Here is a 72,089-nt window from a genome sequence, read left to right on the forward strand (position 1 = left end):
TATTGACATTTGCAAACAGGTTTCAAACTGCCATAAGAATGGCTTGAGATTGAAGAACATTAATTTCTACTGAGCCTGCAAATTAAAGTCATTAATCTGAAAACTAGAAATACAAGCACCAAGATATTATATGATTCATATGGTGAAGTTTCAACAGGCAAATTTTATCTTGCTCTAGAATTGGATTTTCAGACAGAAACAACTGGAATTGTAAACAGCTCTCAGGACAGTTACCCGTATTGTGTTTCTGCTGGTATTCCACTACTCATGATTGGGGTGTTATTCTTGCATGAGATCTTCAAAGAGATGCATTGCAAATCCAGTGAGCTGTGTTCATAAGGAGTTGGAAAACTTGATGTTCCTTCCTGACTCAACTTCAATCAACAGAAGATCAGTTTATCTCAGAATTTTTGAGTTTATAGTCATTGTCACTCTGAGCCTCCAAGCAGAATTTTAGCACACTTGGGTGCAATTTATATGGAATAATATTGAAGAATGAAGGCATTACAGATGTATGCATCCCCCTTGGAACAGCTATGTTAATTATCTTCTTTTATCTGTGCCTCATAGTGTGCTTATCCTGTACTATTTGGGAAAAATCCACTTATACTTGACTATATACCATGTGTGTATTTCTGGATTACCTCACCCAGGATTATCTTTTCTAGTTCCCTCCATTTGCCTGCAAATATTATGATTTCTTTGTTTTTAATAGATGCATAGTATTTCATTGTGTAAATGTGCAACTATATCTTTATCCATTCTTTGGTAGAGGGATATGTAGGTTGTTTCCAGATTCTGGCTATTACAAATATAACTGTTGCAAACATAGTTGAGTAAGTGTCCTTGCTGTATGGACCATCTTTTGAGTATATACCAGGAGCAGTATAGCTGGATCTTGAGAAAAAGATATTCCCAATTTTCTGAGAATGCACCAGATTGATTTCTAAAATGGTTGTACAAGTTTGCACTCTCACCATCAATGGAGGAGCATAAATCCCACTCAGAAAGGAAAATAGACTAGACAGAGGGAGTGGCTAAAGACAGGGTACAAGGTAAGAGAGAGGGCACAGAAAGTTAAAGGGGTGGAGAGCAGACCTGAGGAGAGCAAGAGCAAGAGGACAGAAGGAGGTAGAGAAAGGAGAAACTAATGGGGGGGGATATCTTTGTGACAAGCTGGAGATATAAGTCAGGCTAGGCTCCTGGAAGGATATGAGGGGAACTCAAGCAGAGACTCCTGGTTAGCATAGGCCATAGAGACTGAAGAGAATACCCTTTAATTAGACTAGTCTACTAGCAAAGGGAAGGGAACTCACACACAAAAACTTCAACTCAAACTTTGTGTTGCCTACAAGATGTACGGGGATAAAGATAAAGCAGAAAGAGCAACCTGAGGGAATGCCCAACCAATGCCTGGCCCAACAAAAGACCCACCCTATCAGAGAGTGCCAACCCTTGACACTATGAATGATACTCTGCTAAACTTGCAGACAGGAGCCTGCCAGAGTTGTTCTCTGAGAGACACTACCCACTGGCATCTCAAAACAGATGCTTAGATTCACAGCCAAACATAGGGCACCTTGTGGAAAACTGGAAGGAAAGAAAAAAAAGGAAGTGACAGGAGCTCCACAAGAAGACTAATAAAGCCAACTAACTAGGGCCTAGAGGGGTTTGCTAAGACTAAAGCATCAACCAAGGAACAAGAAGGAACTGGACCGAAGCCCCCTACAAAGATGTAGCAGATGGCTAGCTCAGGCCTCATGTAGGGCCTCTATAAGGGTAGCAGGGACTGCATAGGAAACAGACTCACTTGCCAGCCTTTTGGTCACTTTCCCCTGATGGGACACAGGGCAAAAGAACAAGCTCAGTCCTGAAGAAACTTGATCAGCTGGGGTGGATGGGAAAGGGAGCTCCTCCCCACCCCTTTTTTTTTTCCTGAGGAAAAGGGGAAAGGAGAAAGGGTGGGACTGGGAGTGGAGGAAGAATGGGGCTACAACAAAGATGTAAAGTAAATAAAAAATAAAATAAAAATAAAGGCATTGCAGGTACCATGGGAATTAAAGGTTAAAAAGGCTTTAAAATAAAAATAAAAAAAATCTGATTTTTGAAAAAGTGTTTGGTGATTTTATAAATAAAAACTGGAATGCAATATTCCAAGGACTCTAAGAGGGCATTTTGAAATGCATATGTCTGCTAGACCATGGGAAAGAAACTAATTAGGTTTGAATTAAAAACTCCACGATCATGAATAAGGTATATAATTTATCGGGTTGCGTCTATGTATGAAAGTTTGCCTGCCTGCATGCATGTGGTCTACCTGATTGTCTACTGCTTAAAGATGTCAGGAGAGGCTATTTGAGAGCCTGGAACTTGAATACAGATAGTTTTAAGTGGTCAAGTGGGATCTGGAAATAGAACCTGGATCGTCTAGGAGAGCAGCAAATACTATTAACAACTGAGTCATCATTCCAGTTCCCTGAACCCTTTAAAGTGTTTCCTAGCAATTTGTGTTTCTTTATCAGACTTCAATATATATATATATAATTTTAATTAAAATATAATTGCATATTTTTTTCTTTTCTGTCTTTAACCCTTTCCATGTTCCAACCACTTAGCTCCTACTCAAGCAATGACCCTTTTCACTTTATCATTGTTACATAAGTGCATAAATATATAAATACATGTTTATTCTACCTAGTGCTGCTTTTATGTATATAATTTCAGGACTCGCCACTTAGTAGTAGATAGATAATTGGGGATCTTATTACTGGGGAATATTATTTCTCCATTTCTCAGCTCTCCTTACTTGCCTGTAGTTCTTTGTCTGGAATTGAGTCACATAAGACTTTTCCCTTTCACAGTAGCATGTCTATTAATGACATTTTCAGGTCCTATTAAGACAATATTATTGTTGAGGTATCACAGGTGTATCTTTTCTGTGTATTCAAGGAGACAGGATTTAATTGAAGATTTCTATTTCTCTGTCTTTTGAAATCTTTTTAGTCCTTCATCTATGATAATCTCGGAGCTTTAGGTTTTGACTTATTGTTGTTTTCTGTAATGATCTTTGTTTGCTGCAATGAGAAATTCTTTCAGGGGGTGTGAGACTGTGTTAGATTAATAAGTGGCAGTGTAAGGTTCTCCTCTAAGATCCGTAACCAGTGGATCTTACCAACCCCAGGATTTCCCTGTCGCTTACTAGACCTTAAGTCCAATTAGACTGTTGTGGTTATCACCAAAATTTGAACGCCACCATTGCACCTTTTAGTTGCAACTGGTCAAGCTGGTCATTGCTGTAGTTTATAGGTGTCACAGCTGAGTGTGTCTATTAATTTTCTCCCTCCCTAAGCAACTTACATAGCATCTCCTAGTACTCTGAAGGCCAGCAATCACAGAATAGGCTTTCAGGAAAGATGTCTCCAGAAAATAGGAATTTAACTCCTTGGAAGGCACCAAGGACAAATACAGAAGCAATATAGTTTTTGGAGTTTCTTCTACTCCTCTAAACAAAAAGGAGTTTCTAATTTCTTCTGCCTACTACTGGGTTTTTAAGATATAGATATATGCCACATACTCTTTCATATCTTATGTGTAATTCAGGTAATTCTAAAAATATGATTCTTTATGTCTTTTTCAAAGGGCTTTAGCATTTTTCTCTTCTCTCCCTCTTCTACTTCATTGACAAGTCTTACTTCCACAGCTGAGTTTCAGTTGGTTCTTTTATTGATGCTTAGTTTTTAAAAATTATTTGTATTTTCTAGAACTTAATCAAATACCCCAATCAATAGGCTGTGCCTTCACTCAATTGAAGTCATGCTTCGATAAACAGCAGCATTTGAATTTAATGATCTATCATTTTCCAGTTGTTGACTGGATTCTCACACTATGGAAGTTTCATCCAAAACATCCACGCCTGTTCCCGTGCACTGAAATGTATATCCCGCTTTATCCTCTAGAAGTTCCAGATCTTATGACGAGGTCCTCGATCCCTGGGGACTGTGCAGGGTGGGGATAAACAAGAATGGAGTTTCCTTTTTCTTCATGTTTAGAATCAGGATTCCTGAGACCTTTTGTAGATGAGGTTGTCCTGGTTTCAGTGTTTTTCTTGGTAAAAGCTTAGGTAGTTGTACTTGTGTGGCTAGATCTGCACCCTCTGTTTTTGTTTTTGTTTTTTTTTTAAAGATTTATTTACTTATTATGTATACAATGTTCTGCCTGCACATACACCTGCAGGCCAGAAGAGGGCACTAGATTTCATCATAGATGGTTATGGGCCACGATAAGGTTACTGGGAATTGAACTCAGGCCACTGAAAGAGTGGCCAGTGCTCTTAACCTCTGAGCCATCTCTCCTGCATCCTCTGTTTTATCTCATTGACCTAGTGTCAGTTTAGTAACATAGTGTCTTAATGTTATGGATCATAGTATAGATAGATAGATAGATAGATAGATAGATAGATAGATAGATAGATAGATAGATATGCTGAAATTAACTAGTGTAAAGCCTTCTGTAGTACAGTTTTTATTCAGGATTGCTTTGGCTGGCCTCAGTTGTACCGCCACCTATTTGGGTTTTGAGTCTGCTAGTATATGCATGCCCACTCTCCACGCTTCGGCACCCAGTTCTCAGGTAGTCCCCACCATTGAGTTTGGTTTGGCTTTCCAGAACTAGATGCCCTACTTTTATTCACTTCTGTTCTGATATCAATTCTCTTGCCTCTAACAGCTATTATCGGACTCTCAAAGTCTGAACTTACTTCCATTCCGGCGTCCACAGTTTCTGCTCTATATTGTAGAATTTGTACTCTGTGTTCCATTTCTGTGTCATCTCTGACCACTTCTCTGAATTCACGGCTTCCATTCTCCAAAAATTGCATACTGTGTGCTCATTCCTCTGGCTAGTTCTGACCCTGCTCCTGGAACCATGACTTCCTCCTGCCCAAGTTGATAAACTTAGTAACAGTTTACCACTTCAGGGACTGGTCTCTCCCTCTCTTCATTGTTTCAAATAAACCACACATCTTGGCTTTTACACTCTATTTAAATCAAAATAATAGAAGCTACTAAAAAACAACGTCATTTCTGACATGATGGAAGCTAAGTCTTGAAGGAGCTTTAGGAGGTCATCATGATTCTTGAGCCAAGTTTTTCCCACCTGAGATCTGCATGCTCCTCTTACACCTTTCAAAAAGAGGCTCAGGAATGATGCCCACACCATAGCTGGTGAGGACATAAGCATTACTAAGATGTTTCCAAGCTTACTTTTCAGTTGACTGAGAACTTTCTTTCACATACTAGATATAATATTTTTGTTTCTATTTATATATAAACCAATAAAATGTATACCTTATTTTTTATTGTAAATTTTTTCATTTAGATCTTAATTATTCCATTTTCCTAGATCAGCAACAATTCATATTTTTAAATTTCAGGCAAGTGTCATTTTTTTTGAGCCTAACTTGCAATAGAAATGACAATCTTCCTATTATTAACTAATCCTTCAAAAAGGAGCATACTCAATGACAGATAATTTATTACTTTGGTCTCAAAATCCAATTAAAGAAATATATTCATCTTTATTGTTTCCTAAACATGTAAATTCAGAAACTGAAAGCCACATAATCATAATGGGAACAATATATTGAGGTGTCAAATTGTACCAATTTATTGGATTAAGCATTTCACTTTGAAATGCTCTTGGATGAAAACCAAATAGCGTATGTATATTTAAAGAGTGCACTCAGCAAGGCATAATTGGGAGTTACAGATTAATCCAACTTGAGGGTGAAAGGAGCCATTAATGAGAGAATGAAGAGATCAAGATAGAGCATGAAAACAAAAGCTACAGGACAAATGACTATAGAATAGAATAGAACGGAACGGAACGGAACGGAACGGAACGGAACGGAACGAAACGGAACGGAACGGAACGGAACGGAACGGAACGGAACGGAACGGAACGGAACGGAACGGAACGGAACGGAACGGAACGGAACAGAATAGAATAGAATAGAGAAAACTAGCAATTGATTCCACAGATTCAGTGCCACAGGCTGTTTCTGGCAGGAAGAATGACAGATATTATGTGCTAAGTGGGCTGGCTAGCAGAAGTCAGATCCATAATACAGGGAAAGGGAGGTAGAGAGTCCATAATTCGGAGATCTGAAACCACTGGATATGCAGAGTAACAGCTTCTAGATCTACAGCCCAGTAAGTGGCAGCTGCTGAGCCCAAACCCAGAGATCAGCAGAGGTTGGATATCAGCAACTGCTAAAATGGGAGCTCCTGGGCATCTGGCAGGGGCTGGACCCCACACAGGACCACTCGCAGCTGGTGGGCTCAATGCAGGTATCCTGACAGCCACTGTTGGGAGAGGAGTCCAGCTGGCGGGTGCTGGCGGGTGCTGGCAGGTGCAGGTAGTGGTGGTATAGACCAAGTTCCTGTGGTAGGAATTGCCACAGGAGGAGCTGAGGAGGGCAGGCAGTGTCTAAGGGAGTTGGAGGAGTAGTTTCCAAAACAGCAGTTACAAGCCATGTTGAGATTTGAACTCAGTTGGATTTAACTGAAAATATTCTGAGTTTTAATGCCACCCTGTGAATAGGGGCACTTTTTGCCCTCATAATTAAGTATGGTGACCATCTCTTTCATACTTGCCATATTTGTGTGCTTCCTGGTTTACGAATGTGGAACTCCGCAATCTCTAAATAACTGTGTTTACTTTTGAATAGCTTTCTGTACAAAATACTTTTGTGTGTTGTAACTTGCTTGATATAGAAAAAGTCATGAGCTACTCGTATGTATTTACACTAACTCTTACTTCATCATGTTCAGGAAATTTCCTTCTTTTTCTTGTGATGTTGTTACTGGTGTTTTACTATAGGATGTATATTATACAAGAGCAATGTCCTCACTTCTTTACTGAAGTGGTCATGTTTTTCTTTGTGCTTCCTAAGGCATCTACTATATGCCTCAATGTGATTCCTCATTTTACAGTATTTTCCTGTGCGAATTACAGAGCCTTACCATGCTATTTCACCTCCAGTAGCAAAGCCACAAAAGAAGCCAAGGAAAATGGAACACTACTGACTTTAGGTAGAGAGAGAAACGGGGGTGATAGAGTTTTCTGTTTCCTCATAAGTGAATATCAAACTTGCTTATACTGCTTTGAAAATAACCACATTCTTGATAGATATCAGAGAACTGAGATGGATAGTTCCTTTTGAGCATTTCAAGTGGAGGCTTAACAATAAAATTAATTCAGTGTGTAATTATTTTTAAAACCTAGGAGGTTCTCCTCTCCTTTCTGATCTTAGTCTGTCAGTTCACATCAAAAGTGGCTGTATTGTCCTCTACTATGGCCTGGTAAGGCTGCTCCCCCCCAGAGGGAGGTGATCAAAGAGCAGGCAATCAGATTATGTCAGAGGCAGTCCCTCTTCACATTACTATATAACCCAATTGGACTCTGAACTGCCCTGGGCTACATCTGTGCAGGGGTTCTGGGTTATCTCCATGAATAGTCCTTGGTTGGAGTATGAGTCTCTTGGAAGCTCCCTGTGTTCAAATTTTCTTGTTCTGTTGCTCTCCTTGTGGAGACCCTGTCCTCTCCAGCTCTTACTATTTCCCAGTTCTTACCTAAAATTCCGTTCACCTGCCCAACAGTTGCCCATCCCGCTCAGCATCTGCTTTGATAGACAATACAGCCACTTTTGATGTGAACTGACAGACTAAGATCAGAAAGGAGAGGAGAACCTCCCCTATTAGTGGACTTGGGGAGTGGCATGCAAGCAGAGGGAAGAGGGAGGGTGGGATTGGGAGGGGAGGAGGGAGGGGCTTATGGGGGGATGCAGAATGAATAAAATGTAATTGATGAAAAATTAAAAAAAGGGAAAAAATAATTTAAGAACCTTAAATGACTTTCAAAATTGGAGGAAAACATGGAGTTAGTCAATTGGCATGGAGCACGTCTCGCCCCTGGGGGCAATGGTCTCCTGAACCTACTCAGACCTCGGACACCACTACTGCTAGTTCTAGAACTGACGCAGGATGTTCCAACGAGGGGTTAAGGCTTCTCATAATATTTCCTATAAGCCCACACCTGTTTGTCTATATCCCCCATTTTTATTCATTATTAGCCAGATAGAGCCAAGTAATTGTGGTAATGATACTTGCTTTTTTGCCCAATGCTGGAATGCTAGTAAATTTAGGTATGCCCTGGTTACTCGCATGCCTCACTGGGTGCCTGTGCCCATTGATGCCCCTCATGTTATGACTCTCTTCAGACAGAAAAGGGATCTTGGAACTACATCCACCATTGTTACTACCATCTCATTGGCGGCTGTTGGAGCTACCACCAGGGCATTAGCCATGAGTCATACTAGGCAGACTGCTCAGACCCTGAATAATCATTTAGCCAATGTAGCTCATGCCTTAGTTGTACATAAAGGAATTAATGCTCAACTAAAAGGAAGCTTGATGGCGGTCAATCAGAGGATTGAACTCTTGCAGGAGCAAATTGATACCCTATGGCAAATCGCTCAACCTGGCTGTCAATGAAAGTATGCTGGACTTTGTGTCACTAGCATACAACATGAGAATTTTTCCTGTGCTGCAAATCTGTCTAAACAATTGTCGAGCTATATTTTAGGTAATTGGACTGGAGAATTCGATACTACGATGGAGCAGCTGAGAGTGGCCATTGTCACAGTAAATTCTACCGGAGTGGACGCAGGACTAGCCACAGGATTATCAACATGGATTGCTGCAGCCATGAATCATCTGAAGGAATGGGCGGGCATGGGAGCGTTAGCAGGCCTTCTGGTGTTGGTCTCCTTGGTTTGCCTGTGGTATATATGCAAGATTAGAGTCTCACAACAGTGTGATGCAGCCATGATCATTCAGGCCTTTACAGCCATTGAAGCAGGACATTCTCCCCAAGCATGGTTGGATACCACAAAAAGCTAAAATGATACGCTCAGGATGTGAGGCTAAGCACTGCACTCAGGGTCAGCCGCTTTGGACCCAGAGAAGAGCATGTCTGATTGCATGCGGGTTGATGCCCCAGGTCCCGCCTCTGAGAAAAAGGTATCAGACGGGTCTGATGATCTTTGGGTGGATGACACCTAAATGAACATCTGTACAAAGTCCCAATTTATTTCTAATATCAGAGATCAGACCTCTACTCTTGCCTGATGCATCTAAAACAAAAAGGGGGAACTGTAGAGAGCTGCGGAATGCTATGCCTTAAAGATGGAGCTGGTTTCCGCCTTCCACCTTCCCGATGGTGAGTGTTCTCTGTCACGAACAATTCCACATTTGGCTAAGGCTGAGGATCTGGCTTGCTTCCATGTATGTGGACCTATCTGCATTGCCCACGTGGCATGCTGAGGTTGGCTACCCAGAGGCTATTTAAGCTGTGGGCTGGCTTTCCCCAGGGTCTGAGGATTGTTCAAGGTTCCTGAATAAACTGCATTGCAAAAAAAAAAAAAAAAAAAAAAACCTAGGAGAATAATTTTAGAGAGAGTGCATAGCATATACATAAATAATGTCTGCAAAGCACATTCTTAGCCTCTCCACACATTGAGTCTATACTTTTTAAGAGTAAAAACTAACATGAGAAGCCTGCATTAAAGACAATCAGTTATTGTTATTAAATGAAAGGTGTTGATGTATAGATTTGATAAATAGCTTTTCATTTAATTTTAATCATTTACCATGTCAAAACAACATTTTATAGCTATTTTTATGAAAAGATTTATTTTTATTTTTATTATTAGTTACATTTTGTTAACTCTGTATCCCAGCTGTATCCCGCTCCCTCATTCCCTCCCAGTCCCTCCCTCCCTCCCTCATCTCCACCGTGCCCCTTTCCAAGTCCACTGATAGGGGAGGACCTCCTCCCCTTTCATCTGACCCTGTTTTATCAGGTATCTTCAGGACTGGCTGCAAAGTCCTCCTCTGTGGCCTAACAGAGCTACTCCTCCCTTGGGGGTGGGGAGACCAAAGAGCCAGCCGTTGAGTTCCTGTTAGAAATAGTTCCTGTTCCCCTTACTAGGAAACCCACTTGGTTACTGAGCTACCATGGGCTACGTCCAAGCACCAAAAGCACTCGCCAGTAATTAGTCTAGTTATAATTTAAACTCAACTTAACAAGCCCTCAAAAATAATGTCACAGAAGGTGGTGAAGAAAAACTGCACTTGCCAACTTGGTTTACATATGTATGTGTTATATTTATTCCTATCCTAAATGGTAGAGTATGATAATGCAAATTGTTTGGGAATAATACTTTTTCCTGCATTTATCACAGGCACAAATTCTTTGCAGAATTATCAATTTATGTTTGTCAGTCCAAATTCAGTCAGTTAGACAAAAGCAAGCATTCCTCAGGAAGCCATTTCCTCTCTACCAAAGGAGCCATTTCCTTTTCACTTATAGAAGGGATAAGTGCCTATCTCTGGCATCCATTAGCTTGCCAAAGTGCATGCTGGCTTCCAGGCTCCCTCATCACAAGAACCTGTTACACATGTCACTGTCCATGACGGCATGCTGGCTCTTCTCACATCACCCCTACGCTAAACTTCTCCAGCTTTCCATTTCTTTATAAACCTGCTATATCAACTATGTCCCTTTTGGTCCCCTCTCTCATGGTCACTTTTTCTTCCTCTCCCCTTATCTCTGAATCTTACTTTCCTCTCATGGTCAAGTTCAGTCTGCTGACTTTCTCTCCCTGCTCTGGGCTCTTCCGGATGCCTCTGGCTGTAGTCTTCCTCATATCTACAATAAAACCTCCCCTTCAACCATACCTGGGAGAAATTTTGTTATCACTTTATACCATATTATTTATTACAATTTCACACTTTGTCAAGATTTATTATCAATTTGACAAAAATGTTAAAGTTTTATAAAGCTTTATTTAGATTGTCTGGATCAGATTAAGAAATCAAATTACCAGAATTAATCACGTATCTGAAACATTTTACAAATCTGGCAAGGCACAGGTTGTATTCTACCTGCAGTAATATTTTCTTGTATTATTGGCAAGCAATGATACATGCTAGCTTTTCAGTTTTCCTTTAGAAGTCAGTGTATGTAATGAGCCTACATATCTTTTTTATCTGCTGAGACTGAGTGATCCTCTTCTAGAGAAGGCAATAAAATGATTACTTTTCCTAAATAATACTGTACACTATTAGGTTATATTATTTTAGGAAATTATAATGAAATCCTAAAATAATAATTTTCCTCTGACAAACTATAGTTATGATGGAATGAGTTGCAGGTGTTTGCAGTAAACATAGTGCCACAGAGCTGTTTAGTGCAGCATAAACAAGTGTAAATAAGAACACACACAAGTAAAATGATTTCATCATCTACTTAACATGCTCAAGAGAAAAAAACCACAAGAATTTGTTATCCAGCAAAATCAGGTTTTCATTTTTAAACAAGATCAATCTGATTCAATGTATTCAGATTTTGTATATGTTTATTTTTCTTCTCCAAAATCTTTCACAGGAGGCAGATGGCTCAGAAGAAAAAGCAAAGGTTTCTAACATGATACCTATACAGAGGCAAAGGATATATTCAAGTTACTCAGCAAAACCCTTTGTTTTGTGTTAGTAATGTCCCCTCTGAAAGCCCATATGATGTCAGGCCACATGCCAGACCTACAGGATCTAAAGTATCTCTTTTTTTCCTGTTGTCCTGTTGTTTATTTATTTATTTTAATTATTTTTAAAATTTTATTCACTTTACATCCCAATCATAGCTCCCTCTCATCCATACCACAAACTTTCTCCCTTCCCCACCCCCTCCCCTTCCCTAGTCTTCAGAAAGGGTGAACTCTCCTCCCCTACCAACTCAGCCCTGTCTGCCAAGTCTCATCAGGATTGGCTGCATCCTTTTCCTCTGTGACCTGGCAAGGCCACCCTGCCAGTGAGAAGTGATCAAAGAGTGGTCAACAGAGTCCATGTCAGAGACAACCTCTGTTCTCCTCGCACCCACATGGAGACTGGGCTGCCTATTGGTTACTTCAGTGCAGGCCCTCTACCTGCATGGTTCTTGATGGGTGCATCAATCTCTGCAGAACACCCTGGGACCATCTTTGTTGACTATGTTGGTCTTCTTGTAAGGCTTCCGTCCCCTCTGGGTTCTTATATTCCCCCAACTCTTCCATTAGACTTCCTGGACTCTGCCCAAAGTTTGTCTGTACGTCTCAGCATCTACTTCAGTCCCATGATGAGTTAAGTCTTTCAGAGGACATCTATAGTAGGTTCCCATCCTGTTCCCTCTCTTCAGCAACTTCTGGTATCTATTCTATTCGCCCTTCTGAATGAGAATTAAGCATTCTTCCTAGGGTTCTCCTTGTATTTTTAGTTTCTTTAGGTCTGTGGATTGTAGAATGGTTTTCCTGTGCTGTATGGCTAATATCCACTTAAATGTGAGTATATACCATGTGTGTTTTTCTGGGTCTGGGTTACCACCCTTAGGATGATCTTTCCCAGATCCATCCATTTACCTCCAAATTTCATGATGTCCTTGTTTCCTCATTTTTTTAACTTTTATTGATTACACTTTATTCACTTTGTATCCCCCCCCATAAACCCATCCCTCCTCCCCCCCCAATCCCATCTTCCCTCCCCCTTCTTCACGAATGCCCCTTCCCAAGTCCACTGATAGGGAAGGTCCTCCTCTCCTTCCTTCTGATCATAGTTTATCAGATCTCATCAGAAGTGGCTGCATTGTCATCTTCTGTGGCCTGGTAAGGCTGCTCTCCCTCACGGGGAGGTAATCAAAGAGCAGGCTGATCAGATTATGTCAGAGACAGTCCCTGATCCCATTACCATGGAACCACTTGGACACTGAACTGCCATGGGCTCCTTCTGTGCAGGGGTTCTAGGTTATCTCCATGCATGGTACTTGGTTGGAGTATGACTCTCTGGAAAGACCCCTGTGTTCAAATTTTCTAGTTCTGTTGCTCTCCTTGTGAAGTTGCTGTCCTCTCCAGATCTTACTGCTTTAATTATAGCTGAGTAGTATTTTATTGTGTAGCAGTACCAGTTCCTTTATCCATTCTTTGGTTGTGGGACATCAAGTTTTTTTTTTTTCCCAGTTTCAGGCTATTACAAATAAAGCTACTATGGACATAGCTGAACAAATGTCCTTGTTGTATAGTGGAACACCTTTGGGCCATATGTCCAGGAGTGGTATAGCTGGGTCTCGAGGTAGAGCTGTTCCCAGTTATCTGAGAAACCATCAGACTGATTTCCAAAGTAGATATGAAAGTTTGCACTTTCATCTGGAAGGGGAGGAGTGTTTCCCTTTCTCCACAACCTGCCCAGCATGTACTATCACTTGAGGTTTTAATCTTAGCAATTCTGATAGGTGGGAGATAGAATCTGAGAGGGTTTTTTTTTTTTTTTTTGTAATTGCATTTTATTTTATTTTCATTATTAGGGATCAGGCTTATGGCAACATCCATGCTAGAAAAGCATTCTGTCCACCAGCTACATTTCAATCCCAATAACAGAGTTTATATAATGTCCTTAGGGGCAGCCACACTATTCTTGGTAGTTAAGTGTGCACAGCTAAGCACCAGATAAAAAGATGACTGTAGTGTAATGTTGTGATCCCAGCAATGGATAGGCAGAGAAAGGAGATCCCTGGGGCTCTCTGGCCAGCTAGTCTAACCTTGTCATTGAGTCAAGGACCAAGCGAGATGCCTTGTCTCAAAGGAAAAAATGGACAAGTCCCATGGGACAACAACCAAGATTTAGCTCTGTTCTTCACAAACATATGTTCACTGATACGTGTGCACCCTTGCACACATGAAATTGTGCATAGATTCCACATATTTGACAAGGCCAGCAATCATTTCTCTGACATTTATTCTCAAGGAGGGTCAGGAGCCCAGGCCCCTATGTCAGATAATTCAGGATCTGAAATATCTTAATCACAAGGTTACTAGGAAGAGTAAATGTTCTAGCCCTTTAGGTCAAAGTTTAGCCAGCAGTAGGACCTTGGTAGGTGACCACAATTGCGCCATCGGACACATATGTTGACCAAAACTGCTCTGCTACTTTGCCATGAGCATGAACTTAGGCACATCTAGAAAACTCCACGTGTTTCAGTCCCTAGAGGCCAGGTTTAGCAGTGACTTTTCTCTCTCCTTTTAGGTCAGGGTAAAGACCATGTTTACATAGGATAATATGGTTTGGAGAGGAAATTACAGTTTTTACATTTTGATGGTGTCTTTTACTGAGAGTTGTTTTAATTTGCATTTCCCTGATGACTAATGACATTGAAAAAAATTTTTTTTGAAGTGCTTTTGGACATTCAAGATTCCTCTGTTGAGAAGACAGCATTTTCAACAAATGGTGCTGGTCTAAATGGATATCTGCATGTTGAAAAATGCAAATAGATCCATATTTATCACCCTGCACAAAACTAAAGCCCAAGTGTAACAAAGATCTCAACATAAAACCAGACACACTAAATATATTGGAAGAAAAAATGGGGAAGAGCCTTGAACTCACTGGCACAGGAAATAACTCCCTGAACAGAACACCAACAGCACAGGCTCTAAGATCGGCAATTAATAAATGGGACCTCATGAAACTGAGAAGCTTCTGTAAAGCAAAGTACCCTGTCATTCTTTTTCATTTATAAAGCCCCAATGTTAAGACTTGTGAATGTATCTTATTTCTGAGCTTTGATGCCTCACACGTGCACATATTATCTAGCTTTGTCTCTGTACTAAGCTTTATTCTTAATTAAGTTTTCCTTGGCGTATAAAGTCTGCTACTGGAAATGAACCACATACTACTGTGCAAGCCTCATGCAAAAAGACTGAAAATTATAAGCTTTGGAGAAACGTGTGGTCAATCTTCAGTACATTTTACGCAGAACCCAATTTAAGGCTTCAAATTTTTTAACAAGAAATGATTACTCTCATTTTATACCATGAAAGACAAGTATATCCCTCATAATCAATATCTCTCATATATATGTATATACAAATATGTATTTTATATATACATACATATATATATGGAATTTTCTGGATATGATGTGATAAACTTTGGTGTAAAACAGTCATAATATTTTTGAAACAGAGGTAGCTCATTGTGTTTTTGTGTATTAGGGAAATAGCAACATTCCTAAACACTGTGTATGGGAAAGCATTCAAGTGCAATTGTAAGTACAGAGAGAATCCAGCATTCTTCATGAGTAAAAGAGATGGCAAAGAATGATGAAGGCTGAGCTAGTTTGGTTCCACACCTTTCGGTGAGAGTATTTAAGCCCATCTCTCAACATTGTAGCAGAATCCTCTCCATTACATCCAGCTAAACTCACATCTCATCTCAGCAGGGACTGTTACTCTGGAAACTTTTACTCTTCCTGACTTAAGTGCTGCCTGCCCTCCTCAGGTTCCTCCTGTGTCTCTTCCCTCCTCAGCAACCTGCTATACACCACTACCAGCTGCTCTCTCAATACCTGCCAGGCAGACTCCTCTCTTTCAAAGAGACCTGCACTGAGCCCATCAGCTGCCAGAGGTCCTGTGTGGTGTCCAGCCCCTGCCAGATGCCCTGCTACTATCCCAGGAGTTCCACACCCTGCAGTCCCTGACAGAGAACATGTGTTATGTCCCTGGGTTTTGGGTCAAGTAATTTCCATTCCCTGGGCTAGGGATCTACAAGCTATTTTCAGGACAGGTGGATGTGAATCCAATGGCTTCAAATCTCTGATTTACAGATTGTATGGCTTTCTTTCCCTGAATGATGGGTCTGGAATCTTCTACCTAAACTACTTGGCTGGTAGTTTCTGTCAATGTCAATGTCAGTGTCTCTGTGCTTGCAACTACTGACATCTTGCTTACCCCACTGGTATTTTTATGTTCCATTGATGGATCCTTTCATTTTTCAACTTCTCCCAGATTCTGACATTTTGGTTATTCACATGTTCTACCTTAGACTTAGTTCTATGGATATATACACTTGTTGTTTGCTTTCATCTAAGAGCAGTTCAAAATGAAAAATGTATTATAATAAATTTGTGCATCTGACATCTCCATTGTTATTGTTAACTTTATTATTTTATAGTTTTTTTTTCATTTGTTATTTTAAGGACTCAATTAAAAATTCAAATGATTATCCAGATGGAGTTGAGGACATGTAATTTTGCTTTTGTTACATTAGTAAATGGTGGTATTCAGTTCTAGGAAGATTGCCATATACATCTGCAGACTGGGATATTCAGTAGTAAAAGCTGGTTGACATTGAATCATAAAGAATTTCTGCTGAACCAGAGAACTGATGTAATTAGGATGCGACTAAAATATAAACATCAATGATGAGATTTATGTAATTTTCCAGGTGAGGCCTCTACAGAGACAAAGGTGACCTAAGATTAGTACCTGATTGTAGATGTTCAGACAAGAGAGAAGCCCAGCTCTTTCTATCTCATAAGTGTGTGGACTTCCTTGCTTCCCCAGGATGCGGTCTTATGCATGTGCTTCATCTCCAGTGTATATAAGGAGTGGAGAACAGCGTTTTTCTCATTAGTGTTAGTCTGAATCTCTAATCACAGCAGCATTCAGGAATTCAGTTATGTTTTGGGGAGGGCAAATATTTTAGAAACCTTGTATCACTTACCCTAGAAGATCTCTGAAAGAAGATCAAAGAGGAAAATTCTGGTTTTAAAATAAAGATCAGGGGGTAGAATATTTTGGAGTTGCTTTTGTAAAGCGCAAATTGAAATTCTAAATTCCAGGGACTTTCAGAGATGTTAAGAGTCACTCAGGGAATTGTGTACCTCAGAGTCGTACCCCCAGGTGAAAGCTTTGTCTTTTAGTGGTTGATGGTATGCAATACCCTTGATCTTATTCCTTGATCTTATGAAGGGTTAAGAACAGAAGAAGAATCAACAGACATTTATATGAGCTTGTGTGTGTGTGTGTGTGTGTGTGTGTGTGTGTATGTATGCAAAGTTAGTTTATTGAAGGTGTTGAACCCACCAAAATCAAAACATAGTGTGCTGTAGCTCTGACATGGATTATCTATTGCAGCATGCTATGTGGAACAAGGTAATATAAGACACAGAATATTCATTCAATGCTAGGAAACATGAGAGAGACAGATATTTTAACCATTTTAGGCAGAACAGAGCCTCACGGAATGTTTGAGACTGTTTTTGTAGATCAAATAATTGCAGAAGTTGAATTCTTAAAGGAATTTCTATAATTTGTTCTTTCCTGAACCATTTAATCTAAAACAAACAAACAAAAAATAGCTCAATAGCTCCTCGTGAAATCAAGGGGTCTTTACTGTTTCTGTTATTCTGGAAATTACTTCATTTGAATAGCTTTAACCTATTGCATCAATCTCATTAGCCTCATGTGAAAGACTCAAAGTAAAGAATAAAAATAACCTCAGATATAGACAAGGAGTGAGGTCCTCTACATTGCCAAACACAGATGAACCCCCATTATCTCAACAGGCCAAATGACAGCTACTCTGGTACTAATATGTGTTTCATGTTCTCATATTTTGTGTGTTTTACACTTAGACTGAATTGTTATATTTTATTTAACATTTTTCATACAACATATTTGATCATGTTTTCCCTTTTCCCAACTCCTCTCAGACCCTCCTTCCTAAGTACCTACCCACCCAACTCCCAACTTCATGTGCTCTCTCTCCCTCTGTCTTTCTCTGTGTGTGTATGTGTGTGTGCGTGTGTGTGCATGTGTGTGTGTTTGTCTGCATGTGTACATCTGTACATGCATGTCAATCTTTCCCAAACAAATAAGCAAAAACAAAATAAAAAATGAAAAATAACAAAAACTAATAAGACAAAAGGATGCAAAAATAAAGTAAAGGCAAACCAAAAGCCCACAGAGAAGCATGGATTGGCTTTGTGTTGGCCCATTAGTCCTACTCATGGGTCCTGCCCTGGAGCACACTTTCTGTGTATTCATACGTGCATCAGTCCTGTTGATTCTAAAGATACTGTTTTCTTGGTGTCTTCCGTTCCCTCCGGCTCTCCTAATTTTCCACCCCTTTCTGCATGGATTCCTGAGCCTTGTGTTTTTAATAGTGCAAAAGATAAGTATGTGTGAGGCTATCTTATTTCTGCCCTTTGCCATTACCAGAAAACTAGCCGTTGTATCTCTCTCTTATTACGGTCATGATTTTTTCTTGGCTTATACCCCTCACTTGCTACTAGATGATGAAACATATAGGTAGTTATGTATAGTATACATAGCATAATTGTGAAAAATTGCAATGGAAGTAAGTATAGATAACCTTTAGCAGGTTTCAAGTGAAACTCTAAATGATGCTTCCAGTTTGTTAATAAAAGAAAACCATATTACTCTCATTCTGCACAATGAAAAACAAGCATGTATTCCCCACGACAGTCTATGACAAAAGGCATAAAAATTATGTCAGGATGGAAAGGAGAGATGCCTCCAGATGTGACAGATAAACATTAGTGTAAAGCACTAATTGAGATTCTGACATCAGTGGCTCATTGTCTTTTGCCGTAACAAGGAAATTGCAACACCCATACACATACTGTACCAAAAATATTCAAATGCAACTGTAATTACAGAGAAATTATTGAGCTGTATGTTTGTAAAGGAGGAAGCACACAAATATGTGAAGGATGGCCCTGTTGGACACCACACCTGTCACTGAAATTATAGAAACCCATCTCTCCACAAAGTGACATTTAAATTCATAATTCTCTCAGTGACATTCAGCTGAGTTTCTGTCTCCTCGAAACATGACCTACAGCTGCTGTTCTGGAAACTTCTCTTGTCCCTCCCTTAGCTGCCTGCCCTGCTCAGCAACCAGGTCTATAGCACAACCAGCTGTTCTCACATCAATTGCCAACTGATGTTGGCAATTTAAACAGTGGCTGAAGAGGTCCTGTGTGGTGTCTAGCCAGTGCCAGATATCCTGGTCGTACCCCAGGAGCTCTCTACCTTGCAGTGCCTGCCAGCGAATACATTCTGGCTCTCTGGGATTTGCGCCCAGCAGCTGCCATTCCATAAGCAATGAGTGTAGAAGATGCTTCTTGGGGGGAGGAGGATGAGACCTCTGAATTAGGAAATCTCTAACTTCCCTGGGGTGTGTTAGGCAACCAGATTCCACTATTCAGTCTGCTAAAACCTGTAGTTCATGTCTCCATGGATTCAACTGTCAAGTTGTATAGATTCTCACACTATGCAAGTCAGTCTTTATGTCCTGTAGCCATTGTTCTGATGGTTACTTCCAAGTACTACTCCTTCATTTTCCCATTAACAGCTTTTTTATTTGTGATTTAGGATAGATTCTTGGAATTGGTTACCAAAAATTTCTCTTAGTGAAATGTACATGTGATTTGTTTTTAAATATTATTTTTCTGAGAGTTGAAAATAAAAGTTTCATTCAATAAATTTCTGTAGTCTGGCACTTCAATCTATTTCTTACTTTACTATTTTATGGGATTTTCAATTATAATTTTGAAAGATTCAATTACATGTCTATGTTATTGTGCAACTGGTTTTGGGAATATGTAATTCTGTATTTGTTTATGTTTCTTACTAGGTGTATTCAGTCATAGAACTATTACTCTTTTAATCTTCAGGTTGAGCTCAACAGAGTCCAAATTGTTTGATATTCATGGCCTTTTATCTTGACACAGGACAACAAAGTAAATAGTATTTGAACTGAAATTGCAAACATTTAGAATAAGGTAGTTCACAATTTACAAGGTGAAATCGTTATCTAGACAAAAGATTGTGTGAGTCTAGTATTTGAATACAACTTCCAGCCATAATAAAAGAGAACCTTTAACATTCTGAAGACACATGTGTTCTTACTGGTTTAAAAGGTGGTATTCCTGCTTCTCACAGTTGAGGGATTATCTCTACTTCTCACCTCCCAGTATATGTGAGGACGGCCTCAGAGACCATAGATGGAGGAAAACTTTCAAGAAGTGCTGACAAACTCTGGATTCTTCTCTGTGGATCATCATCCATCATCAAAACAGTGGTCTTCCAAAGAAATGATGAATGTTCTTTCATTAGGTTTGCTCTGAGTACCACAGCAGAAAAGTCAAGGTCTTAAAAATAGTTTATTTATCCTAGATCCTGTAAAAGATATTTAACAGACTATTAAATAAGGTTAATGATCTTATTATCAATTTTTGATGGGTAACCAAAAGTAGCTTTCACTGTCTTTGGGAGGCTTTAGTTCTGATCAAGAACTCAAGAAGTGTTATCTCTCTCTCTCTCTCTCTCTCTCTCTCTCTCTCTCTCTCTCTCTCTCTCTGTGTCTCTCTCTCACTTCACACAGAATTTTTTATTTGGCCAGAGGTATTCTAGAGTCTATTTTTTGCTCACCCCTTTTCTATACCCCCCATTTGCCCTCACTATTTAAACCTCCCTCTCCACATTATTCTATTTCCTCCATGTCACCTGTATTCTACTGTGCTCTCTCCAATGAAATTTTTCTCTCTTCCCATCATTGGTTCCTTTCTAGTTCCTAAATTCTACAGGTATCTTAAGTCATTCACAAAAATCTAAAGATTCAACACTACGAGCCACATATGTGAGAACATAAGATATTTTTCTCCCTGAATCTGAGTTATATCACTCAGTGGAACCATTTACAGCTCTGTCCATTTTCCAATTTCTCTCTGAATGAAAGGTCACTGTATATAGCTACCATGTTTGTCTTATCTATTCATCAGCTGATGGACATCTAGGCTGTTTTCGTTTCATAGCTACTGTAAATAGACCAGCTATGAACACAGTTGAATTAGGCCTATGCCACAAGAAAAAAAAAAACAAAACAAAAACAAAAACAAAAACAAAAAAAAAAAAAAAAAAAAAAAAAAAAAAAAAAAAAAAAAAAAAAAAAACAAGTGCTTGGTACTGCAAACGTGGCCCAAATCTCTAACTGGGGAGATCCACTGCATGGGTCTCCAAAGTAAACACACTGCTATTATTTTGGTCAATAGTTATAGTATCACACAGTCTTCTGTTTTCATACCTCCGTATCCATTGATTTATTTGTGTAGAATATGGTGATTAAAGAACCTGTCAAGGTGCAGAGAGTAAGTGAATGTGGAAAGTTCAGCCACAAAATTGAACATCTACACAGCACACATTATTCATCAATTCAGGGAGCACTCTTAGTTGAGGAGACATAGGCAGTTTACAGAAGATGAAGAGCCAATTTTCTTTTTTTTTTTTTTAGGTATGGAAAAGGATATATATATATATCAGTTACATTTTATTAACTCTGTATCCCAGCCGTGTCCCAATCCCTCATTCCCTCCCAGTCCCTCCCTCCCTCCCTCATCTCCACCGTGCCCCTTTCCAAGTCCACTGATAGGGGGGAACTCCTCCCCATTCATCTGATCCTGTTTTATCAGGTATCTTCAGGACTGGCTGCAAAGCCCTCCTCTGTGGCCTAACAGGACTGCTCCTCCCTTCGGGGGTGGGGAGACTAAAGAGCCAATCATTGAGTTCCTGTTAGAAATACACCTTGTTCCCCTCACTTTGGGAAACGAATTGGTTACTGAGCTACCACAGGCTACATCTGAGTGGAGGTTCTAGGTTATAACCATACATGGTCCTTGGTTGAATGTCAGTCTCAGAAAAGACCCTGTGCCCAGATATATTTGGTCCTTGTGGAGCTCCTATCCTTTCCCCAACAGACTAACTCCCCTTCTTTCTTATGATTCCCTGTACTCTGCCAAAGGTTTGGTTATGAGTCTTTGCTTTGAAAATATTGCTAGTTAGAGTCTGGATGTGGCTCCTGGTCAGTGGATGCCCTCTCCACAGACCTACATGGGCAGCACAACTGAGTCAATAAATTAGTAAATTCAACATAAAAGCAGGCACAACAAATGGTAGAATAATGACATGGGGGTGAATCAAGAAAAGTTTATGGGAGGAATCAAGATGATTATGATTAAATATATTTTACAAAATTTTCAAAAAATTAATAAAATTATTTGCAAAAAGTTTTAGGAAGACAGATCTAGTTTAACAGAAAGAACATTTAGGTATTGCTTTTAAAATTAACTGGGACTCAGGTACATTTAGGAACATTTGGAAAGACTCAGATTGTTCACCCCAGAATCTGATCTCCAGAGAAAGACTTCTCTATCAACTGCCATCTTTCATTGTTTGAAGATGTGATTTCCTGGATTCTCATAAGTTCATATTCAGCTACCACAGTATGCCTTTTGTGCATACATGTGATACTGTGATACATGGCCAAATAAGTATTTTGTACACTTGAGGGACGATGCTATTTATTGAAGGTATATTAGCCTATCAGTATATTGTTTCCATTGCCTGGCCTCTTGTCCAAAAGGGAATTGCAGAAAGAGATTTTTTACTAAACATTTAGATGTATGAGAAAGAGAAAAACATGAGTCAGTGTTTCAGAAACTCTTGTATATTCACAAGGAGCTGGGCTCATTGGAGAAGCTTGAGTTGAGTGATCAGGGCTTGATTATCTCTTACCTTTAGGTACTAGGATCTTGGCAGTCAGGAGAAGTTTTGTGGGGGTGGCCCCTGCAGATGTATTGCCTCTCTGTGCCTAGATCTAGGAGGGCGTAGAGAGTGTAGACTGAGCCTAAGAATCCGGGAGCACCTTCTCTGCCAGCTCTAGGAGCCCTTACCTGTTGGTGTCTAGAGTTGGTCAGGCAGGGGAAAGTTAGGTTGCAGGGTCAGGATCTGAGGACCCCTTACTTGTTGGTGCCTAGGATAGACTAGAGATGTATCTGAATTATTGATGAGTCTCAGTTTCCTGTTCTGTCCTGAATCATTCTAAGCATGACTGATAGTGTGATCAAGGAGTGTTTAGTATTTCTAATAATCTGTTGACTGTGTCTTAATACAAAAAAAATAGTAAAAATATAACTACATGATAGGTTTAGGGAAAGAGCTACTTGGACTTAAACTAATTTGCCTCAAAACATTATTAGTAACTGTCACATATTTTTATAGCAAATGATAAATGGACAAGAAAATATTTGATGATATCTTAGCAGGAAATTATTAGTAAACTTGAGCACTAAGACATAACTTTTTAATTTAATATTATTAATGATAGTTATTATTATATTGTTGTCAGAGCACTCAGATTTAGTCATCAGTATGATCAACATCAAGTGTTTTTTCCACTAAACTTTAATGAAATGTTCAAGAAGAGTGAATTGGCCAAACTTTTTTGATGTCTCACCAATACAAATAAGTCTGGTTTGGGTTAGTTAGACAGAAGGAGAATGGAGCAATGATGAATTGAAGAACAGTCTTCAAAAGGAGAAATATAATAATAGGACAGAGAATCAATATAGGGTGTAGAAAAAGATTCAGAATTTGGTAAAGAATGTACAGCTCATTGAAGCACAGAAGAAAGTAAGTATAGCTTTATTTTAGCAAACTATTTTATTCCTTTTTAAAAACTATTCTATTATTAACTTAAATGAAAAAGGATAAAAATAAGCATGCAACACCAAAGTGTGAAGGCAATGACTGACAAGCAGGAAAAAGTCTGTGAACACATGTTAGGATATATACATTTTCACATTGCTTTAAAATTGATCATTGATGCAGTAGAGCAATCTGGATGGAAATAAAGTTAGCTTGTCTATTTATTATAATACATTTATTGTATATATTTAATGTAATCAATGTATCTAATATAATATATCAAAATATTAAAGTATATATTCAGACTTGGCATATTTATTTTCTTCTCTATGTTCAATTTTATTGAAAAGAACACATAATTTTGTTTTTACTGTTGAGTAAATCTGAGTGATAAGACAATAGTAATAATTTAGAGAAAAATTTATGGCATAGCACTGAGGTTTACTAGAAATTTCTTGCTAAGATGTCATCAACTGTCTTTTGTCATTCAATCACTCTATAATAATAGATAATAGCTAAGAAAAATGTTTTTTGAAACAAATTACTTTAAGTCACATATAGCTCTTTCTCTTAATACATAATTTTATTTTTTATTCTTTATTGTTGGTCCTTTAAAATAAGAATAATGGTATAAATGCAACAAATTGAGTTTATCTTTAGCACAAAGTGATTTTATTTTATTTATTAATTTATTTTTTTATAAATTACAGTTTATTCACTTTGTAGCCTCCTCCCTCATTCCCTCCCAATCCCACCCTCCCTCTCTCATCTCCTCCCTGTCCTTCTCTAAGTCCACGGATAGGTGAGGTCCTCTTCCATCTGACTCTAGTCCTATCAGGTCTCATCAGGAGTGGCTGCATTGTCTTCCTCTGTGGCCTGCTAAGGTTGCTCCTCCCTCAGGGGGAGGTGATCAAAGAGCCAGCCACTGAGTTCATGTCAGAGATGGTCCCTGTTTCCCTTACTAGGGAACCCACTTTAAAATAGAAATGTAAAAAATCCTGATTACATTTTAAATGTTGGACTTTTTAAATAAGATGTTCAGGAAAGAACAATTAAACTTGCTTCAAAAATTCAGGTTCCACTGGGCACTGATCTACAGTCTTTGGCAACTGTGCTCAATGCATCAGCACATATACAAACTCTGGCAAGTTTCAAAGCCTTTTATAGTCTCCCCATCCCTCCTGTCTAAGTATGTAGTCAGTCATATCAGCATCTATCAGTCTCATGTCCAAACGTTGAATAAAAATTCTCAGTCTTATGTCACCTTGTTCCTTAGAGCATGCTGTCACAGATGGCCCTGGAAGGGCAAGAGCACATGGTATTTACGGTGGATTCGACATCTTTCTCTAAACAGCATCTTCACTGCAATATGAACAATATATTCTTGGATATATCAAAATACATCCTAAGTTGATACAAGAACTCAACTCAACTGTCATTACTTCCTCACACTCTTATAAGAATCCAGAAAATTATAGGACTTTACCAATGAATGATATACTCTGATGAGGAAATGTTTTACCATGGAATGAGATACTGGGGTGGACATTTCTGAAAGTCTTCATAAAAGCTACAGAAAGTAACTGAAATTTTGTATTCTATTTATTTTCTTATAAAATATTACCTTTTCTACTTGACTTTTCCCCATTTAATATTTTTTTTCTTTTTCTTAAAATCTGATAAAACCTGTGATATATGGTTTCTAGGACCTTATACCAAATGAAGTGTACCCAAGACTTTGATATCAATTCTTTTAAAGTCTGAGTAAGATTAATGAATAAAAGCTGTTCAGTATTTCTTAGACTGATTGAAATGGCACCATGGCATATCATCAGGAGGTTGTCAGCATACTCTGAATCCAGATCACCTTGATTATCCATAGCCAAGAGTGAAGATAAGATGTGGAAATATTTCGAGAAGTTGGAGAATAGAGACCAGCATGTGATTTAAAAAGGGGGGAGACTCTGTCCTGAGAGTTATTCATCACTCATGTTTATCTTGGCTGAAAACATTAAATACTAGATGTAGGCAATTGTTTTCTCTATATAGACCTCCCCTTGCCTTTTTTATAGTAGGTTTGCTTTTCACCTCAATTACATTGATTAATTTGTCAGCAGACATGATTGCCCTAAATCTCCCACAATTCTCACTCTCAATGTGCCTACCCTGCAGATGCAAGAATTAACTACTCCAAACAAGGATCCCCAAAATATGACGTTATTTGTTCCTGAAATCTAATCACAGACACTGTGACACAAATATGCAAAAGCAAACATAGTTAATAACAACAATAACAATGTAAGCAATATATACCAAGGTGTTGGATTGCGAGAGTTTATTATAATAAATTGTCATTTTTCATCTGCTATGGATAACAACCAAAAAGCACATGTGTATGTCAGTGTTACTGTCAGTAGACCACAATTTGTGATTTTACCCTCATCCCAGATTCTACCAGAAGTTGAGAAGTTCTTGTTAGAAGAATGAGACAATAGCTGTAAGTAATAAGCATGAAAACAGTGGGTATAGGATAGGGAGACACTGACTTTAATACTGTAGAATGATGACAGTTAACAGCTGATTACAGAGAGATATGGGCCACATGTTGGAACACAAAATGAAGGTTGGTAGGGATTAAAAAGTAGGTAGGTTGGGTAGCACAGTGTGGAAGAGAAAACAGGAACTTTATGATTCAGAGATCTGAAGCCACTGAATCCACACCCCCCTTGGAAGCAACTTCTAGATCCATAGCCCAGGCAACGAACAATGCTGGACTGAAAGCCCAGAGACCCAGCATATGTCCCCTGGCAGGGACTGCAGGGTGTGCAGCTCCTGGGATAGTAGCAGGGCATCTGGCAGGGGCTGGACACCACACAGGACCTCTGGCAGCTGGTGGGCTCAATGCAGGTCTCCTGACAGCCACTGCTGAGAGAGGAGTCCAGCTGGAAGGTGCTGGCAGGAGCAGCTGTTGGTGCTGTAGAGCAGGTTGCTGGGGCAGGAAGAGCCACAGGGGGATCCTGAGGTGGGCAGCAGCACCTAGGAGAGGGAGAGAAGTTTCCAGAGCAGCAGTTACAGGTCATGTTGAGAGGAGATGTGAGCTCAGCTGGATGTAACTGAGAGGATTCTGAGTGTGAATGTCACCCTGTGGAGAGCTGGGTTTATATACTCTCAAAAGCAGGTGTGGTACCCAACATGGTCATCCTTGTTCTGTTCATGGTCTGTCATTTACAAACGTGCAATTCACAAATTTCTCTGTGGTTACAGTTGCATTTGAATAGTTTTCTGCACAGTATATTTATAGATGTGTTAATTTTATTGTTATAGTGAAATAAAATGAGCTACTGTTTTGTCAGGAATGCCATGAATTTCATCATGTCCAGGAAAATTCTTCTTTTTCTTCTTGACATTGCTTTTGTGTGTAGTGTCATACAAATGTTATGAGAAATATTTTTCTTTACATAGTGTGGAGTAAAAGTAACCTGTCATGTGTTGTTAAAGAATTGGTAACATCACTTCTAGCTTTATATGGATCCTATTGAAGATTCACCCTACTGTCACCATCCTTTTTTCAATTTTCCAAACTTACCCCATCTTGTTATTCGGCATTACCCATTTGTTTCTCCTCTAGTAACAAAAGGACAGAAAAAAAAAATAGAAAAAGAATAAAAAAGAAAAATTAGTAACAGTGAACAGAGAGGAAGACAGGAAAATATGATCAGAACAGTAGTAGTAACATGAGAAAAACTGTGGTAGCCTGGAAAATGCTAAGTTTTGGGCCATTCTAATGGAGTTAAGCTGGTAAGTGCCCAAGTGATGACAGAAATAAAGGGCTCTATCTGTCTGTTTGTCTGTCTGTCTGTCTGTCTATCTATCTATCTATCTATCTATCTATCTATCTATCTATCTATCTAACTAACTATCTATCCATCTATTTATTTTGAGACATGGTGTCTCTGTGTAGACAGTTATGGCTGTCCTGGGACTTACTCTTTAGACCAGGCCTTTGAACTCAGAGATTTACCTGCCTCTGCTTCCTGAGTGCTGGGATCAAAGCCATGCCTCACCAAATCAGGGTTGGATAAAATTTTAAATACACTACATCAGACATGCTGCTTAAATTGTCACTGGATTCTCATCTGTGTTTAGCATGGAAATTCTTCCTCATAGAGATTTGGCTGACCTTGGGTCTTTCTGCTATGGTTTATGTAGAAGCCTTGAATTTCATGGGCTGCTTTCAGGCAATGACTACACCTAGGGAATGTAATGGGATTCCTTGGAGACCATTGCAGCCAAATTTAAGTCAGGTTTCCCTTTCTGCTACCATGAATCCACATTGACTCTTGCACACCTTTTATATTTTTCCTGAGCCCTCTCTTGTTGAAGAGTCTAGACAGGGAAATTCATGTATGAAGACTAAGTATATCAAATCTTGCTTGTACCACTTTGAAAATAAAAACCTATAGTTAGTGTGTAGCATTATACCATCTTCCAAAATCTTGAAAACAAACCAGTAGAAATTAAACTTCCATGTCACTAACATGATTTTTCTGTGTTCTTTGACTCAAGTATGTGCTGTCTTCAGTAACCATGAACAATGTCAGTAGCATTAAGTTTGGGGCTCCAACAACTGTAACATGCTTCTGGCACTGGGTTAGACTATGTTGTCTAGGAGGCTCATTGTAACCCTGTTATGTGAGTGAGTGAGTGTGTGTGTGTGTGTGTGTGTGTGTGTGTGTACCTTCTACATTAGATGGCTTGTATTTGGCTTCTCAAAAGTCGTCAGTTTAGTTATCTCTTCTCTTCTCTCCCATTACCCTGTCTAATACTTCTTGATCCGTTATTTCATTATTGATTTTATTATCACCTTCATTCTATTCTCTGTCTCTTAAAAGCTTCTGATATGAGCCTTAACTGTTTTCCTGACGTATCTGAGTATGTAAATTTACACACATACGTAAAGATTCAAAACAAGTTTCCATGTAGGAAATAGAATACATGACATTTGTCTTTCAGGCTTTGGATTATCTCACTTAGAATTACCATTTCCAGCTCAATCAATTTATCTACAGATTTGTAATTTCATTTTTCTTAATAGTATTCCATTGCATAAGTGTAGCTATTTTCAATATCCAATCAATTTATGAATGTACCAAGAAAGAAATCCTGGCAATGATCCTATTTACTATTTCAAAAATTACCTGAGAATAACACTAATAATATGTAAGTTTTGCACAATGAAGACTCTACAAAACTGGGTAAAGGAATTAAAGACTACAATTGAATATGGATGTTAATGGACCCGTAGGATACCTATTGTGAACTATTGTGATAGTTCTACAAAAACAATCTAAAATTTTAATACAAAATAATATTCTTCAAAATTTCAACATAATTTTTCACAGAAATTGAAAAAAATCCTAAAATTCATATGCAACACAAAATACTCTGGATAGAGTCTGGATAGACCAAATAATCTTGAACAAAATATTGGTATAAGTATTTCATCCTGCATCCCAAGTTACACTACAATGCAACAGAAATGCCTGTATAATACTGGCAGAAAAATACTGACATATTGATCATGGAAATACAATTGAAGACCCGGACATAGGCCTAATATCCTGATTATTGACAAAAAGTCAAAACTACACAGTGGAGAAAGCCATACATAGTAGAATGAAACTAGATTCTTACCTCCCATTCTGCTCAGAAAGTCAGCTCTACATAAATCAAGGATTTAAACATAAGACCTGCTCCCTTGAATCTGTTAAAGAAGAAAGTATAAGCAATGCTTCAATTTATAACTAAGGAGTAGCTTGATAGAACACCAGTAGTACAAGCATTAAAAGCAACAATTACTAATAAGATTTTTAAAACTAAATAAAAGGCTTCTGTACTCCAAATGACCCATCATTTGAGTGAAGTGACAGCCTAGAATGAAAGTCTTTATTTGCTACACATCTCACAGAGGGTTAGTGTTGACAATATGCAAAGTGCTACAAACAAAAACAGAACAACAACAACAAAAAAAAACACAAAGGAAACTAAAACAAAATAAAAGCTGGAGAATAGAACTGAATGGACTATCTCAATAGATGAATGTATATGATTAAGAAAAAATATTTAAAGCTTTTCAACATCCTTAGCCATGAAGGGAATGCAAATTAGAATTACTCTAAAATTTCTTTTTACTTTAGTCAGCATTGCAAAGATTTTGAAAAATAACAATAATGTTGACATGATTCTGGTATAAAAGTAAAACATAATTATTGTAGGTAAGATTGTAGACTGGTACAACCACTGTGGAAATCACTACAGAGATTCCTCAAAGGAGCAAGCAATAGATCTACCATATAGTCTAGTTACTACTTCTGAGTATGTAACCTATACTTTATATCCTACTACTGCGAAGATTGCCTATCTCTGTTTAATACTGCACTATTTATGATAGCCAAGTAATGAAAGCAGCCTAAACACACATTATACTGATTTAAAATATGAATGATATGACATTAATAAACATAATTAAAACACATAAGTTTAAGCATAGCATTTAATGTTTCTTGCAATTTCATCCCAAGATTCCACCAGATGTTTCCTATCAATCCATCATTTAGTATTGATAGTTAACAAAAATGTTTTAAAATAAATTACTTTAAAACCCTTAAATCTCTCCACCTAAACATAAAATAATGTTTTGTTCTCTCATATGTCTTAAGATAAATGTAAATTCTTTGTCTCATTAATTTATTCCACATAGCATGCTGTCATAGATGACATAGCACACAGTATTGTAGATGTACATACATTTTATGGATATCTTTTCTAGAGTTTGCCCAATACTTTTCTGGCTATGTACTTAGGTATCTCAAAGGCCACACTAGGAAACAAATGGACCCACCTATTCTTCCTCCATTACACAGTTATAAGAATCCAGGAAATTGCATAACTTCAACCAGTGAAAGACAGAAGCTGATTAAGAAATGTTTTTCCCTTGATGTCATCAGATCCCAAGACAGACATTCCCATGAGATCCCAGGTTTATCTCCAAAATCATGCCTGAAAATCCTTACAACATTGGATACCACTTATAAAAGAAACTTTAAGATGTTTCCTTATAACCAGTTTTTATTCATTCTCATATTGGCACTTGCTTTCCCAGATCACAGGCCAAATAAACTATTTTCAGGTCTCTGACTTAAATTCTTGCTTGAGACTAAGTTTCTAAGATTCTAGGAAACAACCCCAGGCTGATGGATGAGGTATTAAGAGGTTCCACAGTCTGTGGGCTGTCGTTTTGTTCTGATGACTGTGTCCTTTGCTTTACTGAAGCTTTTCAATTTCATGAGATCCTGTTTGTTGATTGTTGATCTTACAGCCTGTGCTGTTAGTGTTCTGTTAAGGAAGTATTAGGAAGGTTGAGAATCACTGTTCTAGAGAAAGATTAGGCCTAGAGATAATCAAAAGAAAATGGAGGGAGATTCTGAAGGCAATGTTAACATAAGATTTCTTTCATTGACCCTCAGCAACTGCTTTGACTCTACGTAGATCTCAAGGACCTTTGCTGTTCCTTCCTTTGTTGTGCATATATTTTGATTGTAAAACAATTCTAATTATAAATTAAAAATCAATGAAATAAAGACACAAGAATAATCACACACTGTGGCTGGAAATATGTCTCAGTGGTTAAAAACATTGGCTGCTCTTCTAAAGGATCTGGATTCCATTCTCAGCACAAACATGGCTCACAAACATTTGTAAACTTTATTTCCAGGGGATTCAACAACCTCTTCTGGCCTCCAGGTGCATCAGGCATACAAATGTTGCAAAGACATGCACACAGACAGAACACACATACACATAATTTTTAAAAAAACATGGCATAAGAGACAAGAATGAATACAATGATTGGTAAAGTACGGAAAAACTTTCTTTGAAAGTTTAAGTTATATACACTTTTTAAACAGTCCATTTTGATTGCTTTAATGTTGCAGTTTGGTTTTTTTTAAAAGCTTCTGACTAGTACATTTATAACAATTACAAAAGTTTTCTTCATAGGTGTCTCATTTTATCATATTTGACATGATAGTATTCTTAATCATGATTTATAACTTTAATTATTATTTAGATAATAAAAGTAAAGCTTTATCTTAACCCCAAGAACCAGAATAAAATCTCAATTTTATGCAATAGTGACACAAATGTTATTGATGTGACATTCTGATTGGACTTACTCCATGAGGTGAAACCTATGCTTAACACTGCCTCAGTGGCCAAAAGCCTAAGAATAGATAGACTACAAATCTAGGACAAAAACCTATTGATTTTATTCTTCTAAAGGAACATATCAATAAAATGACTCCTAATGTCATATTTCTCTCTATATAAAGCAGAGCATCACTCATCCCTCAACAGAGAAGCTTCTACTTGGGAACACAGAGATCTGAACAATGTGCAGAGAGTGAGAGCACTCAGTCCTAAATGGGTGTTTTCAGCAAGATCTTCCCCTCAAGGCTCAGGGATCTATGTGAAAGAGGAGACAGAAAGATTCTAAGAGGCAGAGAAGGTGAATAACTTCAAGTAAACAGAGTCTTCCAGAAACAGCCAGAGTGATATGCAAACATGAACTTATAGAGATTGGAGAGCAAACAAAAGAGCTACACAGGTTCAAGCCAGACAAAATTCCAGCACTGAGAAAGGAAAGTGGACACAAAGTTCCACCCTTAACTAAGAAGTTGTTTGCAATTGATGCCTTCTGGCAAAAGGAAAATCAGTCATGAAGTATATCAATCACAGGGCAGGGAATAGTTTGCCAATACAAAATAGACTGTGTGTGTGTGTGTGTGTGTGTGTGTGTGTGTGTGTGTGTGTGTGTGTGTTCTGCAGGCATATGCTCTGGATTTTTTTTTAACTATTGATTTTTTTGTGTGTGATTTTCCCATCATGCATGCTAGTCCCACTTGTCTTCCTGTCTCTTCATATCTGCCTTTCATCCTTCTAACCTCCCCTGAAAAGAAAATAACACATATAAACAAACAACCAAAAAACAAAGCCTAGCAAACATCTCATCATGGAAGCTGTAGTATGTCACCATGTGTCCCACGGTATATCTCTCTGTCCAAACATCTTCACTAACATATGGTCATTGCAATGAGTCATTGGTCTGGCTCGAAATCTCTCCTTTCTGTGACACTATCAATAATTGATTCTCATCAGGTCTCTTCCCAGCTATCCTCTTGTTCCCCTGTGTCATGGAGATCCTGCAGCTTTAGATCAGTGGGACTGGCCCTGTCATGAGTTCCAACCATTCGCAGATGACATAGATTTGGGGTGGGCCAACTGAAGCCCTGTCTCTGGACCTGGATGATAGCTGAGATGGTCAACCTACCTGTTCTCCTTTATCCTCTCCACCAATCCTCCAGCCCTGCGCTGGCTAGGCAACCTAATACCACCATCAGCAAGAGTCAGCCAGCTCTCCTGCTCTCACTCCCTCAGGGCTGGATCACACCCACAGGTCCAGCTCCAGTGTGCTGCCTAGTCAAGGCAGGGGCTGATTCTCCAAAGTGCTACAGCCTGTGAGGGGATGAGCAAGCTCTCCTGCTCTCACCCCCTTGGGGATGGCTCACCTACACACCCATCATTAGGGACATCTCCACTCTGCTGCCTAGGCTAGGTGCAAGGCTGCCCTCCTCAGTGTTGCTGCTGGTGAGAGGTGGGACCATCTCTTCACAGCACCAGTGAAGAGTAGGGCCAGTTCTGCACATACCATGGTCATCCATGTGGTCCAGTTCTGCTGCTTCAATCAGGGAAATCCCCATGTTCTCTACTGGGTTACACAAGCCATGGACATGGACACCAGTGAATGGCACAGTACCTACTGGTACTGAGGGGTGGAAGGCAGGTCTGTGGGCATCTTTTCCAACCCAAACTACATGGCATGGTGGAGCACAGGTCTCTGCCTCTCTTTGTACTTCAGCACTGTGCTGCCTGGATTTGATTTGATGTGATGTGATTTTTGTGTGCCCTAGGCATAAAACAGCTTTGGCCACCAAGCCAGACATCTAGTTAGAATGAACAAAGTACTTCCATTTGTTCTGCCCCAGACTGATATAAGAACACCACCACCAACAAGGTGTCTTTTGGCCCATTACAATTTTTTTTGTCTTTTCTTTTTTTTCCTTTCTTCCTTCTTCCTTTCTTCCTTTCTCTCCTAACTTCTTTTCTTTCCTACCCTCCTTTTCCTCCTTTTTTCCCTTTTTATCTTTCTTCTTTTCCTTTTTTTTTCTTTCTTTCTTCTCACTGGCTATCAGTCTTTCTCTTCTGTCTGGCTGTCAGTCAGACTTCTTTCTTTTTTTAACTTTGGATTTTGGCACAAAGTTGCATAGTTAGAGAAATGGAGAGTAGCTGGGGATGGAGGAATTGGGAAAGGAAAATAATATGATTAAAATATATTACATGGATTAAAAAAAAACTTTTATTGGTCCTTTGTAAATTTTATATCATACACCCCAATCCCACTCCTTTCCCCCTTCCCTCATACCTGCCCTTCATCATTGCAATCTCCCCATCAACAGAGAAAAAAAATAATTTCATTGTGGAAGCTGTAGTGTGTCACAGTGTGTCCCACAGAATTTCTATGCTTTGTCCACACTTCTTTGCCTATAAGTGTTCATTGCAATGAGTCATTTGTCTTGTACAAGGCCTCTGGCTTCTGCCACACTATAAACACTAAAACCTCACTGGGACTCTTCTTGGTTATCCTACTGTCACTTTGTGTCATGGAGATTCCGTAGTTTTGGATCTGTAGGACTGGCCCCTTCACCTACTCCAACAGTTCATTGATGCTGTAGATGTTGGGTGGACCAATGCGAAATCCTGGATCTGGGCCTGAGAGTTATCTGAGCGGGTCAACCCACTAGCTCTCCAACACTCACACCTTTGGGAAAAGTTCTTCTGCCCTGCCCTGGCTGGCCCATCCAATGGAGCCAGCAAGAGGAAGAGCCAGCTCTCCTGCTCTCATTCCATCCACGTCAGCTCCCACAACCAGCCCAGCCCTATTGTGGTTCCTGGGCAATGTGCAGCTCTCCTCGGCTACAGCTGACTAGGGGCAGGGTCAGCTCTCCTGCTTTCAGGCTTCCAGGGCCAGCTCTCCCAATGCCCAGGAAAGAGGCGGGGCCAGTTCTTCACAGCCCCCAGACATCAGCATGTCCCTGAGCAGCCTCCCAGACCAGGGAGGTCTGCCTGACTTTTTGCAGTAATAGACCCTTGCTACTGCAGGATCACAGACTCTGATGTGGCCTCTGATGGCATCAACGGCCAGGACCCCACCAAGGGGGCAGGAGGAGAGAAGTCTCTGAGTGTCTGCAGTCTCTGTATTCTCAGGAGTGCTATGCCCCACCTGTGCATTATGGCACCGAGCAGGGCTCACTGTGGGCATGATCTGTGACTGGTGGTCACTTCACCACCAGGTATGGACCCCATGGATCTGGACTGGTAGTCATGTTGGGCTCGCACCTCACCAGAGACCACCCTCATGGCCTCTTGCAGGAGACATCTGTCTCTGCTTCACTCCTGCCCAGGGATGCTCACTTTAGCCACCACGCTGTGAGGGCCCCAGGTGCAATTTGTCTCCTCTCCACTTGCTTCCAGCTCTGGGAGCCGATCTGGACCTGCCTGGTGCTGGACTGGTGGTCTCGGGCTACCTCGCTGTCTAAGCTTCCTGGCACCAGACTGGAAGTGGTCTCCATCTTGCTTTCTTTTCTGGGAGTGTTAGGCTACTAACCATTCTGATGTTCACAGGTCAGAACGCCGAGCCTCTCTCCTCTCTGCCACTTACTGATGTACAGGTGACACAACTGCCACACCTAAAATCTCTAGAGGCAGGGGAGTCTTTAAAAATAAAGGTTTAAAAAAGAAAAGATTTTTGAGTTCTGGCTGGCTAGCATGAGATTTGTGGGTTTTTTTTTTAATTATTATTAAATTTTTATTTTTTACATTAATTGCATTTTATTCGCTTTGCCTCCCAGCTGTAGCCCCCTCCCTCATTCTCTCCCAATCCCACCTTTTCTCTTTCATCTCCTCCCATGCCCCTCTCCAAGTCCACCTCCCCTTCCATTACATCCTAGCTTATCATGTCTCATCAGGACTAGCTGCAATGTCCTCCTCTGTGTCCTGGCAAGGCTTATAGACCCTTTGCTGATACTCCTCTGGAGAAGACACCCCCCCTGAAGACAACTGTTCTGTTTTGTGAGTCTCACAAAAGCTAATGCTTCCCCCTCCTTCAACACACACACTGTTCTCACACCATAACAATAGGAGATTTCTGATACTAATTGTACCAGGCTTTCTTGTTCCTGCCAAATAAAGGCTCATTTCTACAGCAGCCAGGTGTCATTAATCTAGTTTACTGTTGATGCTACATGCAGATGACATTCATGTCTCACCCCAAGACCAAAAGTCTGTCTCCCTGGGGTTAGATGACAAACACAGTCCCAGTTGTTCATAATCAAGCTTCTCATGACCTCCTCTTCAGTTTTGATTAATATGCTTGAGCAGCTTAAAGAACTGACAGAGACGTGTCCTTGTTGGTTTTTGTTTATTACAAAGGATGTTTCAAAGGATTCAGCTAAAGACAAGTACACCCGAGGTCTGAGAGAGGCAGTGTGGAGCTCTCACACTATCCAAATGTGCTGTTTTTCAGGAAGCTGCATGTGGTCATGACCAGGAAGGCTTTTGAATGCGATCTTTTAAGCGTTTATGAGATGCTTATGGAATAAGATCCAGTATAAAACAAGGTAGAGGTCCTATTAACTATGTGCATGGGTCTGTGTATATTTGTATGCAAGTGAGAATGCATGTGTGTGTAAACAATAACAAATTGATAGAAATAATAACATATAAAAGTTGGAAATTTTATTATAAAACTGATGTTATTTCACCCTTACGGATATTGTATTTTCCCAAAGGAGTGTCATATTATCTGCTAGAACATAAAATTGCTATATATTTTACATACATGCCTAAAACATAATATTGACATGGGTTAAAATGATTTAAAACAAACAAAAACGTATTCAACAAATTGACATGTGAATACATCATTTTTTTCTGTGGATATCAAGTGAACGTCTATCATTCTGTATATTTTATTTAGTTTTATACATTAGTATGGGTTGGGGCCTGAAGATTTGCTCAGAACACATTACTTAAACACAGGATATGCACCTCCAAAATAAAAGTCATAGATTCTTAAATAAGTTAACAAATGAAATAATGTTGTCAGTCATATCCGAAATACCCAAAATTCGTATACATATGAAATCTCTGACATAAGTAAACAAATAGTTTTATAGTCAAAAAATTTAAGATATATTTAATATATTCATAGTTCTGCATTTTCCCTTTCCTATATTTTTCATTAAGAGGGGGCTCAGGGAAAGGAGACAATTTCTCCAAGACTTACACAAGCTCAGGTTGTTGTTTAAGGCAGTCTGGGTACCACATGTTTAAGCTGGCAATCAGAGTCTCCTAAGGATCCCTTTGTTTTGGGGGGCTTGACAGCAGTTTGTAAATAGCAAAGTTTCTATAAAAGCCAGGCCGGAAAGGTTCACAGTCCTCTAAACCTTGTGTGACTTACAGCGTTAGAGAGGAAGTCTCTGCTGTAACAAGCAGCATGTCAGGTGTTCTGGCTCTGAAATTTATCTTCTTATCTAATGTGTTGGTTATTTACAAGATTAAGTTCAATCAAAGGGCCCCAAAGGAATAGTTGTTAGCTCAATTCTGTGCCCTGCTACCACAGCTCCAATCATCAAATTACAGTCTTCCTCTCTCTGAATCAAGGTTCAGTGTTACTCAGTTTTCCTTTCTTTCTTTTTTCTTCCTTTCTTTCTTTTGGTAATGTTGAGTAATTCACAGAGATAAAAGTGAGAAAGTATGATGACAATGGGGTTAATCTTCAATAGGGTCCACATCAAACATAAGTTATGTTTTCAATTAATTAACAATATAAAAGAAAAGTCATCAGCCTTCTGTGCCTTGTAAAGAAAAAAAAAATGTTTTCCTCATAACATCTTATGACAAAACACACAAAAAGTATGTCAGGAGGAAAAAAGGATTTTCCTGGACATGATGAAATATTTAATGTAAAATAATCATGGCATTTGTGACATAGGAGTACTTCATTGTTCTTTGTTACAAACAAATTACAACAGATGTAACTACACTGCGCAGAAAACTATTCAAATGCAACTGTAATTACAGAGAAATTTGTGAATTGCACGTTTGTAAATGACAGACCATGAACAGAACAAGGATGACCATGTTGGGTACCACACCTGCTTTTGAGAGTATATAAACCCAGCTCTCCACAGGGTGACAGTCACACTCAGAATCCTCTCAGTTACATCCAGCTGAGCTCACTCACGTCTCCTCTCAACATGACCTGTAACTGCTGCTCTGGAAACTTCTCTCCCTCTCCTAGGTGCTGCTGCCCACCTCAGGATCCTCCTTTGGCTCTTCCTGCCCCAGCAACCTGCTCTACAGCACCACCAGCTGCTCCTGCCAGCATCTGCCAGCTGGACTCCTCTCTCAGCAGTGGCTGTCAGGAGACCTGCTTTGAGCCCACCAGCTGCCAGAGGTCCTGTGTGGTGTCCAGCCCCTGCCAGATGCCCTGCTACTACCCCAGGAGCTGCACACCCTGCAGTCCCTGCCAGGGGACATATGCTGGGTCTCTGGGCTTTCAGTCCAGCATCGTTCATTGCCTGGGTTATGGATGTAGAAGGTGCTACACAGTGGATTGTGGATCTAATGGCTTTGAATCTGTGAATTATGGAGTCTCTGGCTTCCCTTTCCTGGGTTCTGGGTACAGATTCTACTACCCAGTCCACCCGGCTGCTGGTGTCTGGCAACCTTGTTATAAAACAACCTGTGGCAATATCCTCTATGGATTAAGATGTTGAATCACTCTCTTACTTCCTATGATATGAAAAGTCAAAGTCTATATGCCCTGAAGCCATTGTTTTCTTGCCTACTTCCTCTTGCTATCTGTTATTTCTCCAGTTAACAACTTCTCTCATTCTCAGTTCCTGGGGGATTCAAGAATTTATGCATATCCTCAAATTATTCCTCTCTCTCCTTGCTATGAAAAAATGATATATATATATAGTTTGGTTTTCATCCAATAGAAGTTGAAAAATCAAAATTTTAATCTAATAAAGGTGTGCAATCTTATACCTAAATGTATTATTTATTTTATTATTGATTTCCTTATAGATTTGCATTCAAGTTTTGGGGAGTTCATTACATGCCAATCTAGCTATTTAATTTTTTTAAACATGTATTTCTACATTTAGTTGTGATCCTTATTTGGAATAAAGAAACTATAGGAATATTATCATTCACACTTGAAGACTTGGCTGAAACTCAAGGAGAATTTCTGAAACTGAATAGCAAGAAGTCAGGGCCTCTGAAAGACTCTACCCAGCAGGGTATCAAAGCAGATGCTGAAACTCATAGCCAAATTTTAGACGGAGAGCAGTGAACTTAATGAAAGAAAGGGGAGATGAAAGACCTTGAGAGGACAGGAGCTCCACATGGAGAGCAACATAACCAAGAAATCTGGACCCAGGGGTCTTTTCTGAGACTGATACTCTAACTAAGGACCATACATGGAAATAACCTGGAACTCCTGCACAGATGCAGCCCATGGCAGCTCAGTGTTCAAGTGGGTTCTCTAGTAAGGGGAACAAGGACTGTCTCTGACATGAACTCAGTGGCTGTCTCTCTGATCATCTCCCCCTGAGGCGGGACCAGCCTAACTAGGCCACAGAGGAAGACAAAGAAGCCAGTCTTGATGAGACCTGATAGAATATATTCAGTTGGAAGGGGAGGGAGACCTCCTATCAGTGGACTTGGGGAGGGCATGGGAGGAGATGAGGAAAGGAGAGTGGGATTGGGTTGGGATGAGGGAGGGGGCTTACAGCTGAGATACAAAGTGAATAAACTGTAATAAATAAATAAATAGTCACAATTAAAAAAAGAATTTCTGCTGACCCAGAAAAACAAAGCAATTAACATGTTAACTAAAAATGTTCACACCAAGAACAAGACATTATATAATTTATAAGTGAGGTCTAAGCATAGACAAAAAACCTAAGTCTATAAGTATTTTAATGCAGTTTTTCAGACAAGAGAAAAAATGAGTCTCAAGTAACTCTCTAGATGAATTTGGATAGTAAAAATGCTGGAATCCTTACCTCCCATTTTCAGTTTCACTACTGAACCTTATTGACAAACATGTATAAAGAAAATCACAATTCTCAGGGTTCAAGAGTTGTTGGCAACCCTCTGACACTCTCCCCAAATTCAACTTCCATCAACCTACAAACAATGTCTCTAAGAAATGTTGGCTATTTTTTTCTCAGTGCACTTAGTCTGATTCTGAAAGTAGAGCAGAAGTAAAAAAAAATGTATGCAGTGAATTTGGCATATGATTCTGGAAATCAGGTATTATAGCCTCTGGAAGGTAAATTAAATATATGATTAAAATGAAAAACATCTAGGATCCAAGATGCAAATGCCAGTCGAACATGGTATCTGAACAGAAGCTCAGAAGTGATAGCAGAGTAACCGACATCCCGGCCTTACTGTGGAACCCCAAACCTCAATGTCTGTGTTTTCCAGGTGAGAGGAGAGCCCACAGGGAAATGCAGGGGTTCAACTTCAGGTCACCAGGCTAATCCCGAGAAAAGTTTATGGTCTCCCAAGTGGCACAGCCTCAGCCCTTGTCCACTTGTTCAATCCTACCATCTATGGATGCCTTCCCAGTACTGGGTATGGACAGCTCAACCTTGGATGCCCATTCTGACCATCCCAGGGCATGGATACCTTCCTGCACCAGGGGCAAGGCTCTAAACTTAGGAGCCCACTCTCACCATCCCATGAATTCCAGCTTGCAGCTCCAACCTCAGGTGCCCACGCTTACTGTCCAGTGGAGTAGATACCTTCTGGTACTTGGGGTACAGGGCTCCAACCTTGGGTCTCCTGACCCTTGGGACCCACCAAAGCAACCCAAGACACTGCTCCAAAGCTCAACCCATCTCCCTAAGGAGACCAGCAAGACCTCTGAGCTCACAGGTTCTCTAAAATGTGTCTCCCAGCAAGCACATTGTCTGAGCACATTGTCTCAGCTCACTAACTTCTGAGCATTAATAAAGCTTAAACCACACATTGATCCCCACACATTAATAGTGGGAAACTCAAAACTCCACTCTCACCAAAGAGCAGGTCAATAAAACAGAAACTAAACAGAGAAATAATGACACTCCTAGATGTCATGAAGCAAATGGACCTAACAGACATCTACAGAAATTTTCACCTGAACACAAAAGAGTATACCTTCTTCTCAGCACCTCACAGAACCTTCTCCAAAATTGACTACAGAGTCTGTCACAAAGCAAGCCTCAAATAAGAAAGAAGATTGAATTTATCCATTATATCCTATCAGACCACCATGGACTAAAGCTGAACCTCAAAAACAACAGCAATAACAAAAACCCTACATACATGGAAACTAAACAACTTTCTACTCAACAGCAGCTGGGTCAGGGAAGAAATAAAGAAATTAAAGACTTCCTAGAATTTAATGAAAATGAAGGCACCACATACCCGAACTTTTGGGACACAATTAATGCAGGTGGACTTTGCAGCCAGTCCTGAAGAAACTTGATAAGCTAGGGTCACATGGAAGGGGAGGAGACCTCCCTTAACTGTGGACTTGGAAAGGGGCAGGGAGGAGATGAGGGAGGGAGGGTGGGGTTGGGAGGCAATAAGGGAGCAGGATACAGCTGGGATACAGAGTTAATAAACTGTAACTAATATTTAAAAAATAAAATAAGTCAAAAGAGGAAAGTTCATAGCACTAAGAGCCTTCATAAATAAATTGGAGACATCTCATACAAGAAACTTTATGGCAAACCTGAAAGATAGAAATAAAAAAGAAACAGACACACCCAAGAGGAGTAGGGGGCTGAAAATAATCAAACTTACAGTTGAAATCAATAAATTAGAAAGAAAGAACAATTCAAAGAATCGAAAAACCAATAGCCATTTGTTGTTGTTGTTATTGTTACTGTTGTTTTGGTTTATGTCTTTTTAGAAAAATCAACAACTCTTTGTCAAACTAACTAAAAGGCAGAGAGACACCATCTGAATCAACAAAACCAGTTATGAAAAGGTGGAAAAAAAAGATAGACAGTGAGGAAATCCAAACAATCATTAGGTGCTACTTCAAAAGCCTATATGCCACAACACTGGAAAATCTAAATGAAGTGATCAATTTTATTGATAGATTTCACTTACAAAAGTTGAATCAAGATCAGATAAACAAATTAAATAATTCTATATCCCCTAAGGAAATAGAAGTAATCAACAAAAGTCTCCAAACCAAAAATAAAAATAAATAAGAACAGGGCCAGATGGTTTCACTCCAGAATTCCACCAGAACATCAATGAAGAGCTAATACCAATACTCATTAAACTATTCCACAAAGTAGAAGCTGAAGGAACAGTCACTCTGTCCTAAACCACATAAAATACTCAACAAAGAAAGAAAAGTTCAGACAAATCTCCCTTATGAATATTGTTGCAAAAATATTCAATAAGATACTTGCAAACAGAATTCAAGAACACATCCAATGTATCATTCACCATGATCAAGTAGGCTTCATCCCAGAGATGCAGGGATGGTTTAACATAAGCAAACCCATCATTGTAATCCATAATATGAACAAACTGAAAGAAAAAAGAAACATGATCATCTTACTAGATGCAGAAAAATCCTGTGACAAAATAACACCCTTTCATGATAAAAGTCTTGGAGAGATCAGGAATACAAGCCCATACCTAAACATAATAAAAACTATATACAGAAAGCCGATTGCCAACATCAAACTAAATGGAGAAAACTCAAATCACTCCCACTAAAATCAGGAACAAGACAAGGTTGTCCACTCTCTCTCTATCCCTTCACTGTACTAGAAGTTCCAGACAGAGCAATAAGACAACTAAAGGAGATCAAGGAAATACAAATAAAAAAGGAAGAAGTTCAAGTATCGCTATTTGAGATAGAAAACATAAGCAATCCAACATTCCACTAGAGAACTCCTGCAGCTGATAAACTTCTTCAGCAAGATGGCTGGATACAAAGTTAATTTAAAAAAAATAAGGTAGTCCTTCTGTATACAAATGACAAATGGGCTGAGATATTAATTAGGGAAGCCACATCCTTTACAATAGCCACAATTAGTATAAAGTATCTTGGTGTAACTAACCAAGGAAGTCAAAGACCTGTATGACAAGAACATCAAGTCTTTAAAGAAAGAAATTGAAGAAGATACCAGAAGATGGAAAGATCTCCCATGCTCATGGATCTATAAGATTAACAGTGAAAATGGCCATCTTACTAAAGGCAAACTACAGATTCAATGCAATCCTCATCAAAGTACCAACACAATTTTTCACAGACCTTCAAAGAACAATTCCAAACTTCATATGGAAAAACAAAAATCCCAAAATAGGGAAAACATTCTATACAAAAATAGATTATTTTTTTTGTGTGTGTGTGTTCAGGCACAGCACAAATATGAGCCCATTCTTCATGTACACCTAACTTTCCCACTACCTCCACCTACTGGTAGTTAGTGGGTATTACTGTATCATGCAGTGTGTGCCGAGGGAGCTCACCCTGAGTGAGAAAGTGAGGGAATATTTAAAAAGACCAGCCTGCATGTCGGTAATTTTTTTACTTTTTAATTTTTTACTTTCATTTTTTTCACAATTTATTAATTATATATCCCGACCGAAGCCCCCTCCATCAACTCCCCAAGTCCCACCCTTCCTCTTCTCCCCCTTCTCCCCTTCCCCTAGTCTGCTGAAAGGGGGAGTTTTCCTCCTCTGCCATCTACCCATTCTCATCAGGACTGCCTGGATTTGCAGGCAAATGGATGGAACTAGAAATATCATCCTGAGTGAGGCAGATGAGAAACAGAAAGACAGGCATGGTATACACTCACTTATAAGCAGATATTAGCCATACAATATAGGGTAGCCACACTAAAATCTACAGACTTAAAGAGGCTAAACACTCAGGAGGATCCTAGGGAGGATGCTTAAATCTAATTTAGAATGGCAAACAGGAAAGACACCAGAAGTGATGGAAGAGAGGAAACAAGATGAGGGCTTATTATAGAGGGTCCTCTCGAAGGCTCCACCCAACAGGGGATTGAAACAGATGCTGAGACTCACAGCCAAACTTTGGGCAGAAGCAAGGAGTCTTATGGAAGAGTTGGGGGTGCGAATAGAAGGACATGGAAGGGACAGGAGCTCCACAAGGAGACCAACATAAAAAGCTAAAAAATCTGAGCCCAGTGGGTCCTGCAGAGACTTTGCACCAACCAAAGACCATGCCTGGAGAGGTCCTAGACACCCTGATCAGATGTAGTCAATTCGCATCTCAAATTCTATATGGGTTCTTGAGTAAGGAGAACAGGGGCTGCCTCTGTCATGAACTTGATTGCCTGCTCTTTGATTACTTGCCCCTGTATATGTGGTCTTGCCAGACCACAAAGGAAGACTATCCTGGCAAGTCATCCTTTTTACTGAGCAGAATGTCCTGTGTATAATAATAATAAATAAATTCTTTCATGGGGATTCTTCTGTGTGCTGTCTTTGAATGAAAAGTAGTCTCTTTTGTTAGATGAGGTGGGGGGTTTTTATTTTTATTTTTTGGTTGTTGTTTTGTTTGGTTTTGGTTTTTATTTTTCTTTCATGGAAGACTTTTCTAGTTTCATATTTAACAAAAAGAGTTTGCTTTACTTAAAACTTCCACCACACTAGATGAACCATGGCAAATGTAAACTGGTAGTTTCCTGTACCAGTCATTGCATACGGTGACAAAGTTACTGTTGATTATACATAAAAGGAAAATTGTGAGACATTTAACAAATGAAACTGGATGCTGAGACGTAACTGGAATAAAACTAGCGTCTGGTGAGCCTGAAGGTAGATCATTGCCAACTTTGATAATGATTCCTGGAATTAAGTGATGAAGTCTCATGACACAGTCCATTATTCAAACATTATCCCACCTCTACACCAGGTCAAATCCTGAAACTGAATAGTGTTTACATGGCTTTTAAACAGTTTATTTTTAATGCCTTTCATTAAACTCCAACTGGGACATCACCAAAATATACCATTAACAGATGAACAATGCTAGCTCTACTTGTTAGCAATTGATGCATGTGCTAGAGATTTCATTTAAATATTATTTGCCTTGCAGTGAAGATTGGGGGACTGAATCCCATTTCTACTTAACTCATGATCATGTAACTTCTTACTTATCTTCAATTTTGCATATATTTAGAATGTATTTTATAAGAAGTATCTCTATTCCAACATTAGATGGCAATTTACCTAATATTTCCTCTGAACTACCAGTATTTTATACAAAATATGTTTTATAATTCTGTACACAGCAGAAAATCAGTGTAAGTTTGTCATTCTAATAATGTGTTCCTTTCAATTCACTGTGTGAAAAAGTATTAACATATGGAGTGATCAGAAAAGTTGAAAAGTTTCTACAAATACAAAAGAATGACTTTGCTCTTTAAAATTAACATGGCAAGCACAAGAAACAGAAAAACTCAGATATTTTGAAGTAGTGTTGAAGACAGGAAATGACAGTAATAATAATGGACTTCACAGTCATATGGGTGTTCAGTTGCATACATTTATTTAAGTTTTCAACCCTCCCCTTTGTAAAAATCAAGACATTGACAGTCTGGGTAATTACTAAGAGACATGTGAAGAAAAATTTTGCTGGAGTTTTGCATGCCTAGAAAATGATAAGAAAACAATCAAACATCCTTCTCCAATTAAATATATTTTCCAATCATGGGAACTCTAAGAGTGAGTAGAAGTCAGATTTCTAGGCTAATTAATATAGGAGATGAAAAGACAGCACGGCTCTTAACACGGTAGGTAGTAGGCACCTTTTACATTTCTAATTTCGCCAGAATAAGATCAGAAGAAGCCAGTCCCACAGGTTGGCTGGTAAGAAACAGACTGGCAGCTTTTAGAAGAGAAGCAGGTTGGGCGGTAAAAGCTGGATCCACAATTTAGGGATGAGAAAGTGCGAGTACCACATCCCACTGACTGGAAACCACCACGGGATCCAAAGCCCACGGTTGGGTAGCCACAACCAAAAGACTGGAAGCCCCTGGAACCAAAGCCCAGAGATCCCGAGAAAGCTGACTGGCAGGGGCTGCAGGACACTGGAATCCTCTGGCGGTAGCAAGGCCTCTGGTAGGGGCTGGACACCACGTAAGATGTCTGGCAGCCGATGGGCTCGCAGGTTTCCTGACACCCGCTCTGGAGAGAGCAGCCCAGCTGGTGGGTGATGGGAGTCTGGAGGTCAGTGCTGTAGAAGACATTGTTGGGGTAGGAGGAACCACAGGAAGAGATGGGGTATTGCAGCTGACCCCCAAAGGACTGGGAGACGTTTCCAGAGCAGCTGTTGCAGGACATGTTGAGAGAAGATGGGACTTGTGGATGAGATGAGGAGGATGTTCTGAGTTTGAATGACCCTTCTCGGACACAAAGCACTTATATACCCCTGTCCTTGCGTGTGTCATCCTCATGGCGTAGGAACAGAGGTTGCCTGCGTCTTTAATTGAATCGACAATAACACCGTAGTCATGCATATTTACTTTTTGTGTGGTTTCACAAGTGGATAGAGCAGTGATGTCTGTGGCCCTGGAATTCAGGTAATAGTGTTCAATCTTCAAAGCTATTATTCATCCTCCCTCAGCAAAGGTCACCCTGCACATCACTCAGAAAACTGCTTTGGAGGTAAAGTGTCTGGGCTGAGGGAAGCTAGCTTAATTAAAAATAATTGATACCCGTTGCACAATCTGTCCAAAAATTGTTGCCATCTGGCTAGCAAAGTTGCTAGCTGATCCACTCATCGTCATTTCTTTTAAACAAAAACACTCACTGATTGCTGCCTCAAAATGGCAAGCTTCCACGATGAACAGTGTCGTCCCAACACTGAAACTCAAGATGTATGAGGACTTTTTAAAAACGTGGCCGGCAGTTTGAATGCCTTTAGAAATACATGAGAGATTCTTATATCTCCTGCGTCTGCCTAAGAATGGAATTCAGATATTAAATATCCACCTTGATTTCTATGGTGTGTGTGTATGGGTGGGTGGGGTGGGGTGGTTTACTGTGCTGTGAGCTAAATGCTTTATGCACTGTGCTAGCTTGAATGCTAAAGATTATTAATCTAAGAGGCTAAAATTCATTAAAAGGAACAAAACTTGAGATAATAATATCCAGTATATTCCTATCTCTAATCAGGATCATTGTTCTCACTGAAAAGAGTCTCCATAACCTGGTAAGGGTCCTAGTTTTAAAGAAAGCGTACAAAGTAATTGCCTTGAGGTGTCAGGCCAAAGGAGCCATCACCGGGAGGTGCTTTCTCAGCGTGAAGGGAGCATATATCACTTTGACTTAAATTGTTTTCAGGTGCTTCTGACAAGTATTGCAAAATGCCCAAAGTGAGGGTCATATTTCCCTGATTTCCACGGCTCGTGTTCCAGCTCAGTGTAGGAATCTAATGAAGACTGATGCCTGGAGGTGGAGAAGGGGAAAGTGCAGAGGGTTGTCCTGGTGTGGCTTCAGTGCTGGTTGATTTGTTTCATATTAAAGAACATTTTCTTCTACTTCAGAACAAACCTTTTTTTTTTTTTTTTTTTTTTTTTTTTTTTTTTTGGTGAAAGAGCATCATTTTCTTTCTTTCTTTTGCTAGCTTAAGATACTCAGACTCATAAACTTTATAGGTTGAGGAAAATTTAGCAAACACCACAGTTTTTTTGTGTTTTTTTATTAGATTGGAATTCTAGTTACAGCAACCTGATTCAGTATTCTCAGAAACCCAAAAGAACAGCTCATTTTTGGTTTTTCCTTAAAATTTAGACCAAGTAACAATAATTCTTCTTGAAATTAGTCCCAGTTCATTTTCAATGTATAATCTGTGCTGAGAATGGATGACACAAGATTTTTTTTTCCAATTCTATGAGTTTATTTAAGCAATTTCCTATACCAGCAAATCATCTTCCATGCTGGGCCTTATGAAAGAGCACAGAAAAATCCCAACACTTAGTTTTCTATGAGGACTTTGCAGCCAGTCCTGAAGATACTGATAAACCAGGGTCAGATGAAAGGAAAGGAGGTTCTCCCCTATCAGTGGACTTGGAAAGGGGCAGGGAGGAGATCAGTGAGGGAGGGTGGAATTGGGAGGGAATGAGGGAGTGGGATACAGCTGGGATCTAAAGTTAATAAACTGTAACTAATATTAAAAAAATTAAAAACTATAATAAAACATATTTGAGTTAATTGATAGATATACAGCCTTAGAGAACCCAGAGTAATTTCTTCACCAATGCACATTCCCACCCCATTTCATATCCTTCCCTACCCATATGTCCATATGTCAGTTTATAAGGGTCATTTATAGCCATCAATTCTTAAAAGTCTAAATCCTTCTGTGACATCTACATGAGACAGACACTCTTCACATTTCTTAATTGTTGTAAAACTTTATGTAATGACAATTCCATCAAATGAAAGGAAAACTTGTATAGCAGTAGGATAATGTTGAGGACTTGTTACTTTCTTATGAGTGACAACAGTACCACCAAGGGGAGAAGAGATACATTTTATGAAGATTAAGATATTTTATTTTGATAATGAAGCTTGTTAAGTTTAGCTCATGACCCCTGTTGTGAAGCAGTGAATGTGTGGGGACACCAGATTCTAATTCAAATAATCCGAGGGCAGCATGGCCAATGCAGTAGAGCATACATGAGGCCCTGATCGGGTTACCCAGAAGGAAAGATCAGAAAAGAGAAAGAAGGACAGAGGAAGGAAAGACAACAAAGGTTCAGTGACTTAAATATTTCACAATATAAGGTTCGAGGCACTCGTGCAAACTTTGGTCCTCTCAGCCTCATATAGTCATGTGCAGACAAGTTGTGTCATAAACATAGTACTTAAATTTCTTTCCTCTCAAGGATTAGTATTGTATCTTTTCTGTTCATAAAACCCACAACATTTGGAGAAAAAAAATAAAAATGGGGATTTATTTTTCTGTTTTCAATCAAGCTTCTAAACTTGGATCATGATTTTCTTTCCAGAATACTAGAATACTAACTTCTGTAGTGTTGGACTCCGCAGGATTATTGCTACTTCATCCATTTGATCAGATTTTTAAGGCTGGAGTGAATAAAGCATTTATCTTAAAGATTTGGTTATGGTGGCTTTCATTCGACCTAATATAGATACTGAGAAATTGCATTTTTACTTCATGAATAATTGCTTTGAAAACTAATGAAATTCCTTCATTTAGAAGTGCGCATTCATAAAAAGTCCTTTGAAGGTTAAAGTATTTCGTTTTTACTGGAGCCTAATTAGGCATTCTCGTTAAAATGGACACAGGCTACTACACCCATCTCTCTGGTATATAAGGACCCAGGCTAGACAGTGGTGGTACTCGCAGATTCATCACTGCAACGCAACTGAAACCAGAACTCCTGACAACATGTCTTACGTCTGCAACTCCGGAAACTTCTCCTCACAGTCCTTTGGAGGTTTCTTGAGGCAGCCAGTTTCCAGCTACAACTCTTTCTACCCCACCAACAATGTAGTCTATTCTCCAAAGAACTTCCAGCTGGGCTCCTCTTTCTACAATGGACAGCAGGAGACCTTCGGTGAGCCACTTGAGAGCCACTCACCCTGCGTGGGGACCCGGTCGTTCCAGACATCCTGTTTCCGGCCCAAGCAGTACTTCTCCAGCCCTTGCCAAGGAGGCTTTACCGGATCTTTTGGATATGGCAACTCGGGTTTTGGATCTTTTGGGTTTGGAAATTCTGGCATTCGCTCTGTGGGCTGTGGATCCGGCTTCTACCGCCCTGGGTACTTTTCTTCCAAGAGTATCCAGTCGTCTTACTACCAGCCAGGTTTTAGCTCTGGCTTTTGCGGATCAGCTTTCTAAACATCCCGGTTGTCTCATGATGGTTTTTCTACCTTCTGGAAATCAAATGGCTTCTCCAACATCTAGAACTGATCAATGAACATTTGCCACTCCAGGATTCAGCATCATAATCTACCTGGAAACAAATGATTTTTTTTTTGATGACAAATTAACCTTGACCTTTGACCTTTCTTGTACTACAAGAAAGAGCAGGCATTTTAACTCTTACATAAATGCTTGGATCACTTCTGATACTATTCATTTTTCTAGATTTCTCTTCTCGTTATTTTCTGAGGATTTGTTCACTCAAGTTCATTTTAAATAAACATATCTCTAGCATGAACTTTGGCATTCCAGTTGTTTCTTATTAATGACACATTTATTCAATGCACTTGATGCTTTGACTCTTCTCAGATTTTGTTTTCTCTGTTTCATTAATATTTTGTTTGACAGAAAAGCAGACACATTGGAAGAAAATCCATATATGTGTCCTATCACATGCCTACTTTCTTATCTTGAGTGATTTATATTTCTTCATGGATCCATTTGTTCATGTAATTACTTCAGACATTTTGTTTTCAGTGGGGGCTACGATGGAAAAGAATTACTTGGTTATTGTTCTACACCAAACACTATGATGAACAAAGGTATTGGTTCTCGGCTTTCAAGAAGCTATTACAAATACAATTCTAGATTAGTATCACATGACAAGACAATAATGGGGATAAGAACAAAAAAATCAGAAGAAACACTAGGAAGGACTTCACAAAGAGGCAGAGAATGTCATGTGATTCATTAAAAGCAGAAAGTGTTAGTCAGTTAGCTAGCTAGTTAATTACTTCTTTTAAATCAAAAGAATCTTACGGATGTGTCATACCACTTGGAGTCCATGCAAGAGCAGCTGCCACAGAGGGTTAGACAAGAAAGGGATTTGTCATTGCAAAGTAGTAGTGAGAAAAATGGCAAAGTATTGGGGGAGGTGGGTGTGAGCTCAGTGAAGGACAGAGAGAAGAAGGTTAGAGAAGAGGAAGCCTTTTCATGGTGAATAATGGTACTAATGATCAAAGCATTATCTTGTACATTCTAAGCCGCTGGCATATAACTACAATACTGTTGACTTTTAAAATAATTTTATTTTGAATAAGGTCTTGAAAAATTGCCCAGACAAGCTTCAAACTATAAATTCTCCTGCCTTAGTCCTCTGAGCAGCTAAGATAATAAACATATACCACCATACCTAGACTTTAAGTGTAAAATGTTTTTGCCAAGTTAACTAAGGAAATGTATCTAATAAAAAGAGAAAACAGGTTTGTCTTTTGCCACTACCAAATTAATTATTTAACCAGAAAACGAAAAAAAAAATATGACATTGATACAAATGGCATAGATACATCCACCAGCTGAGGGACCCTCTTAAAAGTATATTTCCCACTTCTTTCATAAGATTCCATACATTCTGCCCAACAGTTGGCCATAAGTCTCAGCGTCTGCTTTGATAGTCTGCAGGGCAGAGCCTTTCAGAGGCCCTCTGTGGGAGGCTCCTAACTTGTTTCCTACTTTCTTCTTCTGATGTCCATCCTCTTTGCCTTTAGGGATGGGATGGGGATTGAGCACTTTAACCAGAGTGGGAAATAGTAAGATCTGGAGAGGACAGGAGCTCCACAAGGAGAGCAACAGAACCAAAAAGTCTAAGCACAGGGGTCTTTCCAGAGTCTCATACTCCAACCAAGTAGCATGCATGGAGATAACCTAGAACCCCTGCACAGATGTAGCCCATGGCAGTTCAGTGTCCAAGTGGGTTACATAGTAATGGGAAGAGGGACTGCCTCTGACATGAACTGATTGGCCTGCTCTTTGATCACCTCACCCTGATGGGGGAGCAGCCTTACCAGACCGCAGAGGAAGACAATGCAGCCACTCCTGATGAGATCTGATAGACTAGGATCAGAAAGAAGAAGAGGAAGACCTCCCCTATCAGTGGACTTGGGGAGGGGCATGAGTGGAGAAGGGGGAGGGAAGGTGGCATTGGGAGGGGAGGAGGGAGGAGTTTATGGGGGGATACAAAGTGAATAAAGTGTAATTAATAAAAATTAAAATAAAAAAATATTAAAAAAGTATGATATTGGTACAAACAGGTGGTAGATATATTCACCAACTGAGGGACCTGTTAACCAATAATAATAATACCTAAAACAGGAGATACAAAGGTTAACATTTCATAGAATTCAGGATAAATGAATGTTTTTAAGTAATGTAAGTCAGTCATAAGCCATGACAAAAAGATAAACAATGATATATAATTTTTCATGAGTTACCTTAAGCAGAATTTGTTTGATAAAAGTCAATCATTATGTCAAATCATGTGTAGGATTCATTGGATAAAATTCCAAATCTAAGACCCAACAAAAAAAGAGAACTTTAGGCCTATCTCTCTTATGAACATTGACGCAAAAATACTCAATAAAATACTTGCAAACCGAATCCAAGAACACATCAAAGATATCATCCACCATGACCAAGTAGGCTTCATCCCAGGCATGCAAGGGTGGTTCAACATACGGAAATCCATCAATGTAATCCACTACATAAACAAACTGAAGGAGAAAAACCACATGATCATCTCCTTAGATGCCGAAAAAGCATTTGACAAAGTCCAACACCCATTCATGTTTAAAGTCTTGGAGAGATCAGGGATACAAGGCACATACCTAAACATAGTAAAGGCAATATATAGCAAGCCTATAGCTAACATCAAACTCAATGGAGAGAAACTTAAATCAATCCCACTGAAATCAGGGACAAGACAAGGCTGTCCATTGTCCCCATATCTCTTCAACATAGTACTTGAAGTCCTAGCCAGAGCAATAAGACAACTAAAGGAGATCAAGGGGATACAAATTGGAAAGGAAGAGGTCAAAGTGTCACTATTTGCAGATGATATGATAGTATACATGAGCGACCCCAAAAATTCAACCAGAGAACTCCTTCAGCTGATAAACACCTTCAGCAAAGTGGCAGGATACAAAATCAACTCAAAAAAATCAGAAGCCTTCCTATATACCAAAGACAAAAAGGCTGAGAAAGAAATTAGGGAAACAACACCCTTCACAATAGCCACTAGTAACATAAAGTACCTTGGTGTGACCCTAACCAAGCAAGTGAAAGACCTGTTTGAGAAAAACTTCAAGTCTCTGAAGAAAGAAATCGAAGAAGATATCAGAAGATGGAAAGATCTCCCGTGCTCATGGATTGGTAGGATTAACATTGTGAAAATGGCCATACTGCCAAAAGCAATCTACAGATTCAATGCAATTCCCATCAAAATACCAACTCAATTCTTTACAGACCTTGAAAAAAAGATTCTCAGCTTCATATGGAGAAACAAAAAACCCAGAATCTCCAAAACGATCCTGTACAACAACAGATCATCTGGAGGTATCTCCATTCCTGATCTCAAGCTGTACTATAGGGCAACAGTAATAAAAACTGCATGGTACTGGCATAGAAACAGAAAGGAGGATCAATGGAACCGCATAGAAGACCCAGAAATAAATCCACACACCTATGAATACTCGATATTCGACAAAGAAGCCAATTCCATTCAATGGAAAAAAGACAGCATCTTCAACAAATGGTGCTGGACCAACTGGATGTCTACATGCAGAAAAATGAAAATAGATCCATATTTATCACCCTGCACAAAACTAAAGTCAAAGTGGATCAAGGACCTCAACATAAAACCAGATACCCTAAATCAATTGGAAAAAAAAGTGGGGAACAGCCTAGAACTCATTGGCACAGGAGACAACTTCCTGAACAGAACACCAACAGCACAGGCTCTAAGAGCAACAATCAATAAATGGGACCTCATGAAACTGAAAAGTTTCTGTAAAGCAAAGGATACCGTCATCAAAACAAAACGACTGCCTACAGATTGGGAAAGAATCTTCACTAACCCTTTATCTGACAGAGGACTAATATCCAGTATATACAAAGAACTAAAGAAGCTGAAAAGCAGCAATCCAAGTAATCCAATTAAAAAATGGGGAACAGAGCTAAACAGAGAATTCTCGACAGAGGAATATCGAATGGCAGAAAAACACTTAAAGAAATGCTCATCCTCATTAGCCATCAGGGAAATGCAAATCAAAACGACCCTGAGATATCATCTTACACCCATCAAAATGGCCAAGATGAAAAACTCAAGCGATAACACATGCTGGAGAGGTTGTGGAGAAAGGGGAACCCTGCTCCACTGCTGGTGGGAATGTAAACTGGTACAACCACTCTGGAAAGCTATCTGGCGCTTTCTAAGACAAATAGGAATAGTGCTTCCTCCAGACCCAGCTATACCACTGCTAGGTATATACCCAAAGTTTGTTCAAGTACACAAAAAGGACACTTGCTCAACCATGTTTATAGCAGCTTTATTTGTAATAGCCAGAACCTGGAAACAACCCAGATGTCCATCAACGGTGGAATGGGTACAGAAATTGTGGTATTTTTATACAATGGAATACTACTCAGCAATCAAAAAGGAGGAAATCATGAAATTTGCAGGCAAATGGTGGGATCTAGAAAAGATCATTCTGAGTGAAATATCCCAGAAGGAGAAAGACAAACATGGGATATACTCACTTATATAGACCTATAAGATATGATAAACATAATGAAATCTATACACCTAAAAAAGATAATCAATTGAGCGGACATGGGGTAAGATGATCAATCCTCATTTAGAAAGACAGATGGGATGTGCATTGAACGTATGACAGGAGTCTACTGAGCGCATCTGAAAGACTCTAACTAGCAGTGTTTTCAAAGCAAAGACTCATGACCAAACCTTTGGCAGAGTACAGGGAATCATAAGAAAGAAGGGGAGTTAGTCTGATGGGGAAAGGATAGGAGCTCCACAAGGACCAAATATATCTGGGCACAGGGTCTTTTCTGAGACTGACATTCAACCAAGGACCATGTATGGATATAACCTAGAACCTCCACTCAGATGTAGCCTGTGGTAGCTCAGTAACCAATTGGTTTCCCAAAGTGAGGGGAACAGGGACTATTTCTAACAGGAACTCGATGACTGGCTCTTTGGTCTCCCCACCCCCGAAGGGAAGAGCAGTCCTGTTAGGCCACAGAGGAGGGCTTTGCAGCCAGTCCTGAAGACACCTGATAAAACAGGATCAGATGAATGGGGAGGAGGTCCCCCCCATCAGTGGACTTGGAAAGGGGCACGGTGGAGATGAGGGAGGGAGGGACGGAGGGACTGGGAGGGAATGAGGGATCGGGACACGGCTGGGATACAGAATTAATAAAATGTAACTGATAAAAAAAATAAAATAAAATAAAATAAAAATTCCAAATCTGTAACTGAATATGAAAGAGGACTGAGAATTATTGCCGTATTTAGCTTTTGATTTAATTAGCATTAAAAATAATTCTCTCTTCTTACATATGATTCCTTGCACTCTGTCCAAGATTTGGTTACTAATCTCAGTATCTGCTTTGATACACTGATAGGTAGGGTCTTTCAGAGGCCCTCTATGGTAGACTCATGTCCTGTTTCTTGTTTTCTCCTACTTCCAATGTCCATCCTGTTTGTCTTTCTAAGTGAAGATTGATCATCTTTCGAGGCCACAGAGGAGGACATTGTGGCCAGTCCTGATGAGATCTGATAAACTAGTGTGTTGGTAAAATGTTCTTTTGAAATGTATACACCTTACCCTTGTTCATTCAAATGCTGATTTCTCCCTCCCCACTCTCTGGTTTCAATCCAGACATTGCCAGACTTATTCTAAGCATCCTGTCTCAACTTGGTGTAAACTTCCAAATAAAGCAACTAGCCACACTGTTGAGCAGGGAAATGAAGTAGGTGGAGAGGGGAGGAGCCGGAAGACAGGAAAAGGAGGGAAGAGAAAAGGCAAGAGAAGGCTAGCAGAGCAGAGCTGGAGGAGAGATCTTGGAATGATGTGGAGAGGTGGACTGGACCTAATATGTCACTAAAAGCAAGTATAATATAGGAAATCTAAATGTTAGGAAACTATGAAGGCTTGGAGGTTTAGAATGGAGTTGCCATTATAGAACACAATAACAATATTGTGTTCTAGGTTAACTATATAAACTTAGTCTCAGTGTGGTGATTTGGGTATACAGCTGTTTAGGATTAACAGCAGCATTACTAAAAAATAAACCAACAGTAAATATTAAACACCACTTACAACACTAGTGTCAGATGGAAGGGGAGGAAGACCTCCCCTATCAGTGGATTTAGAGAGGGGCAGGGAGGAGATGTGGGAGGAAGCATGGGATTGCAAGGGAATGAGGGAAGGGGCTACAGCTGGGATATAAAATAAATAAACTCTGTATTAAATTTTTTATACTTATTTAGAAAAAAAAAACACAAAAAAACTTAGATCTTAATGTGAAAAATATATGAGATTTCCAGCATCATTTGTTACTCAAGTGGAGTTTATAAGTTTCTTATAAAATGTCTGTGCATATTCAAAGAGTTGACCTTTGTGCCAGTGAAGTATGGGAGAGAATACAGATGTGCATGAGGCCCAGCTGCATATGTGAGGCATGTGAGAACTGAGGGTCCTAACGATGCTGGACTGATCTCTTATTTCATGCTGTTTCTTGACGACATATTTTTCATGTTTACTTTGTTCTTTTGTGACCTTTCTTGTCACGCCCTCGGTTTTTCATTTCCTTACTTTTATAAATGTGTATCTTTCACTTCAACCAAAATTTTTCTGCCTTTGTTTTCTCTGTGATTCGTCTTTATTCATATCTGTGTTGGATACTCTATTAGAATTCAAGTGCTCTGGGCCTGATGTACAGATTTAAAATAATCTTTCTTTAGATGGCAGTATAATGTTCAGTTGTGACAAAATAAATAAATAAATATGTCCTGGACTTTTGCTAAATATTCTCTCTAGACCAATGGCTCTAACCCTGTAGGTCACAACACATTTGGAGGGCGGGTGACCCTTTCACAGGGGTCACCTATGACTATCAGAAAACACAGGAATTTGCATTACAATTCATAACAATAGCAAAACTACAGTTATGAAATAGTAACAAAATAATTGTAAGGTTGAAGTCACCACGACACGAGGAACTGTATTAAAGGGCCTCAGCATTAGGAAGGTTGAGAACCACTGCTCTAGGCATTGCTTTATATACTGGAAGACCCACTGCTTTAGATCTATGTCCCAAGAGTGAGCTGTGTGGGTTTGTGCTTACTGTGCACACTGAAACCAAACCCTACTGAGAATGAGGATAGAACACTATGAATTCAACATAATGTCACTCTACTTATGAATGAAAAATCCAAATTACAATAAGCAATTTTGAACATATAAACCTAAAATAAATGATGATAAGTTTTTTGCTTGGCAAGAATAATTATCTTTATTTGCTGGTGTGACTTCAAAAAAAAAAAAAGTAATGACATTTTGTTACTAGCCTTTCAGTTCTAAAATGCTAGTCTGTTGTATCATGCACATCATGGTTATTACACACCTAGAAGTGACAAATTATGTTCTCATTGTCCTTTCAAGAATCATAGCTACGTAAGACCAGTGACTAGTCCACAGTCTACTTACTGTCTCCTGAGAGTCACAAGAACTTCCTACATTCTGTCTTACTCATTCTAAGTACTGTGCACAACCGAGACTTGTGTACACAAAACTGTCATGGATGACAATGACAGAATTGACCATAAACTACATTTTAATTTTTATGTATCATAGCTATTACCATGGGCTTGTAAGATTTTTGGTGTCTCATTAAAAATCAATTAAATTTAAATAGATTTGAATGTCATTAAAATCCATTAAATCTGATTTCTGTAAACATCTTCACTTCTTGTCAAAGTACAGTTTAAAATTAGAAATAAGGTAATAGGATTGACACACAGATAACATTAAAATCACAGATTAACTGTAACTTTAATTGGAATGATTGCAGTAGTTTTATATGTCCACTAGTCTGAGTGGGTAATGCCCCTATATGTGGCTAAATATCTCTTCTAGGTATACTTATGGGGGCTCCTCTGCATGAGATCACCATGTGAATGTGTAGACAGTGGAGCACCCACCCGGATGGAAGGCAGTATACAGTCTTTTGGGATATGAAAAGACAAAAAAAAAAAAAATGGAGGAAGAAGAAACTAATTTCTTCTTACGCACGCCTGCTTGCCTGGCCAGTCACATGGCTTCTGCCTTGCACTGTGCATTATGATTTGAAATCTGCTCATTGTTAGGCTTTACTCCTCTGAGACTGAAATCATGCCACACATTCTTCTGCTTTTCCAGACAGAGGATCAAGAGAGGTAGATAGATAGATAGGTGATAGATAGATGGTTGATAAGTAGATAGATAAGTAGATGATAGATGAATAATTACATGCACACATATGTAAAAACATAGATAGGTAGATAGATAGGTAAATAGATAGATGATTGATAAGTAGCTAGATAATAGATAGATGATAGATAGATGATTGATAAGTAGCTAGATAATAGATGATAGATACATACATACATAAATATATAGATAGGTAGGTAGATAGACAAGTGATAGATAAATAAACAGATGATAGATTATATATCTTATATACAAATGAAGAACTTTAACTAATATTATGTATTCACATATTATGGGAAAAGCAATTAAGACTGGAAGAGATTTTGCAGAGATGGTATGGCTCAGTTCAATGTCTGAAGAATAATTGTGAATGGAGAAAATCACAGGAAAAAAAGCTGACTGTTCACTGTGAAAAGCAGCATTGCAGGGATGCCCATGATGTCATCTTGCAGTATATATGAGGAAAGGAGGTTGACCTTCAACCACTAATTCAGTTTCTGTGAGTAATTGAATAGAACACTGTGTCATAAAGAGAATATTAGAAATTTCCAAGTAGGAATTTCAAACCCAAATGTGGTGTTTACTGAGGTGAGGGTGTAGTGAATAATTTTAATTAAAAAATTAATTGATTTTTTCAGTTAGAATTTTATTAAGATGAAGATTTTGGTACTGCCTATAATTTGTCGTAGTTCTGGGTAGAATTCCATTATAAATATGTATTGTTTTCTCTGCTATGTATCTTATTTTAAACTCTTACCAATTTTTCTTTAAAAAGCCCCTAGAAGGCATCTTCTTTTTATTTATATTACTTTTTGTTTTAAAATTTATTTATGTATTTTTATTTAAAATAGATTCATACACTACATCTCAACCATAGTTTCCTATCCTGTATCCCTCCCCCACCCAAGTTACCCTCTCCATTAGATTTATTCCTCCTCCATTTCCTCTTCAGAAAAGAGCAAGCTTCTAAGAGAAAACATACTACAAAACAAAATACAATAAAACTAGGCCCAAACCCTCATACAGAGGCTGGATAAAGCAACCCAACAGGAGGAGAACAGTCCCAAGAGCAGGCAAAAGAGTCAAAGACTCTTCCACAGTTTGGGGCCCCACCAAACACCAGGCTAACAGGTGCAGAGGATTTAATCCAGACCCCTGCAGGCCCCATGTTTGCTGCATCAGTCTCTGTGAGCCCCTGTGAGCCCAGGTTAGTTCCTTCATTGGGCCATTTACTCCTGGTGTTTTCCATCCTCTATGACTCCTATAATCTCTCTCTTCCTGAAGGTTTCCTGAGCTCAGAGGGGAAGGGCCAGATGGAGACCACCAGCTTAGACACTCTGCATAATATCTGGCTGGGAGTCTCTGAACTTGTTCCCATTTTTTTCCGCCAGAGGAAGCCTCTCTAAGGATGACTGGACAAGCACCAGTCTATGAGTGTAGCAGATCACATTACTGATTCTTTTTTCTATTTGTGTTTGGTTCTATCCTATGTCTCTGGTCTATCCAGTCTCTGGTTCCTGGCCATCCAGGCAGCATAGGACATGAGCTCCCTCTCATGGAGAGGGCCTCAAGTTAAACCAGACATTGGTTAGCCATTCCCACAAGTTCTGTGCCACCTTAGGCCCAGCACATCTTGCAGACAAGGCAGATTGTAGGTCAAGGGTTTTGTGGGTGCACTGGTATCCAAGTTTCTCTTTCTGTAACCTACAGAGAACCTTCTGAGCCAAAGAAGCTAGAACATAGGTATGAGGCCTCCACCCAGACATCAGTGCAAACTTTCACTATAGTATTTATAATAATTTACTTATTTACAGATTCCAATGTGTGTATTTTTAATTTATTGTTGATTTATTGATTGATTGATTTGTGTGTGTGTGTGTGTGTGTGTGTGTGTGTGTGTGTGTGTGTACAGACATGTGCAGGCAGACATCAAGAGAAGGCATTGGGCCCCTGGAACTGAAGTTACAGGCAGTTCTGAGCCACATGTGGCTACTGGGCACTGAGCTCAGGTCTTCTGCACCAGCAGTAAATGCTTTACTGCTGAGCCATCTCTTGCCTGAGCTGCTGTGGTTCTGGCCTAGAACACCCAGGTCATATTTCCTGTGTGCTGCTTCCGGTTGAAGAGAGTAAACCATGAATACCCGAGAAGGAGTCCTGTCAGAGGAGAGGAATATTTCATTCCAGAATCAGAAAAAGTTTTTACTGACAGTTTCTGTCACCTTTGTGCAAGAACAGATGAAATCTGTTCCAAGAATGTTCCACTGTTCATATAAAATCACATCTCTGGGCTTTGTTCAAATTTATGAAATTTTCAATCATTAACATATTAAACTAAGACTATTTCCACATTTTTTGGTATTCAGCATTTTAACAAAAATACGTGTTATAAGATTTTTAGTTGTCTGACTCATCATTCCAGATCCTTAGAAACCTTAAGCATTTGAAATCAAGATACCAAGAATCACCTCTTCAAAAATGTTTGAGCAAATTAATTTCCTGTTACTAGTTTCTGTGCCATTAAGGATTACTTTAGAGCAGCTAAAGAAGTATGGATGCTGAAAATTACTCTTAACACCCCCAGTAACACACAAGACAAAGCTCTATGAATATTGATTTAATCCAATGAAGCTCAAGTGAAAGAATAGTGATGTTGAAGAAAATAGTACAAAAGGTGAACAAGGACTGGAAAGATGACTCAGAGGGTTAGGGTACTTGCATGCAGACCTGAGTACAGATTCTAAGTTCACATGCAATGCCATGCGCATGCCTGTAACCGCAGCTCTGTTGAGTAGGGGAAAGAGGACAATAATGGGAAATCGCCTAAGTCAGGGTTCTGTCAGGAACCCTGTCTTAAAGAAATGAGGTTGAAAGAGATAGGGCAGAGCATTCATGTCCTCTTCTGTCCTCTGAGGATGCACGAAAGAGCACTCAGCACACACGTGATCCATACTCCATATGCTCACAGCCCCACAGACATGAAGACACAATTAGAAGGAAAAATGTGAACAGAATTAATGAGGTTAACACTGCACATGTGTCAATACCACACGTATACATGTGAGATGTAATGCATGTCTACTAAACCCATTTGAGCATCACATTTTTCTATCAACAAAGAAGTGACTATTCTAATATTGAACTATATAATTGGATTTTACAAAAGTATAGAAAAACACACAAAGATGTCCATTTAAAGACTGAAAATATATAATATTTAATTTTTATTGTTTTACATGTTCTTAGAATATTGTACACATTGAAATAGTAAAATAAAATTTTAATAATAAATTCCATATTGAAAATACAATAGTAGGCTGCTATAAAGCACTGGTCAATTGACTGAAATTTCATTCAACCCATTTGAATGTATTTTGTAAATCACAATTTTAAATACATTGTATGAGGAAAATTTGAATTTATTTAGCTTTTCCACTGTCCTACAAATCATAAATATACTATATTTTAGTGAGAAAATATTCAGTTTATATTTGTGAGTATTTTGTTACAAATAAAAATATTGTATATATTAAATATCATTAATGCACGCTCTTTTAAATTTGAGTTACATTCACCTTCAGAACATATTTTCTAGACTATAAACACCAGGTAAGAAGGGGTATGCCCTTACTTAGAGTCTAGGAGTCTTCTGGCCCCTCAAGGGGTTATAGAACGCGGATCCAATTACACTTCTCTCAGTTTCCATACATTTTTTTTCCCCTTTGGAAACCTGTCTAATCTTTTCCCCATTTCAGCAACTTTCTGACTATCTTCAGTTTCTTTGCAGCTCAATAAAATGATCTATTTGGTAGTTTAGTGAAGTCTTCACCATTTTAAAAATCATTTTGTAAACTGTTGAGTCTCTTTAGCTCTTGAATAAATTCATTTCCAAGGCTTATAAGCTCAAAGTGGACCCTTCACATAGGAATTTGCTTACTTCCCAGTCTGTGTGTGCTCAAAGTTTATACATGTGCAGATTCATTGGGTGACTGTCCCTCACACCCATGATACATGTATAGATAATGGGATACAATAAATAGTCCTCCAGACAATGCTTTCAAGTTTGTGTGACCTTGACTCATACTGATAAATAGATTTCACTACAGAATCTCTTCATACTCTTTCTGTCTTCCTCTTCCTTCACTTTCTTTTTAAGCTTTCAGAAACTAATATTTAATACTGAGTTTCTTACTATCTTATCATATTTTAACAGTATGTTTTTTTTGTTTTTGTTTTGTTTTTGCTTGACAGCTTCCATTTGCTTATAAAAAGAATCTAGTATTTCCTCGCCATAAGAAATTAGAGAGCATCACAATTCTTAGTGAAACCTAAGTCAATCATGTGGTTTATAAATATTACAATTAGGCATAAAGGAAATACTAGGTTTCTGGAAATTTTGTCAGATGAAATCACAAACTTTAGACTAAAAGATAATTAACAATAAAAATCAGAATTTCTACTTGACAAAAGTAGGTGAAAACAAGGAAAAAGTATTAATGAAAGTTTGACTCAGTATTCTATAAAATAACTCACATACATGCTTACATGGCAAGCTAAGAAGAATATTACTCAAGTTACTGTTCATACCTGATTTATTTTAACAATAATCTTAGCACAGCACAATTTCCTAAGAATACTTTGTGGTTGATGTGATACATAATTTACATTTTCTTGTGAAAGATATTAATTGTACTATGAATATACAATTTCCCCCCAAATATTGGATGGTATCTTTGCAATGGAGAATTTCAAATTAGTAAATTTGGTAAATTTCCCTACAAAAGTAAAGGACAGTTATTGGAATTCCTTCAGATTTTTCAGTTGATGTGGGATGAATATGAACCAGAAGTAAGGCAGCCAGCACCTCTTCAGGACATGAAGCGTCAGTCCTGACTGGAACTTAAAGGTGGGAATATTCGGATTCCCTGTCCACAAGATAGGACTCACTACCGTTGGTTCCTTTAGAGCTGATGTATTGTCTCTGTCAGGGATGGGAAAAGATGCATGAATCACACTTCTAGTCAGATATCTTGATGAAAGGATGTTGGTGGCCACCGAGGAATTTGTAGCAACTGCAAAATGTACTCACAAAAGAATAATGAGAGCTGCTTGGAGAGAAAGGTGAAAGGAATAAATGAATTTGAGCACAATGTTTGGAGGAAGTTTCCAGAAGAGCAGCTTTCAGATCAAATAACAGGACATTTGGTTTTTGATTAATTTTCTTTTGTCTGAGGTAGACTATAATGTCCCCTAATTAGACCCCACCGGTCCTCTCAGTAACTATGGTAACTACAAATAATGTTGAAATTAATTGACTACGTATGTTTCCATTACTAACAGAATTATGCCATGCATGTTTGATTTACTGGAGTTGTATGTTAGGAAATCCTGCACATGTCAGAAGAAAAACTTTATTATTTAATAATATGCTTTATACCTTCAAAAATTTTTATAATATGGTATTAGCCTGAAAATATTGGTAGGAAATATACCATTAGAGAAAGAGGAATCTATGCCTAAAAGGTAGGCCTTAAATATTATTTTTTAATTAAATTTTTATTTCTTATATTAATTACAGTTTATTTACCTTGTATCTCAGCTGTAGCCCCCTTCTTCATTCCCTCCCAATCCCACTCTCCCTCCCTTATCTCTTCCCTGCCCCTTTCTAAGTCCACTGATAGGGGAGGTCCTCCTCCACTTCCATCTGACCTTAGCTTATCAGGTCTCATCAGGACTGGCTGCAATGTCCTCCTCTGTGGCCTAGTGAAGGCTGCTCCTCTCTCAGTTGAGGGGGAGGTCAAAGAGCTTGCCATTGAGTTCATGTCAGAGACAGTCCTTGTTCCCCTTACTAAGGTAACCCACTTGGATATTGAGCTGCCATGGGCTACATCTGAGCAGGGGTTCTAGGATATATCCATGTATGGTCCTTGGTTGGAGAATCAGTCTCATAAAAGACCTCTGTGGCCCAAATATATTTGGTCCTCATGGAGCTCCTGTCTTCTCCAGGTCTTACTAACTCCCCCTTCTTTCATATGATTCCCTGTACTCTCAAAACCAAGGTTTGGTTATGAGTCTCAGCATCTGCTTTGATATACTGCTAGGTAGAGTCTTTCAGAGACCCTTTATGGTAAGCTCCTGTCCTGTTTCTTGTTTTCTCCTACTTCCAATGTCCATCCCATTTGTCTTTCTAAGTGGGAATTGATCATCTTACCCAGGGTTCTCCTTCTTGTTTAGCTTCTTTATGTGTACAGATTTTAGTATGTTTATCCTATCTTTTATGTCTAGTATCCACTTATAAGTGAGTATAGACCGTTTGTGGTATGTGTCTTTATGCTTCTAGGATACCTCATTCAGGATGATCTTTCTAATAATATGACTATATCTCTGTAATTTAAGCTAATTGCCACTCAACGTTTTTAAGTCCCTTAAAAGTATTGCATGCACTCAAAGGGACTGAGGTAAGACAAAATGATTAAAAGCCCTCGGTTCTTGTCATTGAGTTCCTCGGTGCCTAATTAGAAAAATGGGGATATGTACATAGAACCATGAGTGAGTGAGTCAGAGAGAACTTGTACATCAATCGGTCTGTTAGTCGGCATCTCATGAACAACCATGATGTGTCAGGAACGTGGGGCTCAGGGTCATGAAAAGAGCAGGACTCAGTTCCCAGTTGTTTCCCTCGTCTAGGCAGCAGATCAATGGAAGCCAAAGGTGTTGAGCAGTGCTGATTTTAGGACGCAGAGTGGCTGACTCGGGTAACAGGTTTGACCTCAGGGAAGCTGTATAATACCTCCAGCCCCTTCTTATCTCTGGCATTTCAACCTGACCTTTCACCCTATACTCGACCACATTTTAATTGAAAACCAAACAAACTCTGGCAAAAATCAATAGCATCATGACTCAAACTGAAGAGTTTGGGCAGATTTTTCTCTGTGATTCAATAAACAAATAAGCGATCTAACCCCACACAGCAGAGAAAATTGCGGGACTATGTGAACGAAAAGACTCCCTCGGCCCTCAGCGTCTCCTTAGTTCATTGCTGTAAATCAAGGTCGGTCAGCAAATGGCTTAAATCTGTCCTCCCCAAAATATTCTCTGAATTCGTAAATGAATGAATGAAAACTTACACCATGTAGGAAGCTTCTAGATGCACAAGTGACCTATAGCAGACTTACTGCGCCAAGCGCCAGGCTAAACGCCTGTACCACCAAGCTCCACCTCTCAGCAATCAAGGCAGGTAAGTAAGTGATCATGCAATGCTTATTTGTAAATGACTAGGCTTGCCTAGGTGAGATTATTAGTCCAGATTGCAGAACACACTTGGTCTTTTAAATGATTATTTTTGATCTCAGATTGTTGATACCCTTACTTAATATGTTCACAGACAGACGCATAATATGTAAATATATATGCATGCAACCTGTGTTTACATTCATACATAAGTTTGTGAACACACATGTATACACACACATATTTTGAATATATATATACTGTTTTTTTCTTTTTTTCTTTTTTGATTTTTTCTTTATTAATTACACTTTATTCACTTTGTAACCCCCCCGTGGTTCCCTCCCTCCTCCTGTCTCAATCCCTCCTTTCCTCTACCCTCTGCACGCATGCCCCTCCCCAAGTCCACTTATAGAGGAGGACTTCTTTTCCTTCCTTCTGATTCTAGTCAATTAGGTCTCATCAGGAGTGGCTGCATTGTCTTCTTCTATAGCCTGGTAATGCTGCTTCCCCCTCAGGGGGAGGTAATTAAAGAACAGGCCAATCAGTTCATGTCAGAGACAGTCCCTGTTCCTATTACAATGGAACCCACTTGGATACTGAACTGCCATGGGCTACATCTGTGCAGGGGTCTTAGGTTATCTCCAGGCATAGTCCTTGGTTAGAGTATCAGTCTCAGGAAAGACCCCTGTGCTCAGATTTTTTGGTTCTGTTGCTCTCTTGTACAGTTCCTGTCCTCTCCAGATCTTACTGTTTCCCACTTCTTTCCTAAGATTCCCTGCACTCTGCCCAAAGATTGCCCATAAGTCTCAGCATCTACATTGATAGTCTGCAGGGCAGAGGTCCTCTGTGTCAGGCTCCTGACTTGTTCCCTCTTTTCTCCTTCTTCTGATGTTCAGCCTCTTTGCCTTTCTGGATAGGAATTGAACGTTTTAGCAAGAGTCCTTCCTCTTGATTAGTTTCTTTAGGTGTACAGATTTTAGTAGGTTTATCCTGTATTATATGTCTATATGAGTGAGTATATACCATGTGCATCTTTCTGCTTCTGGGGTAGCTCACTCAGGATGATATTTTCCAGATCCCACCATTTACTTGCAAATTTCATGATTTCCTTGTTTTTTATTGCTGAGTAATATTCCGTTGTGTAGATATACCACAATTTGTCCATCCATTCCTCCACTGAGAGGCATCTGGGCTGTTTCCAGCTTCTGGCTATTACAAATAAGGCTGCTACAAACATGGTTGAGCAAATGTCCTTATTGTATACATGAGAATCTTTTGGATATATGCCTAGGAGTGGTATAGCTGAATCTTGAGGAAGTGCTATTCCTAGTTGTCTGAGAAAGTGTCAGATTGCTTTCCAGAGTGGTTGTGCAATCTACAGATTCAATGCAATTCCCATCAAATTACCAACATAATTCTTTACAGACCTTGAAAGAAAAATTCTCACCTTCATATGGAACAACAAGAAACCCAGAATTGCTAAAACAATTCTCTACAGTAAAAGATCTTCAGGAGGTATCTCTATCCCTGATCTCAAGCTGTACTATAGAGTAACAATACTGAAAATTGCATGGTACTGGCATAGAAACAGACTGGTGGATCAATGGAATCGAATAGAAGACCCTGACATAAATCCACACACTTATGGACACCTGATTTTTGACAAAGATGCCAAATCCATTCAAAAGAAAAAAGACAGCATCTTCAACAAATGGTGCTGATCTAACTGGAAGTCTACATGTAGAAAAATGCACATAGATCCATACTTATCACCCTGCACAAAACTAAAGTCCAAGTGGATCAAAAAACCTCAACATAAAACTAGACACACTAAACCGCTTAGAAGAAAAAGTGGGGAATACCCTTCAACTCATTGGTACAGGAGACAACTTCCTGAACAGAACACCAACAGCACAGGCTCTAAGAGCAACAATCAATATATATACTGTTTTAATACCATATTTTCTTTGCAAGTTTGGATTAAGGTAGAGGGCAGTGGCAGCTATGGTGATATTTCATTTTTCTTCAGTAGAACTAAAAATATCACTTGCTTCTGAAAGTCATTTTTGCAGGTTTTTAAGAATAATTTCCCTTAATTTGAGGTTTTCCCTTTAAATAAAGTCATTTTCTATATAATGTCATTGTCTTCATAACATACGTCATAATGCCAGTGGCTAATAAAACCCTAAGGACTGACTAGTGGGTTCTAGCCAAAGATAAAATTGTATATTTGAAAAACAAAAGCCTTCATGGTTGAACCATTCAAAATACTTACGATGAAAAGGCAAAAATTCTCCTACATCCAATGTTCATCCCATTTGTCTTTCTATGTGATGGTTGATCATCTTAACCAAGGTCCTCTTTCTTGTTTATCTTCTTTAGGTGTACAGATTTCAGTATGTTTATCCTATCTTATAGGTCTAGTACCCACTTATAAGTGAGTATATTCCGTGGTGTATTTCTCCCTCTGGGATACTTCACTCAGAATGATCCTTTCTAGATCTCACCATTTGCCTGCAAATTTCATGATTTCCTTGTTTTTAATTGCTGAGTAGTATTTCATTGTGTAAAAATACCACAATTTCTGTATCCATTCCTCCATTGATGGACATCTGGGTTGTTTCTAGGTTCTGGCTATTGTGAATAAAGCTGCTACAAACATGGTTGAGCGAATGTCTTTGTTATGTACTTGAACATCTTTTGGATGTATGCCTAGGAGTGGTATAGATGAATCTTGAGGAAGTGCTATTCCTAATTGTCTGAGAAAACACAGGACAGGAGCCCACCACAGAGGGCCTCCGAAAGACTCTACCTCTCATTGTATCAAAACATATACTGAAAAACTTGGGTTGCCTCTTGAGCTAATAAAAAAGATGTTTAAATAAAAAAAAAAAAAACATATACTGAGACTCATAACCAAACCTTCAGTAGAGTGCAGAGAATCATATGAAAGAAGGGAAAGTTAGAATGACCTGGAGAGGACAGGAGCTCCACAAGGATCAAGTATATCTGGGTCTTATATGAGACTGTATCTCCAACCAAGGACCATGTATGGATGTAACCTAGAACCTCTGCTTTGATGTAGCCCATGGTAGCTCAGTATCCAAGTGGGTTACCCTAGTAAGGGGAATAGGGACTATTTCTGACATGAACTCAATGGCTGGCTCTTTGACGTCCCTCCTACCCCCCGAGGGAGGAGTAGCCCTGCTAGGCCACAAAGGAGGACTTTGCAGCCAGGCCTGAAGATACCTGATAAGCTAGGGTCAGATGAAAGGGGAGGAGGTCCTCCCCTATCAGTAGACTTGGAAAGGGCAAAGAGAAGATGAGAGAGGGAGGGTGGGATTGGAGGGAATGAGGGAGAGGTATTGGGATACAAAGTTGATAAACTGTAACTAATATAGAAAGAAAGAAAGAAAGAAAGAAAGAAAGAAAGAAAGAAAGAAAGAAAGAAAGAAAGAAAGAAAAGGTAAACATTACCAATACAGTGCTTTATTTTTTTTAAATATGCAATCTCATTTGAAGTTGGTTTCATAAAATTCATCTTGGGACTGCCCTATGTTTGAATTATTAGGAGAAGCGCACTTGTCTGGAAATACTGAAAACCATTTTCAATAAATGGCACAACTTATCAGGGCTATTTAAAGACATACCACATTTCTTTCCAGTTTTCAGGTATACTAAAACTATCTCAAAAACATAGTCTCCTGGGTGAAAATTCTCTAATTGTAACCTAGTAAGTTGAGAAATCAATTCTATGCCACGAAACCCTATTCTTATTCTTTAAAAAAAAAAAAATCTTGCAGTATTCCTGACCTTATCAGATCTCATAATAGGATGTAACACAGAAGAACCAAGAATATCTTTCCCCTTATTCAAGAAACAATATGTAAGGAAAAGCCATAAAGTTGAAAAATTGTTTTTTTTATTTTTTGTTTTGACATTTTTCTTTATTATGATTATCATTATTATTTATAGTTTATTCACATTGTATCCCAGCTGTAGCCCCCTCCCTCATCTCCTCCTGGTTCCACCCTTCCTCCCTCTCCCCTCCCCACCATGTCCCTCCCTTGTCCACTGATAGGGGATGTCCACCTCCCCTACTACCCTAGCCTATTATGTCTCGTCAGGACTGTCTGGATCCTTTTTCTCTGTGGCCTAGTAAGGCCACTTCTTCAGGGGGAAGTAATCAAAGAGCAAGCAATCAAGTTCATGTCAGTGACTACCCCTGTTCCCCTTACTAGGAAACCCCCATGGAGACTGAGCTGCCCATGGGCTACATCTAAGCAGGGGGTCTAGGTACTTTGTATGCATGGTCCTTAGTTGATTCATCAGTCTCTGCAGGCTCTCCCTGGGCCCAGATGTTTGGTTATGTTGCTCTCCTTGTGGAGCTCCTCCAGGTCTTTCTCCCCCTTCTTTCATAAGATTCCCTGAACTCTGCCATAAGTTTGTCTATGAGTCTCAGCATCTGTTTTAATACCCTGCTGAGAAGAGTCTTCCAGAGGCCCATTGTGGAAGGCTTCTATCCTGTTCCCTGTCTTCTCCTACTTCTGATATCTATCCTGTTTTTCCTTCTGAGTGAGAATTAAGTATGTTCCCTAGGGTCCTCCTTAGTAAAACTCATAGTAATAGTCATTAGTTTATTACAAACAAAAAGGTCAAATATGAAACTCAATATGCTATATGAATGAAATAAGAATAAATAATGAATAGGAAATGTGATCTCACAGAACAAGAAAGTGCTTGTGTAAATCTGTGACCTCCATCCAAACCATCAATCATTTCCATTTCATTTTTGCCAGTGTTGTTCTTGCAGACTAGCAAACTCTACTCACTGTCCATCCAGCCACACTGGCTGCCATCACCTTCATGGCCCTGAAAGTTGGTTCAAGCCAACCTCTGCCATTCTAAAAATCAAGCCCAACTATTTCTTCTCATTCTTACAGTTACTTGCTCACTTTAAATTGGACAATTTTTCCTTCCTCTTCTTTAGAACTTCTTGTGAAACAGTCAATGTGTTCTGGCCTCTTTCTTTTTAATTCTCAATCACAGGCATACTTGACAACTAAAGAGGAATCCTGTTTCCTCCTACATAATCTTGTATTCTCTCCTATGGTGATGGCATCGGTAAAACAGTCTTCCAGATAGTTTAGAAGTTTGCATATGAAATCTATGCTCTTCTAAGAACATCCCATATTTGGTTCACTGAAGCCTGCACTCCACCAGTATCTTTTGCCCTCTCTTCATCCTCTCTATTTCTCTCTCTCTCTCGCTCGCTCTCTCTCTCTCTAGTCCTTTGTTCTTCCACCTTCTTTGATGTTGCAATAACTTTCCTCTGTGTAATTTATTTTTTACAACAGTTTAGAATCTGCATCAAATTATAAACAGAGTGAAATGACAAAATAAGATTGCATTCCTTAAGAGTGCTAACAAATCTGTTCTCTTGGTTGAATGCCTTCAGTGCCCTGCAGTGGTAACAGCAGTGCCTGTGAACTACCTGGGTGCTGCTAAGACATCACAGGTGCTGTACTTCAGGTTGTTAAGGTACCTGAAGTTAGTCATTCATGATTGGCTCTTGGAATGTTTCTGAGTACCTGAGTGTAACAGTGACTTGTGTGTTGTCTTATCTGGCACATAATGACTAACATGATCTTCTTTTATTTTTATTTGAATATTTTTTCAAGATTCCAAAGTAGTAAAGTTCTTTCATTTTACCCACAAGCCAATCATGTCTAGCCTAAGAACACTTTTTAACTTTCTATGCAGTTGTTTCTCTTTTTTTCGTAAATTTGTCCTTAGATCATTTTACACATGCACATAAGGCAGGCTTACAACTCTCACTCTCAGCCTTTCCAACCTCTGTACTACCCATGCCCACTCTCCTTCCTCCCCATAAATCTCTCTCACACTTTCAAGCCTATTAGCTGTGTTTTGTGAACAACTGAGTTTATCCAGGGATGTCTGTGTTGACTGTGAGTTTGGAACTACACCTTGGAGTTGTGTACAGAGTGGGTACACAACTAAAGATAACACATCCTTCTCTCTCCTTGTCTATTAGTAGCCAATGTCTCAGTGCTGTAAGTTAGGGCCTCTTGAGTCTTCTCCCTTCTGTAACTGATTAATACAGAGCCAGTCTTGTGTTGACCCAATGCTGGTATCCACAGATGTGAGCTCATGATTAAAATGTTATACGAATTCTAGAGAATGGAATTATGGGGCCCTTACATACTTCCCTTCCTGTCTTGGCCTGGCTTCCACAGAGTTCCCTTACTCTTAAGATGCTGGCATCTTACAAATTATTCCTCTGATTCTGAGCCAGTTCCCTCCATTGATTATGGTCTACCACTATCATCCAAACTGAAGAGTTATGCCTTAAAAATTTATCAATGAAACTCATGCTGTTTTCTATCTTAAGACTTAAATAGCATCTATATATTTCTTACGCCCTAGACTTCATAGAAAGTGAAAATAATTCATGAGTGGGTTATATGTGAACTAAGGTTCTTATACCTTACTTTAAACAAATTTCTTTTTTAAAATTAATTTATTTTTTTATTAATTACAATTTATTCCTTTTGTATCTCAGCTGTAGCCCCCTCTCTTGTCTCCTCCCAATCCCAACCTCCCTCCCTCATCTCCTCCCATGTCTCTCCCCAACTCCACTGATAGGGGAGGTCCTCCTCCACTTCTATCTGATCCTAGCCTATGAGGTTTCATCTGGACTGGCTGCATTGTCTTCCTCGGTGGCCTGGCAAGGCTGCACCCATCTCAGGGGGAGGTAATTAAAGAGCTAACCACTGAGTTCATGTCAGAGACATTCTCTATTCCCCTTACTAGGGAACCCACTTAGATACTAAGCAGCCATGGGCTTCATCTGTGTAAGGGTTCTACGTTATCTCCATGCATGGTCCTTGGTTGGAGTATTAGTCTCAGAAAGATCCCTGTGCCCAGATTTTGGTTCTGTTGC

The 72,089-nt window shown here is 39.2% G+C and overlaps 2 protein-coding genes, 1 non-coding gene and 3 pseudogenes across 3 annotated transcripts; 3 read left to right on the top strand and 3 right to left on the bottom strand.

Annotated features, from left to right (window-relative positions):
• The first annotated feature begins 6,274 nt into the window (after nt 1-6,274).
• On the top strand, nt 6,275-19,218 carry LOC132648510 (keratin-associated protein 13-1-like; annotated as a pseudogene).
• Nucleotides 19,219-33,449: 14,231 nt separating this feature from the next.
• LOC132648831 (small nucleolar RNA SNORA48) lies at nt 33,450-33,586 on the bottom strand. The gene has a single exon (XR_009587234.1). It is a non-coding gene; the product is annotated as a small nucleolar RNA SNORA48 (small nucleolar RNA).
• Nucleotides 33,587-35,199: 1,613 nt separating this feature from the next.
• LOC132648855 (small nucleolar RNA SNORA17) lies at nt 35,200-35,318 on the bottom strand (annotated as a pseudogene).
• Nucleotides 35,319-37,869: 2,551 nt separating this feature from the next.
• LOC110542568 (keratin-associated protein 13-1-like) lies at nt 37,870-38,564 on the top strand (annotated as a pseudogene).
• A 6,645-nt stretch (nt 38,565-45,209) lies between these two features.
• Nucleotides 45,210-46,073, bottom strand: LOC110542567 (keratin-associated protein 14-like). Its single transcript, XM_021629134.2, has one exon. It carries the CDS (start codon nt 46,016-46,018, stop codon nt 45,515-45,517), a length of 504 nt encoding a protein of 167 aa, XP_021484809.1. The 5' UTR covers nt 46,019-46,073; the 3' UTR covers nt 45,210-45,514.
• Nucleotides 46,074-49,094: 3,021 nt separating this feature from the next.
• On the top strand, nt 49,095-49,547 carry LOC110542569 (keratin-associated protein 15-1). The gene has a single exon (XM_021629135.2). It carries the CDS (start codon nt 49,095-49,097, stop codon nt 49,545-49,547), a length of 453 nt encoding a protein of 150 aa, XP_021484810.1.
• Nucleotides 49,548-72,089: the final 22,542 nt, after the last annotated feature.

The sequence above is a fragment of the Meriones unguiculatus genome, chromosome 17 (genome assembly GCF_030254825.1).
Source record: "Meriones unguiculatus strain TT.TT164.6M chromosome 17, Bangor_MerUng_6.1, whole genome shotgun sequence".
Lineage (NCBI taxonomy): Eukaryota > Metazoa > Chordata > Mammalia > Rodentia > Muridae > Meriones > Meriones unguiculatus.

What these genes read in the sequence shown, in the direction of transcription:
- LOC110542569 (XM_021629135.2), top strand. Translation starts at nt 49,095, where the DNA reads ATGTCTTACGTCTGCAACTCCGGAAACTTCTCCTCACAGTCCTTTGGA.
- LOC110542567 (XM_021629134.2), bottom strand. Translation starts at nt 46,018, where the DNA reads ATGTCCTGCAACAGCTGCTCTGGAAACGTCTCCCAGTCCTTTGGGGGT.